This window comes from Cyanistes caeruleus, chromosome 2, assembly GCF_971803275.1.
Source record: "Cyanistes caeruleus chromosome 2, bCyaCae1.hap1.1, whole genome shotgun sequence".
Classification (NCBI taxonomy): domain Eukaryota; kingdom Metazoa; phylum Chordata; class Aves; order Passeriformes; family Paridae; genus Cyanistes; species Cyanistes caeruleus.
The window spans coordinates 6852208-6924296 of record NC_141702.1 but is presented as its reverse complement, the minus strand read 5'-3'; the positions used below and the strand labels follow the sequence as shown (position 1 = coordinate 6924296).

General features: G+C 40.9%; 1 long non-coding RNA gene across 1 annotated transcript; it reads left to right on the top strand.

Moving 5' to 3' along the window:
- Nucleotides 1–22932: 22932 nt before the first annotated feature.
- LOC111927516 (uncharacterized) lies at nt 22933–50254 on the top strand. Its single transcript, XR_015282693.1, has 7 exons — nt 22933–23122; nt 23249–23301; nt 31183–31496; nt 37689–37806; nt 38433–38516; nt 49199–49639; nt 49680–50254. It is a non-coding gene; the product is annotated as an uncharacterized LOC111927516 (long non-coding RNA).
- The last annotated feature ends 21835 nt before the right edge of the window (nt 50255–72089 follow it).

Here is a 72089-nt window from a genome sequence, read left to right as displayed (position 1 = left end):
ATGTTTATTCACTGTTTATTTTTAGTGCAGAAAAATCACCCAGCTTGTTTAGTTGTCCTTGCTGCTTCATACACTGCTGATCTATTGGGTGCCTCTAAGCCAGCATCCAGAGGCAGCTGCTCCTTTATTAATGGCATCCAGGGGCTCCTCTTGAAAGGTGCAAAGTAACCTACAAAGGAAACAAATTCAAGGTGGATAATAAATATACTTTGCTCCAATGGGCTGTGCAATATTACATTTTCACTTACAGAGAGATCACTGATATTTGTCAGTGATGTTAAGGGACAGGGTCTGAATCCCAAATCATGGAACAAGGTTTGGGTTGGAAGGGACATTAAAGATCACCCAGTTCCAACCTCCTGCCATGAACAGGAACACTTTTCACTAGACCAGGCTGTCTAGGTTCCAGGTTGTCAGAGTTCAAAACAACCTGGCCTTGAACACTTCCAGGTATGGAGCATTCACAGCTTTGGGCAACCTGTGCCAGGGTCTCACCACCCTCACAGTAAATAATTTCTCCCTAATATCCAGTCTAAACCTATTGTCTTTCCATTTAAAGCCATTCCCCCTTGACACTGTCCTTGCCTTTGCAAAAAATCCCTCACTAATCCGCTAATATCTCTCACTGAGTGGGAAAGATTAGACACAGTAATAAAGGACCTTGTTAGTAAATGGGGAAATAGTAAATTCAAATGTGAAAGAGTGGAAGTTGCACTGTTTGTTGCTGGCACCTGGCAGATCAAGCTGTCCTGGGTCTGCCAGTGGCAAATTGCATGGCCTCAGGTTTATCATTTTACCTTACTTGTGAAATCATGGCAAAGCAATTACATGAAAATATCAAACCAATAACAGCAAAGTCCCAGATGAATGCCACAGTTTTGTATCTGATTATATCTTCCAAAATAACCATGGAAGGTGAAGCATAGTTTATCTGCAAGGTTTTTCTGATGTTAACACATGCTGATCCAGAGCCTGGCAGAACCTGGCAGAACTGTGCTCCTGATATGGTTAGTCCCATTGATTTTAATCCCAACACTTGGAAATCAGAGTTTGCCAGCATCCAGTCATCCTAGAAGGCAAAGAAAATGCTTACCTGTCTAAAAGCAAAAGCTGTAGACATACAGACATTGGCCAGTGATACAGTGAAATACATCTGGGTGCAGATTTGGGGTGTGTGGCATATTTAAAAACATGCAGTCAGGTACCAGCTTTAGTTCTAAGGCTTTTATTCTAAAGGTCTGTGATGTTCTTAGTCTTTTGTGACTGCAAGCCTTTCACCAAGTTCCAGATTCTGAAAAGCACACAAGAACCACTTTGTCAACAACACCTTCTGGTTGTCTTTATAGCCTCTCAATCTCGCTCTAGAGATCTTACAAAATCAAGCTCTTACAAAAGAGGTGATGCGTCCTTGGTTGGAGATTGGTGTCATAAAGAAACAGTTGTATCTGAAAATATTCCAAAAAGAACCACATAATAGTTAAAAGCCATGTCAAGGTTCCACCACAGTCTCAGCTGGATGCTCCAGCAATGGAGAAGAGGAATGTCAGCAATGCAGAGTAAGCCTCAGACAGGAAGGTGGGCACTGAAGTTCCTCCTCTGTTACAGACCTTCTGAATGATTTTGGGAATACCAGCAACAGAAAATATTCCTGAGCACAGGAACTTGATCCTCTCTTCCTTTAAATTTTTAGCAAAGTACTTGGCATGATTTTGACCAGACCAAATACAGGCTCTCAAACACTTCCCAAAGTCACTGTCTGGAAGTTAGCAAAAGGCCAAGGACTGCTCCTAGAATAAATTTCATTTATTTCTAAAAAAAAAATTAGGCTGGGAGATAATTCTGGAAGTCACCTGGTCTTAACACCATGTTTGAAAAAAGCCCAGTGCAATGTGTTCAGAAGCTGTGCCCAGTCAAGATCTGAACATCTCCAAGGATGAGTTTTTCACAGCCTCTCTGCTCTCCTGTGTCAGCAGTTAATTGCTCTCAGGATAGAACAGTTTTTCATAGGTAATTTACATTTCTGGTCAATCTCTAGTTTTTCTATAATTGTATGAACTCCCCAAAGGCAGTTTGGATGTGTTTCCCTACTCTGGAGGCTAAAGGGGTGTGACAATGGGCACATGGGCAGACTTTGTCACTTGGTCTCAGGGCTAGAGAACAGGTTAATAGAGATGTAACTAACCTCCAAGTCCTGGTTCCCATCGGTAATTTGAATGTATTAGCACTTAATTGGAGGGCTCAGATCACATCATCGTGCTTGAACACGTGGGTACCACAAGGGATAAATCCCTGTGCATGCAGAACACATACTGAAAAGTGAGCAGATCTCTTTAGGAAAAGAACTGAAATTCCATTGATCTCTCTTTGCACTGTCAAGGATTACTCCTTTTTTTTTTTTCTTTTTTTTTTTTTTTTTTTTCTTTTGTTTGTTTTTAACTTTAAAAAATAATTTGTTTTAAAACAATCATGTCCAGAAATGATAACTCCCAAAAGTCCTATTAAAGGCTTAATGATGTGTAGTCTGAGCCAAACAACTTCAATGAGACAAACAACTAAACAAACAGCCTGTGGACATTCAAAATATTTTTGGGCCTTTTGGGTTATATTAGGTCTGTGTGGGAATGCTTAAAAATATTGAGAAAGAGGAAAGGCTTTATTGGCAGATGAAGCCTGGTTTTTTCACTGTGTTCCTTCATAATGCTGCTAGGAAAACAAGCCACAGGTGGGGTGTGACTAGAGGACACTGGTGGGACCAGTTCTTATGTAAAAACCAGCACAAAAATCTATGTACAAAGGCAGTGGTGTGTTGGACCTAATGCTTTTCATCTGTGTAAAAGTAATTATGTGTTCAGGGAAGAGAAACTTCTACCTTTGACTTGCCATTTTCTTATACAGTCACCAGCATTCTGCACTTGTATCTTAGAATATTACTGACATGAAAGTTTGTGTCTTGCAGACAAAACCAGCTGATGGAATGGGTGATGATGCTGGGGACACTGGTGGAAGACAGTGATTGTTTCAGGCAGCAAGAAAAAGATAGGTTTTTGTTTTTAGAATAGGAATTCACTGATAGATTTTACACTGTGCCCCACAGCTGAGCACACACCTCACTCCAGTGAGCACTGCATACACAATAAATAAATTTGTCAGTATAAGACATCTGCCACATACCACAAGAAGGTAATGTAAAAGAAGCTTGGGAGTGAGAGGCATACAAAAGAGTTTGAGGAAATGCATTCACCCTGCAATCTGACTGAGCTTTCAAACCCACCTGGTCCTTTACAGAGTCTCAGAGAGTGGTGGATCCAGTTCTGATGGATCACATAAAGCCTGGCTTGGAGGCATCCAAGGTGCCTTGAAGAAAGTTATGTTTGGTGTCTCAGTGGTTTGGCCACCAGTGCCAGTCTGCCAGTTTTGGGCCAGAAATGGCCTAATTGTGTGTATAGATAGAAGTCATCTGTGGCACTCACATTGTGTTAACCCTGCTGCAAAGAGAGAAAATATTAAGTAAAAAGCAGGTGGAAAAGAGTCAGATAAAAAAAAATGTGTTTACTGTTTTTCTGTAAATACTAGTTTTTAATAAAAGATGTTCTGGAATGATTCTGCAGGGAAAATTCTTTTGCAGTGGAGGATGACAAGAGAACGATTATATGCTTTGCAGTGCTAAGAAAGTGCTCTTTTCCTTCTCCATTTTGATTAAAAATATAGACATTCTGTGGTTTCTGTCTTTGTAAATGCATTTATAAGGTACATTTTACAAAAACTGTGTACAAGAAGGACTTTCCCAAAGATCATTATTGTATCCTGAAGCTTCTTACAGACTATCTGGAGACTGCTATTTCTATGTGCCAGACATTGTCTCAGACATAAATAAACCCTGTAGCTGTAGTCCTGATGCTCTGTACAGGAAATAACTTTTTTGTCGTGTAATCCCCACTTTAGGACTCATAGAGCAAGACACCTTCATTTTGTATCATTTGATTGTATTTAAATCTGTGGGAACTGAATGTGAAGTGCAGCTTCTTGCTAGTCAGCATTGGATGAACAGGAAGCATTCAAATCTAACTGGAAAATAGAAATTAGGGAGCTGTATGAGAGGCAAGAGGAGTCTTGTCCCAGACTGCAGAAAGAATTACAAAAACATGCCTTTTTCTTTTTAAAATATGATAGAAATGTCAGCAGAGCAGTGCCACTCTATAGCATCATGGCTGGAAGGAAAATCCAGTGTTTGAGTCATAATTGCTTTCAGAAACATTGAAAACTCAGAGCTGGAGGATTTTTCTGAGAAAATAAGTTTGGAGATTTTAAAAGATAAAGATTAGAGGGAGTAGTACACTAAGATCCTTTGAAAATTCCACTTTCTGACCTTTAAATAGCTCCAGTTTGGTGGAATTGTTTCATAGAAGTACTTTGGGAAAAGATCAGCACTCATTGGTGCCATGCATGGAAACAAAATAGTGCCCAGGACACACAGACCTGGGGCAGTGCTGGTGATCAGGCAATGATTTATTCAGTGTGACAGGTAAAATGATGCATTTTAGTATGAATTAATATGTAATGTTGCTTTGTTGATAAAAGGATCAAGGGTCTGCTCTGGGAGGTGTTAGGAAGTTATGTAGAAAACTGAGTTTTACAACCAAACTACATCCAAAGGCCAGTGGAGAGCTCAGCAGAGATACAGCACAGATATCAAACTCTGCTGCTCCTGCTGCAATGTTGTGGTTTTTCAGCACATTAGGCAAAGAAAGGGTGAGAGAAGTTGGAAATTATGTACATCAATCATCTTCAAGGTGGGGATGAATAAAATGTGGAAAACCATGGATTCATGCAGAGATTGGGAGAGTGAAAAACAAAGGAACCACTGGTCTGAAGGACATGGTGGAGTGGATCCTGTGTGACAGCAACAAAACAAACTGACAAAAAAGCTCTGCGAGGAGTGACTGGGCTCTATGAGCTTAATCTCCTTCTCCTAAAATTCTTTCAGTGTGTCTGAGGACTGTTTCTGTTTGTTTGCTTTTTATTTTTATGATGTGTCAGGATTCAAAGCTTAAATGTATAGTATTGCAAGATTATAGCTTGATCCCAAAGGAAGTAGCAGGCAGTGACAGCTCCGTGGGCTGTGTTTATGTATCAGCAAGCAGGAAAACATGGCTCAAATAGATTTTTTAGCAGCAACACGATCCCTTTAGACAACTTAGAAACTTTCACCCAAAGTAATTGCACACAGTCAGCTTCTAACATATTGAAGTCTTTGTTTTAAATCAGAACATCTTTGTTTTCTGCTTTTTTCTATAGACTCATCCACAGGTACTTCATTACCTGTGCATTTTGTTCTGACAGTTTAGTATCTAGGAAAATGGTGATTTAAAATTCCAAAAGTCCATTTTGGACTAGACTTTTTCAGTCAGGAAAAACTGTGAGATAATGTAAAGTATGTTTAAGAAAAACAGCTTTTCCCAGGATGGAAAGACCTTTAAGATGCTGGGATCTTCTGATGCACAGAATTATAAATGTGGGCTGAATATGGCATGTGAAAATACAGAAACTCTCTGAGTCTTCTAAAGAGCAGAATCATTTTGAAGTTTTAAAAGGTTTTTTAATAGTTTGAGACTTGTTCAACTTTGCTGTTTCTGGATTGTTCTGCTCAGAGTCCTTGTACCTCCTTTTCTCTGACCTGATCTTATTCCATATCAACAAACCATCCATAATTGACTTTTTTCCCTAATGGCCCCATTTTGCTACATCAATATCAAAGTCTGATATTCTCAAGACTGTTGTCTACAGATGCTGTACAAACTGCTGCTGCTGTTACTGACAGCTTCCTGAGGCACTGTGGCCTTGCAAGACTCCATTCCCCAAAAGGTCCCCTTCAATTATCTGTGCAGTTTGGCCACTTCTCACATGCCTTTTCCTTGGCTGGCAAATGGGAGCTTTGTGAAATGGGAACCCAGTCATCCCTCGAGGTGCTGTGACTTTTGTCAGCTTTGCACATTGCTCTTGTCCCATCCAGCAGTTTCCCATGTCCTATTCAGACAATGGGAATAAAGGAGTGATTCAGTCCTTTCCTTGCAGCCCTAAAAGGGACCAGAACCTGTAGAAAAGCTGTGAGGAGACTGAGTATCAGTCTGACATTTCCATGATAAATGGTTTTCTCCTTTCTTGCTGAATCTGCCATTCTGGGACAGAGGAGGTGCCTGCCTGTTCCTGGCAGTCGAGGTCTGACCTGGTCTCATTATCCTGAAAGCCCCATGTCAGTATTACCATGTTGGGCTTAGCTAATAATGTGTAAATCAAATAAACTGAAGAACATGACTTCTTTCTCTTTTGGATTTCTTAATTTCTGTTAGTGCTGGTGAAACTCTTGTGGGTGTATCTGAGCTCCTGTGTGTCATGCAGGGAAATTAAATGTATGGTTTGAGTCAGCAGTAATGGAAAACTCTTGCCAAAATATCCCTCACAGGGCTGGGAAGGAAGACCTTGAAAGCTGCCCCTGCACTGAAGGGAGAGCCCAGAGGAGCAGATGCAAGCACTTGTGGTTCTCACTCTCTAATTTTTTCAGCTCCCTTATTGAATTCTGTAACTCTTCACTCCGTAGAGAGAAATTCCTCAGCTTGTTTTGATCCAGAGTTACTGGATCATTAAGAACAGGCACAAATATTAGACTTTTAGGATATAGATTTACAGCTATTATGGTGGTAGAAAAGGAAGAGAAGATGTATCTGTGAAGCCAAGAGAGGATGAGGACCAGCTCTTCATATCTGCTAGTCATTTCAAGAGCCTTTGTTTTCTGCTCCTCAGCAAGGAAAGGAATAAGTAATTTACAATTTAAAACAGAGCATTAGTTATACATGGATAGTTACTAAAGTGACTATTTTCAGTTTTTAAATGAAAAGGCAAAATATTTGTTTCTGCCTAACATACTAGAAAAAAAACTAAATAGAAGTGGGAATCTTGCCAAAAGGTTTATTGCATATTAACAAATGTTATTTTTGGATCACTATGCAACTGGACAAAACCCAATTCTTCAATATAGTAGCTCAGTAAACAAGTGTTTGGGGGCTTTTAATATTTTGATGGCAATGATGTGCCTGATGCTGGGTGCCAGTTCTGCTAAGGATCAAATCGATGGTTAAATTATTAAGCAGTAGTGATGGACAATCTTTCAGGGGTAATTACTTTAACAGTAATAAAAATGAGTGTATAAAGTGTAAATTGTACATGCTGACACCTTTGTGATGGCAACTGTTGCTTTTGAGAGCCCTCTCAGCAGCTATACCGTGTTGTACCACACAGCTGCTAAAATAATAGCACTTTAACATCCATGGAGGGCAATAAGGAAACCTGGATGAAATGAATTTGGATGTTCTTGTCTGTCTTCAGACGGCAAACCTCTCCTCCAGGAGAATACTATTACTCCTGGGGATCTTACAATCACCCTCAGAAGAATCCAAGGAATTTATCCTTGAAAGAGTGCAAGTGGAGCTGGGGATTGAGCCTGGGAGATGTTATCCATGGATAACAGCCCAGCCAGGTGCTGCAGCATGAAAAGCAGCTGGGCCCACTCTTCCTTCCAGAGCATCTCTTCTGTGTGCTCATCTCTCCAGGGTGTCCCTGTGTTCCTTCCCTTCAGTGGAGCCTGGCCCAGGATTCTCCCAAGCAATGAAACAGCCCCTGTGATCAGTGTTCATCTCTTCCCAGAGGAAGAAATGTGTGCAAGGAGTTCTGCATTTTGGGCATATTTTAGCTTTCTCCTTGCTGGCAGCTCTTTTGATGAGAAGATGAGGAGTTTGCTTGTTTTCGTTGCTGGGGACACATCTTTTGTTTTGTTTTCTTTTTTTGTTCTTCATGTCACCAGCCCTCTGTCAATACATATACTTTGATGATAAATCCCTTTGTGACCTCATCTAATTTCTGTCTGTGGGCCACAAATTTTCCTTTTCTAGGGATATAATATTTGTGTGAATTGTTTGTAAGGAGACTGAGATGTTTGACAGCAAGACCCGTGGCTGGTGGTCTCTTTGGACTTCGCTTGCTACAAAATCCATCAAACTTTTTTACCCTTTCACTAGGAAGCTGTGATAATCACTTTGCACTTGGGAGGAGTCTTGTGACAGCTTAGATCCTTTTGAACCCACCACAGAATTATGCTGCCCTTTCTTCCAGAAAAATGACTTTTATTTGTCCCAAAATGATGGGATCCATTAGCCTCAGTTACTTCAGTCACCACCCAAAGCTTCCAGGTGGTGTCAGACCATGTTTTCTCTCAGTTAACAGAGTGAGGGTGGCCTTTACCTCGATGAAGCTGACAAGCAGTAAGTGGTTAAACTGCAGAAACTCCATTTCTGTCACTCAAGTGTCAGAAATGATAGATTTACTGGGCACAAACCTCCAAGAACTTTGAAGCTGAGGGCTTGGCTGAGCTTGAATGCTCTATCATGTTAGCTACCCTTAGTGGCATGAACAGGTTTGCAGCTGTGTGTTTCTATATCAGCTTAATCTCTTTTCTTTCAGGGGTTGGGCCTTACCCTTTAATACTGCCATATTAAAACCTCATTATGATTTAACTGCATCCATATTTAGTAAGGTACTGACAAAGCTTATTCTGGCATTAGGAAAATAAATCATAATAAGAAGCTGAACATTTGAGTCATCCCTAAAAGCTAAAAAAAAAAAAGAAACCAAACAAAGTAACCAAACCTCCATGCTTTTAAATTCAGGTTGTTGGGGGAGTTTTGTGTTTTTGGGGTTTTTTTTTGTTTTGTTTGTTTGTTTGTATTGGGTTGTGTGTGGGGGGTGTGTGTGTGTGATTTTTTTGTTTTCTCTTTTTCTTTTTCTTTGTTTTTTTTTTTTATGCCAAGAAGAATATAGAAAGAGGAAGACCCTAAATTTATAGTCTAAAACTGTTCAACTCTTCATAACTATTTAGTGTTCCCAGTCCCTGAGGCCAGGAACAGAGACTATAAACACTCTGAGATGCTGAGAGGAGAATCCTCTATTCACATCTACTTAATTTGTTGCAGGACTTGTGGGAATTGTTTTGCATTTTCTTTAGGTTTTAAGAGGATTTTATCCCAACTTTATTGATTTATCTTGTACATTAGATGACCCAGGGTGATGAGAAGAAGAGGAAATAGATAGACAGATGTCTGCTAAAACATACCTTAAGGGAATCCTGTGAGAAAAAGGGAGATAAAGCATCTTCAGTTGTGGTTGTTCTCATCACAGGTGACACTCAGAGCTAGGGCAGGGACAAATGTTTGTAGATTTAAATCCATGGATGCCTCTTGCTTAACCTCTTCTGTAAAGTGATAAGGGAATTCTGTGTTTCACTGCCAAAAATGAAATTACCTTAAATCTAGAGGGGGAGTATGAAAAAATACCTAGAAGTGAACCTACAAAAATAATTTAATACTGCTATGTTTACTCTTATTTTCACGTATCAGTCTGTCAGTCCATGCAGTTCTTGCAATGCCTTTATCCCTCTGCCAGAGGACAAAGCCTGACCTATTCCCACTTCTGTCAGCAAAATACTTCAGTGCCAAACCTCAGGTTTTCTGTGGCTTCTCCATCCACCTGCTCCTCCTGCTGCAACAGCCACACCAGCTCCACTATTCCAGCTCTGTCAGTCCAGACAGAAACTTGCATGCAAAACCTGCAGAGTATTTAATCACTCATGCTGCTTGTGACCATGTGTGTCTTTGTGTCATCTTGCTCATTCTGTATCAGTAAAACAATGAAATTATCTGATTGGTAATATAACCCTACAAGAGCTGGGGGAACTGGTGCAGTCATGATTTGTGTTCACAACATTCTCAGCTTACACTGATGTTAGCAGGTATGGGAGGGATTCTGGTTTGTATGGATTAGTGAGACTTTTTCCCTTCTCAATGACAGGCATGGCCTTTAGGGCTTGCCTACTAATGAAAGAGTTTCCAGCTCTACAGCCAGAAACTGGGCATTCTTAGTTTTATTTGACACTGATCTGTTATCTTGAAGCAAAAAAGCTGTTAAAGGTCCAGATTTCTGGATAATAAAGATTATCTTCACTACCTTTGGCAAATGTCTCATTGACGGGGAGGAGCTCCTGAAGGATCCAACAAAACTGAGTGAAAGGCAAAGAAGATGGCAGAGGAAGACAAATGTGAAAGAGTTCATCTGTGGAAAATAACATAAATCATGTCTCCTCAATGCTTACAATCAGTTCACAAGAGATACCTTGGCATCACTGCTGGAGGGCTCTGAAATCACTGCCTTCAGTGCAAGAAGCCAGCAGGAACAGAGGAACCATCAGGAAGGGCAGTGAGGAGTGGACTGGGATTTCTTGTTACTGCTACATAAAACTCCCATGCACCCACACTCTGGGGACCTGGGGTCTCTACATTTCAAGAAGAATGTCATGGGGTTTGAAAAAAGAACAGTGAGGAACTAAAATTTTAAAATCATGAAGGTGGAGGAAAAATTCAATGCAGAGCTCTTATTTATGAAAACTCTGTGGCAAGCAGAGTATTCCTTGCAACTTGTAGGGCATCAATTTGGAATATATTTTTAATAGTGTGGGGTTTTTTTTTACATGGTGAGTAGTGAAACTCAGAAATGAATGAGGATGTCTGTGGTCTATTCATGGCACACAAAAAAAACCCCACAAAAAACAAAACAACAAAAGAACCCCAAAGACCAAACAAAGCAAAAAGACAAGGAAGTACTAAAGCAGTAAAAAATAATGTTTTCAGTCATCTCTATGCAGTTCATACTAATAAATCAAACAGTGCTTGGGGATTTCCTAAGCATTATGACTTAAACCTCTATATTGCAAACTCACAGCACAGTTCTTGGCACACCTTCAGCATGGGGCTGGCTTAGTAGCTGATGAAAGATTTTTGGTTTCATTTTGGGCATTACCAGAGACAAGGGACAATTTTCAATGGATATTTTGGGTGCAACCACTCTGGAATGAGTGGTGGAGGTTCTGATAGCCTGGCTGTGAGCAGGTAGCTCTGCTTGGCCTAAGGGTGGCTCAAAGAACAATTGTGGGCACTCTATATCTAACTGGAAGAGTTATAACCAGAGTAACAATGATCTGTGGCTCAAATAGTCCTGCTGACAATGGGCTATGGGTGTCGTGGATTTAGAATTTTAGTGCATCTGTTCCCAAATGTCCCTGCTCCACTGTGGCTGCCATCCATTTTGGGTGGCACATCAGGCCACAGTGTCCCATGACTCAGCTGCTCCTACCAGGTAGAGGCACTTATTTTTGAACTCTGCTCTTGCTTTTAGTTCTGAAGGACATGGGAACAACTGCTCTTTCTGGCCCAGCCCATGTTTACTGATAGTGTGACCTGAGCCAGGCGTATTTACTCGCACAGATAATTTTTGCATCGCCACCTTGCCAAGCCAACTGTCCCATTTTTCTTGTCTATTTACACAAGAGGATAGTTTTGCACAGCTCTGGTTCAGTGAGCTTGTAGAGTAATCAGTTACCAAGCTCATGGATTTTCATTGCACCTGTGCTTCTGGGAAGTGCCCAAAGATTCCTGTGTGGAGCCCTGTATGCCCATCTCCAGCTCTTTCTGTAGCTGTGAAGGAGCAGCTGCTTCGAGGTCTGTGTGATTTACGAAGCATGACTACACCATTTGTGCAGGATGACAATTTTAGTGAGGAAACCACTTTGATGGGTCAGCAGGGGGAAGGCAAAATTTAAATAAAGTCATAAAAAACTATCTGAGACAAAAACACTGTAAGAACTTCTGGGAGTGTTTCAGCCAAAGAAATAAAAAGATTTTGAGTTCAGATTTCGTCTCCTGACAGTAGTTTGCAAAATGAATGTACACCCAATAATCAAGGAACCATTAAGTGTGAAATCTGACATCCAGGAGGTGGGTGCTGATGTCCTTTGTTTATCTCCCCTATAATGACTTACATAAATCAGTTAACAGAAGCTACATTGTGCTGTGTGGGACATGGCAGAGTTTTTGGATGTCAGGCTAAATCTCAGCCTACCAATGGGACTAGAGTGCCTTGTGTGCCTCAGAAGATGATGAGCAGTTAATCAGAGCAGAGTTTCACCTTTGAAAAATTGTGTTACTTTTCACTTTCAGTTAGGGTGAGAAATGCCATGAAGGATTTCAGTCCTGGAGCTATTCCCCACTCACAACTGCTGTACCAAATCGGGCCTGAGGTTCACTTGGACTGGTTTCCAGTCACTGACAGTGGGCAGCATCAGATGACACAGAGTGATGTTGAAGCAGTGTCGTCCTTCAGCAGCTGGATGTTGAATAATCTCCACTTACACCAAGTAAACACAGCTAAGCTCAAGATATGAAGAAAGAAAATTCCCTCACAAAATGTTCACCATCACCACTCAGTAATGATTTAAGATAATAAAACTGTGAACATTAACAAATCTTTTTTGATCTGTGTTTAATTCTTGCCCTCTGGAAAAATTTTTGCCTTCAGACATCACCGTAAAATTTATTCCTGAAAAGAAGGTTTGCAGAAAAGGTCCTGAGGGTCCTGTTGGACACCAAGTGGAACATGAGCCAGCAGACTGCCCTGGTGTCAGTGAGGGCTAAAACTATCCTAGGCTGCAGGGTATTAGCCCAGAAGGCTGTGGGTGTCTGTGATTCCATGATCTTTTAGGCAATGGAATCAGTTCTGGCAGCGTGGGTGGGGAGGCACAAGGATTTGTACCTGGGCTAGACCTGGGCACACCTGAACTGACAGCCCTTGACTACAGTGTGGACAGGTAGGAATGTAACCTGGGACACACATATTGAGATAAATACCAACATTCTGGGAACTAAATTAAATTAAAAACTACTGCATTGCTTTTGTCACTTCTCCATTAACAGTAGTTACTAGGGCTACAAAACTCTGATCTGTATTACTCTGATCATTAAGAATTGTAAAATTCCTGAAGCTATGGTAGTTTAATTGCTGTCTGAAATACATTAAACCCAGTGGTGAGTTTTCACAGACATACTGGCCATTATATCAGTATTATTAGTGCTAAAAAATATGACTATAGAAATTATTTCTGAAATCTTGGGCATATCTTGGGCATGCTACTCCTATGGGGAAGTGCAGTTATGAACATATACATCCACATTTTCTGACAGTCCAGACACACCCTCCTGATTTAAAGTCATTGTTCTTTCTAGGATGAGGTATGATATCCTTGCTGTAAGTGTGGCAATATAATATAATGCAATATAATATAATATAATATAATATAATATAATATAATATAATATAATATAATATAATATAATATAATATAATATAATATAATATAATATAATGTAATGTAATGTAATGTAATGTAATGTAATATAATATAATATAATATAATATAATATAATATAATATAATATAATATAATATAATATAATATAATATCCGAGTCTGTGATGTGGACAAGGTCTGGATAAGCTTGCAAGGCACCTAAATACATGAAATCACTTCCATATAGAAGTAGTTAGGTCTTTCAAATGATCAACCCACACAGTTTCAAAACATGTCTTCAGGGCAGCCTGTCCTACTGTTGTCATCCAATAGATCTCAGGATTGGCAGAGCTGGACTATGTCCTGGTTATCCCTTGGATAAACTGAATTATGGTAGATGCTGCAGAGTGATCACTGCACAACAGTATTATCTGCACTGAAAAATTCTCTGCTGGTGGAAAGCAGATTTGATCCATCCAAGCTGAAATTTCAGTTTAAGTAACAAAACCTCAGTAGCTCTCCTTTATCTGACCTGCTAGAATCCAACTGGACTTTTTATTTTTAAGTGTTTACTAGGTTGTTTTTAGATAATTTTGGAAAAACTTAGGACAGCAGACAAATAACAGGCATTGAGGTTCTCATACTCATAGAAATACCCTCCCCATTTAAATACATCAGCCAGAGCATTTTTCCTTATCCTCTTGGTCAATCTGGATGAAGTTTTGCTTCACAGTGGGTAAGTGTGGGTTTTATAATGGTGAGATCTTGTGGAGATTGAAGATTATCTGATTATTTATCTACCTACACACATGAGTTATAAATCTATAATCTATAAGTTATAAATCTATAAATCCATGGTGCCCCATCCCTGGATGTGCTCAAGGACAGGCTGGATGTGGCCCTGGGCCATCTGATCAAGTGGGTGGCATCCCTGCCCATGACAGGGCAGTTGAAACTGGATGAACTTTAATGTCCTTTCCAACCCAAACCATTCCATAATTCTATGATAAGCTCAAAAAAAAAAAATTAATAAGAAGAAGTCTTGGTGGGTGAAAAACAGCCATAAAATGACCATTAAATATGTTTATCAAAAGCTTAATTCAATAACTCAATTTAGCTCTGAAAATCCCAAAACTGCAGCTTGCTAGAAACTGCAGGGCTATAATGGGTGGATCATTCTGTAATGACTTTTTTCTTTGTCCTTTCCTGAGGCTCATGCTACACACCTTGAACAGAGATCAGCAAATTTGGTTGACATGGGACAGCCATTCTTAGGAGTCTTCTTGCTCTGGCTGTGCTCTGTCACAGTGATTCCTGGGACCAGGGCAACTTTGAGTATTCTCCACATCAAATAGAAATCTCTTTCAAGAGAGAAGTAGACTGAGGATGTCTCAGCAAGGCAATTACATAAGAAATTAAAGAACAGGGGAAAACTAAAAAAAGCTACAACTATTTTAAGTATCTATATACCACAAGGTATTGTGGTATTATAATAGGAAAATGAAAATGAGAGGGACAGGAGGTAGAGAATGATATAAAGAGCCTATTTTCTCATTTTTTAAGACAAAAATCTGTTGTATTTGAAGGTCAAATGCAGGCTACTATTATTAAGTATTAAGGATAAATTTGTTTTGGAGAAACACCAGATGCTTACTAAATATCAGTGGAGGGAATGTGGAAAAGAACATTACTAGCAATGGCAATAACAAAACAGAAGTAGGATATAAAAATGCAAATAAACTGCTTTTTGCTCAGCATATGGCATTGTAGAAATACAGAATCAACCTAGCTATGAGCTAAGCTAGCAAAAGATGCTTTGCACTAACAGTCTGCAGAGTTAAATTAATGAGGTTACTATTAGAAACCATATTCGAGAAATGCTAACCTTTCAATGGGCATTTAGGCTATGAAGATTTTTCTTTTTCCAGCTATATTCTCTTCAAAATGTGGATGCCCTCCAAGTTTAAAGAGCGTGATATAAACAAAAGACATTATTTTTCTGCCTGCATGTTTAAAATGTAAAGTGCCATCCTTAGAATTGCTACATAATTCACTTTCCTGCTACATTTCTCAGAAAACATGGTCAAGTAGCAATATTGAAGACAAAACAGCATCTGCATTTGAAGTGAGATACAATCTTCTCAGGCTGTTAACCGAGGAGATGCCCCTGCCTTTCTGAAAGGTTGAAGTCAAGACCTTTAGCTGAATATGCTGCTTCTTTCATAATAACACTTGAATTGTCAATGGCATTTACCCATTTATTTCGTCTTTGATGGCCTTGCTGGTAGCTGTGCCTTGCTTAATATTTATTTCCCCTTGGCCAGTACTAAAACCCTTCAATACTGTAAAGCTCTTCCCAACTGAAAGCTGAGATGGACTTTCAGTATCTTTGACAATCACTGCATTAATATTGTGGTATCCAGCAATAGCAAAATACATATTTAGGTTTCACTGCAGCTGTATAATGTTTTCTCCTGCTCTGGATGCAACCAAAGTGATGCAGAGCTTCATGGGGAACCTGTTCAGAGTAATTTCATTTAAGCACTTGCTAACTTCAGTTCTGAAGTCAGCTGCACTGGTAACAGATATTCATCTGCCTGCACACACTGCTTGATGATGATCCAAAAGCACACGTGTAGCTACTCCCCCATTTCCCACCTTTAGGTATTCACCTGGCTTCTCTGGGCTTCCATTTCCTTATCTTTGTCAAGCTCCTACAAGCATTTTTTAGTCTGAAGTCTCTCAAAGCCCTTGAATTCCCTGTCAGCAAATGCTACAAACATGCAAAGCAGAAGGCAGCATGTTCACTATCCCAGAGAAATAGGGAAGTCTGCATGAAGGAGAGAGGATTGCTGAGAGGAGAGGAGGTACAGAAGGCATCAAAAGCAGCCTCTTCAAAATTAGTTCTGATCTGAACAGACTGGAAGAGACAATTTCAGTTGGGAGGGACCTACATGATCACCCAGTCCAGCCTTCTGAACACTTCAGGGCTGGCCACAAGTTAAAGCAGGTTATTAAGGGCATTGTCCAAATAACACTGGCAGGCTTGGGGCATCAACCACCTCTCTAGGAAATCTGTTCCCATCTTGGAGCACTCTGCAAAGTACATCAAAGACCTTCCCGTCACCCAGTGGGCAGATGATCCTGTCATCAGTGATATCAAATCAGTTAGACTGGCCTTTCTCTTTGTTGTTCATGCCAAATTCAAGGAAATTATTCTTTGAGTGCCTTTCACTAGTACCCAGTATGTTTTTGACCATAATTTTTCTGGGAACTGAAGTTAGGTTAACAGGCCTGTGGTTTCCTTTGTCTGCCCTCACACTGTTCTTGCAAATTGGAATAACCCTGGCTAATTTCCAGACCTTTGGTAGATGATCAGGAGGGGTCCTGCCATAACTTCCATATCCAAAAACGATTCTTGATTTTATCTACTCTTGAGGCTTTACACCTCAAGCTCACAAACACAGTGCTTCAGTGAAAGAGGGGCCCAGAGGAACGTGTGATCCATGTTCTGACTGCACTGACCCAGCTGCACATTCTTTCCCACTGCATTGCAGCCACTGCTTCCCACATCCAAGCAGCTGTGGTCCTAATTATCCTGCTTCATGGCAGACTGTGAGCCCTTCCTGAGGAGGAGCAGCCTGAACCAGAGGAGACACAGAAAATGTTCTGATCATCAACACTTTGGAGAAGGTAGAAGCTGTTTAGTGCTTCTGGAAGGAGAAAAAACTTCCACCTTTTTCTTTGTTACAAAATATTTAATTTTTTTTTTTTAGTATTTTTGTTTGTTTGTTTGTTTTTTGGGAATGTGGGTTGGTTGTTTTTTTGTTTGCTTTTTTGGATGGGGCTGTGTTGAAAGAGGTTTGGTTTTTTGATATACATGGCTAAAAGGATGTAGCTGTTCCCAGCAGCCATCGACTCACCCTCCTTTTTATCTTTTTCTCTACCTGCTTGAGGTGGGCAAAATGGACCCCTGTACATTGTATTCTCAGCTCCTCATGCCTGCTGATCCAGCTCTTCACTGTGCATTTTATTATAAGGAATATGACTAATATTTGCCAATCCTGATCTTGTATTTTCTCTGTGGGGAGGACTGTGTGTGCAGTGTGGTGCTTGGGCTTGGAGATTAATTTCTTGTGGTGTCTATTCTGATATCTGCTTTGGATAGCAGTTTGTACCTTAGCTTGGAATAGGTTTAAATAATCCTGAGCTCTTGCATTGTCCCTGACAAATCTCAGCTGTGCAGAAGAGCTTTACCTGTCTGTTCAATATCATCACTCCCATTGGGAAGGGGAGTTGTCCACTCTGGGCTCCAGTTCTGAAGTTCTGAGCAGGGGAATTCTGAGCTCAGGACAACTGAACAGCTCGGTGTTGAGAGGTAAAGGAAGAGTTTCAGCAGGGGCAGCTCTCCATGGCAGCAAAAGCTTAATGCACTTTTAATTCCTTCCAGGAAATTCACAGAAGTCTGGGCACTGGCCTGGCCTTTGCAGCTGTGCCTGGCTGAGCTCACCTGGGGAAGCAGAGCTGAGCTCCCCTTTGCTGATCTGCAGATACAACAATGTCAATTTGCCTGCTCAGTGAACTGTCAAGGACTCCTCTGTTTGGAGGGCACTTCTGCAGAACAACTCATATATTTCCTGTTGCTCAACAAAGCCCTGAGAGGGTACTTAAATGGATCCACTGGGAAGAAAGGTGTGGAAGTTGTTTGTCATTAAAGTAAATTTTTCTTTCGCATTAAGCAAACAAACAAAAAAAACCAGAACAAACTGAAATGACTGGTCAAAAAAAAAGGATAGATTTCTATTCTCCTTCTTTCTGGTTACCTGTTAATTCCCTGCAGAACCAATGCAAAGGTTATGGAGAATCCACCACAATAAAGAATTGGTTTCTGCATTTGGAGTGCTAGTATAATATTAGTCACTGACCAAAACCAAAAACTTTTTCAGCTGGATGATTTCATGCTGATTTTAACTTTTCCATGCATCTTTAAATCAATTAATTTCTCCTTGCACAGGACTGACATGGTAAAGTTTTTCTTTTATGAAGAAGAGGAACATGGCTAATGTTTATAATTTCTTCTTCAGGAAGGGATGTGGGTAACAGAAGTGAGCAGAGCTGAACTGTGAGGTGCAAAGGGCTACAAAAATGGACAAATGTAGCTAGAAGCAGTGGTGGCTGCCTGGACCAAAGCTCTGTTTAATTCCCAGTCCATGGGCAGTGCTGCTGAGGCCAGCTAGAGGAGAGCAGGGCTCACCCCAGAGCAGCAGAGCATCCTTCGTGTAGCAATGATGCAGCACAGAGGTGATGGGGGCTGAGCAGTGCCCGGAACCAGCACCAGGGGAGAACTGATTGAACAGGGGTTCTATGGGATCCAGGGGGTCTGGGTAGCATCTTTCCTCTGGGCTACAGTGCTACACCCAGGAATTCATGGTAGAGACAAAACCCACGAGTCTACAGATAATTATGCTTTTATTTAAGGAATCTATCTTTGCTGAGAAGCACAATGCACCATTCAGACACCACTGTGGGGTTGTAAAAGAGGCATTTTACCTGTAAGGGGTACAGAAAGCTGCTGTGAGCTTCTCTATAAGCATGACAGATCTCGGGTACCTGCTGGTGTGTTTGCAAGCTCGGCTCTCACTCTGCTCCTTAAGCAAGGATCTATTCCTTTCCCTGCTTACCTGTTTGCCAAGACTTGGGAAACAAAAATCTTCCCCTTTGCACTGTGCCAGTGGCTGACTAACTCCCAAATCACTGCAGCTCCTTATCCAACAAAAATATCATGATCCAGCAATAAAGGAAAATAAGTTTATAGAGAAAATGTAATTAGAACTGGCAAAGCTGTTGTTTGCTATTTGGGAACATCCTTGACTATGTTTTCCTGTTGTTTACTTATGGACTTTATGTGTTTGGAGGGTCTGAAAGGGTAAAAGGGACAGTATTTTGCTTTGACCCCTCAGACACGGAGCCCCTCCAGGGACAGCCCAGAGACCCAACCTGGGCAGTGTGCTCAGCCCAGAGCCTGGGTGCAGACAGACTGCTGGAACCCATTATTAGACTCTGGGAAACGAGGCTGGAGTGTGGGAAAAGGAGGAGACTGCAATGCAGAATGCTAACTCACACCCAGGTCCTTTCCAAATTATGCAGTTTGTCCTGGTAATTTTCAAATCCATGTTTTCCTTTGTGCCGCAACTACCACATTTCCCTTTTCCCTGCCTTGTCCTCAGTGGCTAATTTTCTCCATTCTAGTTCAAGAGGAACAGCACAAATCCTTTTCCAGCTTCTTTGATGCATTTCTGCATCTATCATTCTCAAATTTAAATTTTCTCCCTGCTGTGAAGGATGCAGCACAGCTCAAGGCTTGACATCATCCTAGCTAATTTGCTTTTCTGGCTTTTGGTTAATAATTTTTTTTGCTAATGATTATGTAGTTTTTTTCCTACCTTTCTCCTCCATCATCTCCTTTCTTTTCTCTCTCCTATAATCCCTGCCTTCCTGGGATGAAGGTTATTTTAGTCTGAATGCCTGTTGAAATTCATTTCTTTCGCCTACCACTCCAACTCTGATCCCTGTACGTTTGCAGTGTTATGTGTTTTTTCTATCTCTTCTTCTGCTGATTTCTAAAACTGGGAAGATTTTTCATTTGCAAATGGCTTCAGTTCTATGTCTTTATTCAAAGCACCAGCTCGCTTTCTATAAATTACCAAAGATTTCTGATAGAGATGTGGCTACAAAGCACTTCCACTGACTCACCAAGATGAAACCCCTGAATTTTCAAGTCTGTGAGGAAAACACGGTGATTGCATCCTAATTCTCAGAAATGCCATATAGAGTGCAAAGCACAAATTGGAGAAAAATGCTCTTGGAAAATGAGTGAGAAGCTATTTGAATGGAAATAGCACAGCGGATATTTAAGGCCACCTGGGAAATCAGTGACCACTTAGCCTGACTTCAGTAGGCTAGAATGTAGTAGCAGGGGACTGTAAAAAATAAGTATTTTGGGGAAATGAACCTGCTGAGCAATAAGCACCATGAGTTTGAGACATTAATCACATCTGACAAAAACTGTGGCATCTTGGGTTATTACAGGATGTGTGGGTGAAACTTACATGGTGGATGCAATCCATCTTTTCCTGAGTATTGTGTTTGATGCATTGCAATCTAAACCTCAGGACACTGCAGAAAGATGATGATGTGATTAACATTGGCTGACAGATCACATTTGCCAGTGCACAAACTTGTTAATGGAAGTAAGGGTGGAAGTGCAAATATTTGAGCAATAGCATTCAATAAAACTGTAAGAGGTAGAGGACTTTGGATCTCAACAAGAAATGATCTTAGACGAGGTCCCAAAAATATGTATTGGATCAGGAATTTTCAGGTTATTAATTTCTGGAACTACACTTTGATGAACGTGGTGCTGTGATGGGAAGTGGTGCACATGGCAGCCAGAAGGAAAACTAAAATAGCTGTTAAGTGCTCTGGTGAGAGTAGAAACTGATAGGAAATATTTTAAAATAGAAAGAAGCTGTGTGGTATAGATGAGTGCTCTGGAAAGATGACTACTGTGTTTCTTTCCAAGGAATCTCTGGGAAGTATTGAGATGCAGCAGTTATTTGAAATAGTGACCCATTAACAAAACCAAGTGCTCTGCAATCAAGAGGAGATTGCTGCAGAGCAGAAAGTGACCTACTTACAGCTTTGTTTCTGAAAGTCAGAGGTCCTTCAACTGATTAATAGTGCAGCATTAAATAATGCTCATACTGCAACATTTAATGTTTTTATATGTCTCAGGCTGGTTTTAGAGCCCTTTAGTTTGCAAATACCCCTCAGGGAAAAAAAAAGTCAGCACGAAAATAGTGAAAACTGAGTTGTTTAGAAGTCACCAATTTAACTTCAAGTGTGTATATTATGATTTAACAATAGAGAATTTTTACAAGGGTAATTTGGGTGGGATCCCTCTTACCCTGTGATGATGGAATTTGATTTCTGAAGTGAGATAACAATCCCCTTCTGAACTAGACCCTCAGACCTTGTTGCATGCAGAGGAGCAGATATAGTCTGTGGCATCTGCTGTGAGTTACTCAGATCACTCTAGGTAGGTGTCTGAAATGAGTCACCCACTGGAGCTGTTGAAATCACCTCGTTTTCTCCACTGCCAACGGGGCTGGCCCAAGTAACTAAACTTAGATATGGTAAATTGTTTTATATCTACACCATAAATCTACAAAGACTGTGGTTTTCAGCGTCTTCAGAACTGGAATATTTTATTTTTCAGCATTTTAAGACTCATTTTCTCACTACAGCTGCCACAATCATTGTGTTGATAAAATGTAGGAGCTGTGGTCATAATCAGTACGCTGAAAAACAGTCAAATCAAATTAGAACATGTCAAGAATCTACTTCTCAAAACTTTTCCCCAGTAGGTGTTCTGATTAAAAAACTTAATATGATTCTCACCAGTTATTTCTCATGACTCTCAGTTAAAACAGATTTAGATCTAAGTTCTGATCTTCATCAGGAGGATGGAAAGCAGACCTCAGATCTGTGGGATGAAATGCCTCCTTTTAGTGCCTCATCATTCTTTAAACATGTAGCAACAGGACTGTACTTGCTTGGAGGCATCAGAAACATCAGAGTTTACCATGTTAATATCTAATCCTCACCATCCCTTGACACATTTGAAAGTGTTCATGCTTCTTATGATGAAATAAAGGAAGGAGAGCAACTTTTTACCCAGGCATACAGTTCTAGGGCAAGGGAGAATGATTTTATACAAAAAGAGGAGAGATTCAGGTCATATTATAGAAATAATTCTTTGCTGTGAGGGTGGTGAGGCAGTGGAGCAGGTTCTCCAGAGAAGCTGAGGGTTCCCCATCCCTGGAAGTGTTCAAGGCCAGGTTGGATGGGGCTTGGAGCAACCTGGTCTGGTGGAAGGTGTCCCTACCCATGGCAGGGGATTGGAATGAGATAATTTTTAAGGTCCCTTCCAACCCAAACCACTCTATGATAATTATGAGACTCGATATTTTGCAGAATTTTAGAGTAATAAAAGTTTCAAGTCAAAATCTACCACATGTGTAGTTTTGGAATAAATATTGGGCTGTTGTCTGCCTGCAGCTCCAGCCCTGAAGGAGGCCTGAACTCCAGCACCCATGTTCACACACTGAGATTTCAGATTTCAGTCTCTTTTTGGTATGTTCTGCCTGTCTGTGAGGGGTCTGGCCTCCCACAACAGTCACCAGAAAGGAGATGCCAGAGGAGACAAATGTTTTAACACCTCCTACAGTGTTTAATTGATTTCAGTTACAGCTGGATCAGGGAGCTGCTAATGGCCTGTGAAACCATCAAGAAGAGAAGTTTAATTTGAAAAAGAAATGTCCGAGGGCTGCTTGATGCCCTAGTTGAACAAGTGGATTTTAGGGGTGAGCTTAGGTATCATTTGTAACATTAGTAAGGAGCAGCTCCTGCCATACATCTGCAGGCTGCTGGTCACTGAGGGTCACTGGGCATTTTCAGATATTTGGTGTACCTTAAAATACCTCAGACATCCACAAGAGAGTGGAAGATAGAAGTGGCTCCTCCTAAGAGTGGAGCTTTAATCTAATGAGAAGCAGCTGAGGGAAATGGGGCTGTTCAGCCCGGAGAAAAGGAGGCTCAGGGGAATCTTGTTGTTCTCTACAACTCCCTGACAGGAGGGTCCAGCCAGGTGAGGTTTGGGCTCTTCTCCCAGGTTACAAGTGGTAGGAGGAGAGGAAATGGATTTCAGTTGCATCAGGGGAGGTTTAGATCGGATATTAGGAAAGGTTTCTTCACCAGAAGGATTGTCAGGCATTGGAACAGGCTGCCTGGGGAAGTGCCTGTGTCACCAGCCCTGGAGGTATTTAACAGATATTTACAGGTATTTAACAGCTGTGTAGATGTGGCATTTAGGGTGAACCCCTTGGATGTGGCAGTGCTGGGATAATGGCTGGACTCGATGCCCTTAGAGGTCTTTTCCAACCTAAATAATTCTGTGATTCCATAGGACACAGCACATATGTGAGATCTGTGGACCATGCAGAGGACTCTGGAGGGCAGGTGAGACACTCTAGCACATCTCAAATGACTTGCTAAGTTATGCATGAGCAGCTGATTCAATCTCCAAAAGGGATCCTCCACAAATCAGCTATTCCTGTGTCACTATTTTAATTTGGCTAACCCAGGAGTAGAAGAATGTGAGTCTGAATCTGTGCTCTTGTCTTTAAATTCCTAAACCTACAGAGCTTGAGATGCTTTTATTTGAAGAGTCCCCATTAATTTCTGCCTGAATCATGCCAGTTTGTCATGCTGGCGTTTTTGTGCTGTGGGGAGGAAGAACAGTGTGAAGCACAGGGCAGTCTTGGGGCTATAAAGTGGATATCAGATACTGTTTTTCATTGAAATTCCACTATTTCCTGGTGCATAGCAAGGAAATCACCGTAAAAATCACCACCCAGAATCCAGAATGTCATGGCCTGTGTGCACCTGTTTACAGAAAATAGTGAAAGACACAGATTGCTTCACTTATTGGACTACTGTGAAGTCCTTGCATATTCTGGCTTGAAAATTTGTATGAAACCATCCAGAAAAAAGGTTTAGATGTGACAGATTTATGTGGAACTGAAAAGCATGAGAGAGAAAACTCAAGAAAACCAAGAAAAAGATCAATAAATGAAATTTTTTTTCCTATAGTGTACAATTAAGACTAAAAATGCAATAAATTTTGAAAAAAAGGTTATCCATGACATGGATAATATTTCTTACATGGCTCTGGACACCTAGGAGGTGGTGTCAAACTTCTTGCTGCAGGATTAGAAATAAATAATAAGCACCAGATGAGAAGCAGCTCATTTCACTCTGGTGAGGGACTCGGCACTTGTGTCCTGCCCCTGTCAGTGGCCCTTGTCAGGGGTGGCTCTGGGACTAGATGTGCCTTATCCCGATGCAGAATAACAGTTTCCTGGGTCAGGTGAGAACCAAGAGCATTTTACATCCCTCTTCAGTGTTGTTTAGGTATAGTGAACAGTTCCTGCCTGGTGGGAATGTTCTGACTGCAGATTAGGTGTGTATGGGAGATGGTAAATGCTCTGTCAAACACGGTGGATGAGGACTGAATAAAACACCATGGGAAGTGAGGAGCACTGCATTGATGAGGAAGTGATTATTTGACCAAGAGAGAGCTTAATTACTCTTGTAACTTTTGCACATTCCCCTCACCTTGTCTTGTTCCTTAGCAATAAAAGAAAGAACATTTCCCCTGTTTTACATGCACCCACCACCGTGCTAGCCAAAATAAACCAGTCTGATTAAATTCTGAGGTGACCTCCTGAGCTGTGTGAGATACAGTTTTAGTTTCTTTCCTTGTATTGGTATTATATCTATATTTCTTGTAGTTTAAACATTTAATTCGAATATTAGCATTTACTTAATCTTCCCCTGGCTTGTTCGGTCACAACCATGAAATTTAATCAATTGGTGATAAGACATGGGGCAATAGTTCCAAACTGAAAGAGGGTAGGTTTAGACTGGACATAAGGAATAATTTTTTATAATGGAGGTAGAGGGGCAATGAAACAGTGACCAGAGAAGCTGTGGCTGCCCCATCCCTGGAAACATTCAAAGTCATGCTGGATAGGGCTTTGAGCAACCTGATATAGGGATTAGATGATCTGTAAAGACCCTTTCCAACCCAAAGCTTTAATTAAAGGGGAGCCCTAGTTAGCTAATCACAGCCCTGCACTGTTGCAGCACAGACCAGTCACTCTGCTTTCCTTTGTGCTCACCATCATGTGTGTGCTAGAGGTGGCAGAGAGGATGCCCTCAGTGATGAACCTGTAGCAAACCCAACAGAAAATGCCACAGTTCTTTTTATTGGCCAAAAATAAAATAGCATGTCTCATAAAAAGGGGAAAGCTTGCATAAAGCTTGAATGCACTGGAGAAGAATGAACATCTTCTTCCATTACTGGCAGGTGTCTTAAGCAGCAATTTCACAGCAACTTATAGAGGTTAAAAATATTTCGTTATTTGGCCTAAGCTTAAATACACTTTTTTGGAAGTGCTTGGTATTTGCTGATCTCTGGCACTACTGAAATGGTTTCTATGGTATGTTACTTCTGTGAAATGAGGAGAGAGTTTTACTGTGATGGTTTCTTAAAACTGGGTAGTTCCCCACAGGGTCAGGGAAGAACACCTCGAGGCTGATAAAAAGAAGAAATGTAGTCTAGCAGTTTGAAGGACTCAGTTGTTATCAAAAACTTTCTTTTAACTATGTTTAAATTTATAAGATGCTTTTCAGCAGGGAAAAATAAGGAATAAACAGTTCTTCCTGTGCTGTAGGCCCTGGGGGAAAGGCATTGTGCTCTAATGACCTACAACTCACAAACCCGAGTAGACTAAAGCTGCTAAGGGAAAAAATATATGATGTTTCTCTTTTTGATGTTCTTTGCCAGCAGGGAAAAAATGATGTAAATATTTGTGTTCTATTGACACATTTAGTCAAAAGCCTGAGGGACAAGCTTTCAGATGGCAGAGTGTTATATAGGATAAAATCAGGCAACTGTTTTCTATGGAACTTAAACTTACCCACAGATAATGAGAGATCCAGCCTTGTTTGGACTGTATCCCAAAAATCTGGCTAGTGCAGGTGCATGTGGTGCAGTTTATAGACATCTTATGAAGCAGGGATGCAATGAGAAAGGGGAGTCCTATTGATATTTCTGGCTTGAAGGGTATTTTTGCAAGTGCTGCTTAGTGCTATCCTCAGATATTGTCAGTGTCTGGTATTTATATGAGACACTTTTTGGTCCTAAATCCCCAGTAGACATATCCTAACAGTCCTAGGGTTTGAAGTCGGCTCTGCTCTAGAAATCCTCTCTGTCCTTGGGCATTCAGTGGGGTTTTGCTGTATAAATTCTGCCCATAAAATGAGAACTGTTATCTATTTATTCTGCAACCTCTTTGAGACAAGCATTGTCTCTTGCTATATGAATATACAATGCTTTGCATAATGGAGTTTAATCTGAGTTTCTTTAAGGTACCTCTGTTGAATAATAATGATTAATCAAATTGAGTAAATAGTATTTAGAAAAAGATAAAATGAGTGCAATGGTTTACTTTTTTCTTCATAGGAAATGAAATGCAGAATTGATTGGAACTGAATAGCAGCACCTATTTAAAAGTGATGAAAGAAACTTTTTTACATACTGCAATATTAAACTTTCAGTCTTATTGAAAACTCTTACTAGGGTTTGCATTTCAGCTGAATGAAGGAAATGATTCTCAGTGTAAGTTATTTGTGGGTATTTTTCCTGAACTCAACCCAATGTCCATCCTGTCAATGAATGCTCACCGTGGAGACATACACAGGCTTGCTTGTGAATAGGTGCAGCACATCTGTCTCCCCACAGTCTGTCTTCTCACAGCGAGAAGGATGGATGGTGAATTAACAAGGTACAGATAATCTGGTAGGAATAAGACAAGATGTGTGACTCAGATCTATGGATGTGTTTAAATGTCCATATAGTCTCAGTGGGGTAGGATTCACCTCTGGTTCCTTCACACCTTGAGCACCCCAGTCCACCCCACAGCCTGAGCCCACTTGCCTTGGACATTTCCCCTTTTTCAGGGTGCTGTCCTTCTCACTGCACTGGCACAGCAAGTCTAGTAATCAAAGTAGATGAGATGCAATTTTTCAAGGCTGGCATCAGGAAATTATTCTGTAATTACATAGCACAGACACAAGAATCAAGCCTACACTTAATAATTCAAGTACTTCTGTGATAGCAGGAAACCTGACATGTCCTGACTGAGCTCTCTGGGTGCCCTTGCTGTTTAAGTGCAGCTGTTACAGCACCATCCCTGTCTTTAATTAGGCTGCTTTAATAGGAATGTGTGCCTTTGTAAACTGTGATCCCACTGCTTTCTGGGGCCTGGTCACATCCTTCCTGCTGTGGATGGCTGAGGAAACCTCCTCAGCAGCTCTGAAATGGTCCTTCCCAGCAGGCTTCTCAAGCACAAGCATTGTTCTGCATTTTGGCATAAGGTTGGAAGCTGAAATAGCTGATCTTTTTCAGCAGTTTTCTGAAACACAAAACCCCACATATAGTGAGGATAGGGGGTTCCCTCCATTTCCATTCTCTCCCCCTCATATTTGAATTTTTCCCTTTATATTCCTTGGCACAGGAAGTATAAAAGGCAAGTAGAGGAATAACTTCAGCAGCTCATTTGCAGGCTCAGTGATGTTATGGTTGAGCACAGCCTGTGAAAGTGGCAGAAGGTGTTCTGAACCATCCAAACACACCTGCTGTCCTGGCTGCTATAAACAGCCCTGAAGAGCCAAACACTATTACACTTCCTGAGTAGAAAAAATGCTCCTGACTTGGCCTCCTGCAGCCCAGACACATCTGTTCTCTTCCAAACACTGAAAGCAAGAGGAAAGTCGAGGTGATGCAGGAGGCACTTGAGTGCAGAGGATGGGATGCTAACGTGTTAGTGAGATGACACATTCACCTTCCTCTTGGTGCTTAGATTAGAACATTTCTTGATGAAGGGACTGCTTCTAATGATGTGCATAAGGTGTTTTGGAAAATGGGGTCTTGTGCAAGACTGAATATAGCTCATCATGAAAATTAGGGATGAGAGTTATTATGAATCTTTATTGGCAGTGGAATTTTGGTACTGGATAAAATACATGAATCTTAAATAATGGAGGCTGGAGAAAAGAACTTTGCAGGAAGAAAGGGGAAAAGATCAGGAGCTTAATCAGAAGGAATTATTAAAAGGCAAAGGGAAACTTCTCTCATCCAGACAGGGAGAACCAGGCACAGAGGCAACTGTGAATTTGGGGTTGATTCTGAAAGGTGATGAAATCTATCCAGCTCTCATTGCTTTCATGTCAGATGTTCAGTAAGCCAAGAACTGGACAGAATAGGGTTATAAAATAGATTATTGCAAGGTTGGTTATTAGCCTCATTTAAGTCTTGCACCTCATATATTTGTGTTTCATGTAACTGGAAAGCCCATGAATGAGGAGGTAATTCTCAGATAACATGAATCACTAATTTACAGCAGCTCCACTAGTGATAAGATCTGACCCATACAGATTTTGTTTAGAAATATAATATGCCTATTCAGAAATATTTTTAAAAAGACATAACTAGTTGACAGTAGTTGAAAATTTTTAAAGCTTTCTTGTTATCCCAGCTGTAATTATGATGAAGTCCATGGCATCCTTAAGCAACAGATAAGCTATATCTGAGAAAAGTGTCTTGTCTTTCAGAGCAGACATTTCTGATGCAAACTGGAAAACTACAGGCATTGAAAACACTAATGAGAACACAGAGAAACAGAGTCCTTGTTTTGGACTGTGAATTTGGCATAGTGCAGGTCTGGTGAGTGGACAAAGGTGAGGTGCTAGCCAGATGGGGTGAGTGCAACAAGTTTCCATTTAGCAGAAAAGAATCCTGCATTGCTAAAAGAGAGTTACAGAGGCTTTAGAAAGTGCCATGAACAGTTATTCACTTGCAAACACAGATGATGACATTCCCAAGAGTACTGACTTGTTATACTGGAAGGAACAAGGTACATGAAGAAAGAGCTGGCTCTGAAAGACAGCCCACCTGGGAGGGCTGGAAATTCCCACTTCAGCTGAGTCCGGCCAGCTGCAGGCAGCAAATTTTTCTTGACATTGTACCTGCAATGGTCTTAATATTCCCTCTCCTTCTTCCTTTCCTCTCCACACGCTGCAATTGCAAGCATGTTGCCTTATATTACATTTAGCTCTGTTTATGCTTTCACATTGCTGTTTCTAAGGCTGATTAACAAAACCAGTAAGGCCATGGGGGAATTGGATGATCTCCTTTCCAAGTAATTTTGTCATTCAGGAAGCAAAATGTCTATTCTGAAGGGAGAGGAAAAAATCTAAAACAACTGAACCTCCCCAGTTGCTGCTACAATTTGGAAATATTCCTCTTGATTTTAGGCTTTAACAACTACTTGTTATGGAATATGGCATCTCAAAAAGTTAAATAGAAGTAATTTGGAAAATGGAGTTCAGATACTTTCAAAACATATTATTATATCTTCACTTGTTTCAACAAAAAAGCTCATCCTTTGCTGCTGATGAAGTACTATATTTGGACAGAAAATTTTCTCTGCTGAAAAATATCTATGTGGCTTCAAAAATTATGCATTTTGAGGGTTTTTTTTTCTTAGAATGGCTAAAGTCATGCAGTTCCTCAATGCTATTTATAACTGTACTTACAATGGTGCTTGTGATGGAGAGTTTGCAGGCAGGAACACAGAAAGCCTTGGATCTGAATGCCTGTAAATGAGAGGAAATGAAGCTGGGTGAGGCTGAGGTCCAGCTCTAGCTGTGATTCTCAAGGCAGGAGGAAGTTCCCCTCATTCTGCTCTTATGGCACCTGCTGAAGTTCACAGGCCACTTGTTTTAGCAGGACTTGTGTCCAACACCACCCATCTACATCGTGAGTTTAATTGTTTCCTTTAGTTAGGTCAATACTTGGAAATTCCAGTTCAGGGCTTCATTCAGGAGGTAGAAATCATAAAAAAAATATTTTTTCCTCCTGTTCCTTGTGTGACATTTGGTTCAATCACTGTATTCTGCTTGGGCTCTTTACCTCACATGATGGCCTCTGCAGAAAATGAGATTTCAAGCAGCAATGAGAAGCCTTACCCAGACTTCAGCTGCCCCTGCAGAAAACCAGACATTCCTCAGAGGTCCTGCATTTCCCACTCTGCTGTGAATGCCACAGAAACCCTTGGGGACCTCCAATCACAGCTGATGCCTAAGTTTGGATGGCTGTCCAAAGACCTGCTTTGGACCACCACCTCAGTGTGGGGAAGAGGTCCTTCCACAGAGCTGAAAATGAGGAGGGTTCATTATGGTCATTTAACTTAATCTCCTGATTGTCACAGGCCATAAACCTTTATCTTGGACCAGTGGGAGGTGGGGTGGTAGACTAAATGGATTAGTCTTGGTCTTTGTGGTATTAGCTAGTTCAAAGAGAGTTACAATCCCTTAATTACAGTTATCTGCAGCCAGCTTAGATATTTTTTGTGCCCTCTTTCCTGCAGAGAGGTTAATTGTTCCATTTCAATCTCACTTTTTCATCCTTTTCTCTTTTGCTGCAACTGCTCCAAATGATCTAAAGTGTGCACACTCTCCTGAAAGGGTCTGGCTTCTTCTTTAACTACTCTGATGAGTTCAAAAGCGCTGCTCATTATTATCATGTTCCCAGCAATTCAGATCTGTCCAGAAAGCAAACACAATGCCCAGACAGCCAAACTGCAGATGTTTCTCTGCATTTGAAAGTCCAAATTCAGTTTACCTAAGTAGGATTTCAATTGATTAATCATAATCTGAGAAAACTCAGACACTTCATGGGTGCTTGACACAAAACTACTGTATAATATCATGTATATTTGGGAAAATCCAGACAAACCATTCTCCTGGAATGTTTCCTATCTTATTAGGGACTTACCTCTTTTAAATAGGAACTGTTGTCACAGCTTGTACGCACCTGATAAATGTTACATCATTTTTGGTATAAAATTTGCATCACAGTTTATGGGTTCCAGAAGTACAAAATTTCAGAACTTTGAGTCTCTGAAAAGTTCTTGTGACTTGAGTTTTGGGTGGTAATATTAAAAAAAAAAAAGGATGTCCTTGGATTTAAAGATATTTGACCTGCAGAAGGAAATCAGACCTAGGAATTCATTTGGGAACTGTGATGGAGAACAAAGCTCTTGCTAATACTCTGCTTGCTTTTTCCTCACAGTCTTATCTAAGCTGGAAATATCTTTTTTCTACCACATCACATCTTCATTAGATTGTTTCTGTGTAGATATAAATTTTTTCTATCCTAAAAGGAATGTATCTCAGTTCTTAATGTGTGTTTTTTTATTCTCCTCAATTTAGGCCTCGTATAATCTTCATTGTAAATAACACCAGGAGCCCTGGATGTTCCAGCTCTGGGGTCATCTGCTCAGTGCAGCTCAGCTGGAATGTGCTCTGCATCCACATCCATCTGCACATCCATGCAGTGCATTTAGACAGCCCAAAAACTCAGTGTTAGGCAAAGACCACCTGAGGGTGAATGTCACTAGAGACCATCCTTGCACTTCTGCCAGAAGGCACAGAGGAATCCAAAGTTTGGTTGAGAATTTGCACTTTCCAAATGTAGAGTTTCAGAGGAGGCTACAAGAGAGATATCACAGAAGAGATGTCAAAAGGTGGGTGCTTGAAACACCATAGATCTGTTTGTTATTCTTTTATTGCTTGAGATTTAAAAACAGGAGCCTGAGTTTTGAAAGGAATTATTAGAACCAAACTCCACAGGATGGTAATTTTGTGATAAAATAAACCACAGGGTTATTTCTAAAAGTGATGGCTGGAGGGCAGCCACTCCTTCTGTTTTGTGTCTCTGCACCAACCACATCTTTGTGCTTTACACATCTCCACTGAGCACATTTTTTATTTTAATCCATTCTTGTTCAAGTTCAGGTCTTTAAGACATTGTTTATTGTAGTATTCCCACCAAGGAAGCAGGGTAGATTTCTTTTCCACGATCTTAGAAGTTGTTAATGTAATTGTTCAATACAGGAGAATGTTGCCTGGGAAAATGATTCATGAATCTAGAAGACTGGCAATGTTAGCAGATTTTCAGGAGGTTTGAGCACAGGGTCACATTGATCTCATCTCTGTCTCCTGTCAGTGAATGTTATCAGCCAGGTCAGTAATGAAGGGATTTGCACTGCTTCTCTCTAGCACGAGGTAAAGATTAATCAAGACAAAGTACCACTCGATAGCCAGCACTCTGAAGAATGCAAACTCATTTCCTCTTGGGTGATAGGCAAGTAGGATGGCTATTCCTCATTGCTTTTGCTCCTTGTCATCTCTATTAACTTCCAATTCACTCCCCAGAGGCTCTGGTTGTTAAAGATAACACATGCAGGTATTTGGGTGTAAGCATATCCTTCCCTACAGTGATGACAGCCCAAACATGTAGTTCAAGAAATAGAAAATGGGAAAAAATTGGAAAAGTTGGAGCATTGTTTATGGAAGGATATCTAACTTTTGGGCTGTCCATAAGGCAGAAGAACTTATGACCCAGGCCCTAGAAAACAAGTGTAATAACAATCAAATGAGAAACAAAAAGGAGTAAGAAATGCTGAAGGAAAAGAATGGTTGTGCCAGAAGAACAAAATAAGGCATAAATAATAAAGAATTATTTATGCAATTCAGCAAGGGGATGGGCTATCAAAAGAAAGGCCCTGGAAGAAACTTTCAAAGATCTGTTGGAGCAGATGTAATGGACTTTTAGCAAGACATTTGCCTATTACACTAATTTAATGTGGATGTCTTGGATTAGAAAGAGGGGGGCTGTGACATCTAGTCCTAAATTCCTAAATGCACACAGATATTGGGTGTAAATGTATATTTTAACCCCTTCTCTCCTACTCTCTTTCACATCTGTCTTAGAACTGGGCAGCCAAACTAGAATGTTGCAAGATGGGAAAAACCCATCCCAGGTACACAAAAGTGCACATTTTCAAATGAGGTTTATGCTTCACTAAGCTTAACTTAGTGTCACTGAGGTGCTTGTCACTGAAGTGGGAGCTCCTACACAACCTCTCCCTCCTCCTTTTCCTGCATCTTTCTCTCCATCCTTTAAAACCTCCCAGTCTCGGGTTTTGTGACTGACAAAATCCATGTCAGGTTGTTTGGGTGATCAGCTTCAGCTGTCAGGAATTGTCCAGGTCACTGGAATTGAAGGTGCAGGAGCTCTGGAATGGCAAGGAACACCCTGGGATCACCCAGGATAGTATTAATTTTAAAGAGAAGCTGCTCTGAGCCAGGCAAAAATTTAGTGTTTCAACCAGCCAGTGGAAGATTCCAAATTAAGTTCTACTTAAAATTTCAGGACATTCTTTTTAATTGTCCTTGCTGGAAATGACAAAACCCGAGAAACTTTTTCTGAGGTTTAACACAGCAAAAGCACCAGTCAGCAAAACCAGAATTATTTTCTTGGGAAAAATCTCTGCTAGCTCAATATTAATATTTTGTATGGTTGAGTTTTAGGGATTTCATTTAGTTACTTTGCTTTGGAATCTGCACATACTCCCACATGTACAAAATTGCAGCAAGGCAATTTGTAGAGGTTGTTCTAAAATCAACATTGCCTGTATTGGTGAGGCATAGAACTTTCCAAGTCATTTGAAGGAAGCAGAAGGTGCAATCTTTTAAACAGCTTGAATGAATGCAAGAAAGAAAAATGGGATCAGGCCAGTAAGTAATTAAACCTGTTAAATCCAGAGATCCAGCTGAATACCTGACCCTGCTCAGGTTCCCCCTGTAGGTTCCCTGAGCTGAAAAATGCTGCAGGATCACTAGAGGAAAAGATGTTTTAAAAGGGGGAGATCTAAAACTCACTTCAGTACAAAACTCCAGACTCTTATTATAAACAAACTAGGAAAAAGCACTTAAAACACTGAGAGTAGATAGTTTATGTTATGGATATATGTTGAGACAAAGGTACCAAATCCTTGTTCAAATGGAAACAGTAAAATGTGGGAGAAATGTGGGAGCTGACAAAACACCTTACTCTCTTCTCCTAGCCACATCAATATTAGATAAACCAGAGGCACACGTCTAGTCTCCAAGGTGAGTGGGAGTGGCTACATCCAAACTTTCTTTGGTCCATGGCCCCTCTTTCTTGCCACCTGAAGGTCTCAAGTCCACTCACTAGCAAAGTTCTGGTGCTTTAAAGATGAACAGAATAATTTAGGTACATCCTCCTATATTAAAGCACTTACTGGAATGACTTAATTTAGGAAATGAGATGCCCTGGCCTGTCTCTATAGTGACCATCTCCTCCTTCCAAATCTACCTGCCCTTTCCCCCAGAGGTGCATCTGACTGCATGGGTGGCCAAGCAGGCACACTGGTCAGTTGTTTGTAGTCAGCACAATAAATAACAGCAAGTTTCACCCCTTGGCCTTGGCTTTGCTTTGGTCACTTTTGCCAAAACATTCAACAGAGTGAAAAGTGTTGTACATCTCAGCCATTAGGTCACTCTGAAAGTCACACTCTCAGGGAGCTGGAGTATGGTCTGACAGAGCTGGAGATACCCATGATGTCACAGCTCATTCTCTTCCTGTTTTCTGCTGCAAGGAGGGGAAAAACACAAAATAAAACATGGTGTTATTTTGGGATTTGCAGACACCCCCTCCTCACCACCCTCTGATCTTCATTTTCTTTTATTCATTTATTCAAAGCTATATAGGGAAAGCTAACTTAGCTTCGGTTCAAGGAAAAGTTAATGCTAAAAATGATCCATCAGTAACATGTTTAGAAACATTAGAGTCACAAGTGATGAATATGGGTGCAGTCCTAAATCCATATCTGCATTTTTCACTGGCCTGATTTTAAAACAAATAGAGCATTTCAGTTTGACCCTTGCATAGAATCATAGAATGGCCTGTATTGTAGGGGAACTTAAAGATTCTCTGGTTTGTACCCCCTGCCATGAGCAGGGACACCTGGCAGTAGACCAGGTTGCTCAGAGCTCCATAGATTGAACATTTCCAGGGATGGGGCATCCACAGCTTCTCGGGAAACCTGTGACAGGGCCTCACCACCCTCACAGGGAAGAATTTCTTCCAACCTAATCTAAATCTCTCTGTGAAACACTTTTTTCCTCTGGTGAGCCCGCAGCAATCATCACCATCTCTGAACAGAGGTTTGCCCTGGCCAGCAGCTGCGCACCCACACAGCCACACACGGGTGGGTCCCAGCAGGATGGAGGGGGAAAAGAGCTGGAAGAACAAAAGCAAAACAAAACCAACTTGTAGGTTGAGGTAAAGGCAGTTTAAAAGTGAAGGGAACAGGAGGTGTGTTTGGCCACAGCTAACTCATGGCTGTGTGGTCAGCAGTGCTTTAGTCACAGATCCGAAATGGAACGCTATGGAGAAAGTCAGCTCCGTCTCAACCAGACTCAGTACACACCCTCACAATTCTTCCACATAAAAGTAGATATAAAGTTAATGAGCCTCATTCTCCCTGTCTCTCACAAGTCTTATTTTATGTTAATGTATGCTAAATGGCTTCTATAAAGCTAGCCTGAATTTGTAGAGAAGTAAATGAGAAGATATTGAATTGTTACCTCCCTGCCCCAAAACACTGTTGGTAGTTTTGGCTGTGGTGTTCTCCCTTGAGGCACCCCAAAGTCAACCAGAGGAGATGGGGCAGAACATGCCATGGCACCAGTGCCTTCCCATAGCCTTGGGGCCCTTCTTAAATAGTGTTGAGACATAAACTGTGAAGAATTTAAGATTTTAGAGAAGCTGAGGCCTTAATTAAAAATAAGCCTTGCTAAAACTAATTAAAAAAATAGATGGGCTTTGCTAAAATTAAAGGTAGATAGAGAAGCTTTGCTAAAATACAGGTTTATCATTGGCTAATAACTAATTGTCTGTCAACTTTATGCTCGTTGATCTGGGCTTATAATGAGAAGCAAAGAATCTGATAAGGAACTTCAAGACCGTAAGACAATTGCAAATCAGAAACCCACTGAAGACATGAAGCTGGGAGCCCAGTCAAGGGTCCATGTGTCACTTTGCATTGCAAGGGTAGAAAGGTCAGAATGAGGGAGAGCCATATCCCTTCCTCCCTTCTGTCACCCCTACTCATGAAAGGACCACCGACCCATTTCAAGGAACAAACTACACATGCCTAATTGCTTCTTTTCCTCATTAGCATAGGAAGCAGAGAGAGAGTGGCAACTGGGTTATGAATATGCTTTTGTACTCAATATTTCTATAAATAAAAAGTCTGTATTCACCTGTATTCAGGGCTGTGTGTATTAAGGGGTGACCCGGCACTGGCCCAGCGCTGCTAATACACATACACTCGGTAGCCCTACAACAGTTAACGAGTCTTTGTCTCAGTTGGATATTGGTATTAGATTATATCCATATTTTGGTGTGCACTCCTGTACAGAACCAGTTGTGCTGGTGTGGGAAACTTGATGGGTTTCTGATGAATCCCCTTCAGGCAGCCACCTGCACCAGGCTCCCAGGAATGCTGCCCCAGACATGCCGTGGCCAGGGAAGGTCAGAGCTGCCCGTGGTGTGATGGGAGGATGGATCAGAAACCACTGAGTTTCCATGGGATGAAATAGTGTTGGGTCAGGCAGTGCTGGGGTCTTCAGGCTCCTGCACCATCCATCATGTGGATGTTTTCCCATGTTCAGATCAAGCTCTGGGCTCTCTCACCTGGGAGCTCCTCAGGGTGGAGTTGCTACACTTTTGGATCAGCAAGGGAGGGTCCATGGTGCCCGGCAGCCTCAGCTCTGCTTCTCGTGTAAGAGCTCAGTGAGGGCTTTTGTGAAAACATAATTTCAGTTAGGGGGAGTACTCCAAATTAAAGGCATAAAATTGTGTTTTAATTGCTTAGATGCTTCTGGCCTCACCTGATTATATTTTCCCTTCTGCAGGGACATGAGATGCTTTGAGGCACAAGTTTGTTCCCCTTAAACACCCCCCAAACATGCAGTTAATTGAAAGGCTGTGCCATAACTACTCCTGGGTCAAAGCTCCTTCCAAAAAACATTTCAGTTCCAATATCACCTGTTCTAATATTGTTACACATAAAAAGCAGTAAGTGTAGAGACATAATTATTTCCTAATAGGATTTTAAAATAATGGAATCAATCTACTTTAGGCATATGCTTAATTTCATTGTCTTTTCTGTCTAATTTTACATGAGAATTCTATTTATTAAACAAAGGCTGGCAGTGTTGTTAGCACTGAGTATATGCAGATAGCAGTTTCAATCTTCCTCGTGTTTTTTTAATTAATCTCTTTGATGTAATAGACTTTTCCTCTGCATTATGGGCCCTGAACACAATTTTAGAAATATATTTGAAAACTAATAATACTGCTGTATTTTCGCCTGCCATTGAAAAAATTCCATGCCTCCTCTTTAGAGAGGAGTTGGAAAATACAGAATTGTTGTGTTGGAAAATACAATTGTTATGACTCTGAAGACACTGATAGGAAGATTGGTAAATTTTAAGAAATTCAAAGAATAAAGAAAATTCCTACATGTTCTTGATACTGACTGCTATCAAAAGAGTTACAGACCATTGGGAAATGGGAATTTCACTTATTTTCATTTGTGCACAGCCCACGTGAGTAAAAGCAGAGAAACAGTAAAAACTCCAAGTGTCTGAAGACTGCAAATTTCAAGGAGGAAGGGATTGTAAAGCCATTGTTAAATGAACATGAAGGAATAACTGTGTTTTTGGGAGAGAATCCATGAAAGGAATTGTTTTCCTTTGCATACTTCCTGCTGTGATGAACAGTTGGGTGCAAGTCAACATGAAGATTCACTGGGGAAATTAGCTTCAAATTCATTTTTCAGGATATTTTTGAATATTGAGTTGTCTCTCAAGAGAGGACCATGCCTCCCATCAGCAATATTTGGTATAAGGAACCCCAGGATATGGATGAGATAAACTCTGTACAGTCATCCCCACTTGGTATGTACATTAGGGCTGGATGAGTCCAGAATGTGGGGCAGGAAAAAAATAAACAGAATAATAAACTTGTCTAGTTTGAATGCTAGAAAAGGTCAGTTTGTTGCTTTTCCTTTCTCTCATTTTATGGATATGGCTTATTTCCTTCCAACAGTCTGGAAAACACAACACTAACAATAACCTAGGAAAAAAAAAAAAAACCAAAGTAAAATATCTAAATAAATTTAATTTCAAAATGAGGACATCTTAAACAGAAGATATAGTATAGAATTATTTAATTCTGTTTCATGATGCATAGTCAAATTATTATTCAGAAGCTTTACATTGAAAAAGAACAAGACAAGGAGAAACACTTCTGGAGAAAATATCTCTGTTGGGATTTATTCAATAATTTTAATTATTCTATTTGCTTGTTACCAAACCATTTTTTTGTAACATCTCAGGAAGGAGAAATTAGATATTAACACAGCTGGCATCTTCTGGGTGCTTTCAGCTCTGTGATACATTTCATGACAACAAAGGTTGATGCTGGGGTCTGAGGTGGTTGTCATGTGTATTCTCCAATATCTCAGGATATCATGCCTCAATATTTCCCCCCTTCTTTCCTTTTTCTTCTTCTTCCCTTGAAGTTAAAGCCCTGTGAAGTTAGGCCAGGACCAAGGCTGGAAGAACAGCAACAAGGAGGTGTTAATTCTCTGGCAGGACACTGACTGGTGAGTGGCATGTCTGGGATTTGGGACTCAGTTTGCAGGAAGGGGTTTTTCAGGTGATGTTCTCATCACAGAGTCACAGAACGGGTCAGGCTGGAAGGGACCACAGTGGCTCATCTGGTCCCACCTTCCTGCTGCATCAGGGCCATCCCAGAGCACAGAGCACAGAAGTGTCTCCAGATGGTTCTGGAATATCTCTACCTATATTGAATATATATTTATATATATATAATATCTATCTATATTGAATATATAATGTGCAAGAAAGGGAGAACTGCTGGGACTCTGCAGCCAAGGGTTCCTTAACTCTCAAGCTAGGACAAGATTCCCTTCAGCCTGGTCATTTCCTGGTCCCATGATATTTGTTCTCCTGCCTCAACATCAAATTGGATTGTAGAATATGTTTATCATGACACAACCCACTTTTTCAGTCTCTCCCCCAGAATTTTGTATACAATTCCCCCTCAGTACAAGGCCTTTCACTCTGTGGGTGAGTGCACTAAAGAGGAATTATTCTGTGGAATAATTACAGGATGTTGGCACAGGTGGCCAAGTTACTTATATTTCTATCAGTGTTTGATACCTTGGGCTATTTTAGAGCATCCAGGCAGTCCTAAAACCTGGAGGTTTAGCTTGGTTGGTTGTGCATGTCTAGGGGAAAGTGGTGCCCATCATGAAGAAAACAGAGCAGGGAACTGTACTGCATGCTCTGAGAAGTTTCAGCCTGAGCAGGGTGACATTCACAGCTTTGAGATTCTTCCAACCAGCTTAATCAACTCTGAAAAACAGATGGGACTGTGTGTCATGGGGGTCTGAAGGCTTCTGCTGCAGCATGGAAAAGTGCTTAGAAGTACAAGTTCTTTAAAGGGGTTATTATCCAGTTATGATAGTTCTGAAGTGAAAGAATAGACAACAATGAAAACTGGTAGTGGCTTTAGCATTTTTAAATGGCCAAATAATATTTGGAATAGGTAACTAGCAATATTTAATAGACATAATTTTTTAAAAGATGCTTTTCTGGTCTGGAAAGTTCATGATTCCTGCCCTCAGTTTAGGACAACCAAATGTAGCCTTAATGAACATATTTGTTATTGTAGCAGCTTGGAAGGAACTAAAAAAACCCAAAACCCCAAACCATGAACCCCCTGTCCATTGCATTACAGCCATATTACTTCCTGGTTTTGGATGACGACTACAGACCCAGATTTCATGTCAGTTGTACAGACATTGTCAGCATTATGTTTTGAACTTGTCTGCTTGCTCATCACATTTTAATTAATAAGGGCATGAGCCAAAACAGGTGTTGGTAACAGAACAGACAGCAGCTGGCAAACAATTTTTAGATCTACAATTAACTCATTTAAACTATTGTTCTAGAACAGAGGGTTCATACAATTTTACAGAGGAGGAGTTCATGTAATTTTACAGAGGAGGTTATTATCAGGCTGAGCTGTAGAGGCACATTCATTTTTTCCTGTTTCTGTTTTGCTAGATTTTTTAAAATGACTTTTTTCAGGCTTGGTTCTCATGGTAAAGCTGATTGAAAAGTTTAGGTTATTTTTTCCAGCAGCAGGCAATTTATATTACTAAAACAGTCTAATCAAGGAACTACATGGTCTTTGAATAAAGAACCATAAATTCATTTCATTATCATATATTTTCCAGAGAGAAAATGACATAAATTGCTCTGGAACTAGAGCTCAGCAAAACTCTTTTCCAAATGTGTGTCTGTATAAATTGCCAGAATGAAAGCTGTATGAGTCCATCAAAACTTCAAGCACATTAAAAATCTAGTCAAACTCTCAACTTTCTCATTCAGGTGTCCTTTCTCATTCAGGCTGTTTAAATGACATAACTGACTTTCCATGTCCTTGCTGTTACCCATCCCAAGACTTTTCAGATATAGTTCTTTAATTGTGAACTTTTGGCATTCCCTGGTGTCTCTGCCATTCCCTGGAGGTTTAAACCTGGATGTCTAAAATGAGCAGGCAAGAATCCCATTGATCCACAAAACCATCAAAGGTAATAATTTGATAATTAGATACTATTTACCATGTCCACATGGTTTTGTGTCACAGCAAACTCCATGAGTTAACTGAAGAGGGAGTCAACAGTCTGAGAGAGAGCAAAGACCAGGTTGTTCTGATCAAATCATTCCTCAGGTCAGTTAACTGATTATTTTGAAGAAATGTTTCATGTTATAGGGATGATCAATGGCTCCATTTTAGGGGCATTGCAGGGGAGATAGTGAACATCAGTCTGGTGACACAGCAAGCACAGAAAGGCTGGTAACAGAGGGGGGTGCAATCAGCTTCTGTGCTAGATCTGCAGAGTGTGACTTCTGAGGCTTAAGGAGTGGGAGAAGACTTCAAGAAAAATTTTAACGTCTCCATATCCTTCCATACCTTTATGAGCCCTGGAGAGGAAAACATGCACCCTGGGGTCCCTCAGGATGGTCAGCCTGCTTGTCCAAAGAGGGGAACATCTTGACATTGGTATTGATGATCTCCTTGAGACAGCCGTGTGGATGAGGAATTTCCTCATCCTTGAGACATTGTTCTTTACCCACAAGCAGGTTTTTTTTTAGTTATCTGGCTTTGATAGCAGCCATGTTAGAGTCTCAGTGGTGTATAAACTGCAGCTGAGATCAGCCAGGAACAAACTGGTGCCAGGATTCAGGCTCAGGCATGACCTCCAAATGCCTGTAGGGTTTAATGGCCAGCACAGCTCCTGGCACACTTTTGGTGTGTGCTAATTAGCACAGCCACAAACAGGGCTCTGGCACTGGCTGGGGACCACATTTCTCAGAAACTATTCCCACTGGTAATTTGAATTTGCACTTTATTTCAGGGGAAGGAGAATTTTGATATATAACCATCAGTAAAATCATATAATTTGGCCTCAGAGAAATGTCCTTAATAGCTTTACTTAGCAGGATAGGCAGAGCTGGGGGGACCAATGGAAAACTAAAAAGCTTGCAAGCATCCCTTGAAACTGAAGGTTTGACCTGTGAGTTATTGCATGAATACCACAGCATAAGGGAGTGCAATCTTTAAGCAGGAAGAGTTTATATGCTGAATGACCCAAAAGGCCAAATGAATATTAGCTGCTGTACAAGATATTATTCTGTGCACATAATATGCCTGGGATAATTTTCAGAGTAATGAATTTGTGTTACTACAGTAAATTTATACTAGCCATAATAATTTTAATATATGCACATGCCTTTGAAATGATGGTAGCAGCTGTAAAACTTGTGGATTTCTTTGTTAAAAACACCTAGATCAAAGAGTTCAAAGAAGGGTCAAGGACCAGATTTGTCAGGTAGAACTATGGTTTAACCCCTGTCAGCAACAGGACCCCACACAACCTCTCGCTAATTCCCCACTGCCCAGGAGTGTATTTATGATTGGTTAAAGAAATAGATGGAAATTAAACTTCCTTGGATAGGAAAACACTAGATTTAGTGTTATTTTGATGGGAAATTCTTTCATTAACTTGTCAGGTATTAGATGGGTTTAAAACTGTTTCAGTGCCAAATCTCCAACAGGTGTTATCCATTAGCTATTACCTGTATGGGTCCTTAGGTAATTTTTCAACTGCATTTAATATTTTTTTCATTTTATTTTAGGAAATAAAAATGATTTATAGCTAGACTGACTGATGATGTGAAGACTGACATAGCAGCAAATATGGGGAAAATTTATAATTTATTAGAATGATTTGAATATCTTGGTTTTAAGCCTGGAGATTTCAGCTTTTCCCACAGTAAATCTATATTAGATCAACTGAACTTCTGGACCTGATTGACTGCATTGAGTAAATCTTCATTTCCTGTCTAAACTTAGACATTTAACCTTTCAGTGCAGATAAACAAAAGTAATACACAGGGAAGGAAGGGGACAGGCTTTGTCATGGCATGTGGAGACTTGCAGAGGACTTGATGAAGATTCTGGGGCCTCTAAAAACTACTAATTCTGGGACCTGCAAAAAAGTACATTTCAGGCATGAAAAAATGATCCTTCCCATAATTAAGGCCATGATAAGATTTGTCTAAGTAATTTTAGTTGTGGGACACCCATATTAAGATGTGAAAATAGTATTAGGGAGAATTCAGGAGAGGATTCAAGCTGGAAACCAGCCTTCCAGTGTAAAGCTCCATGGAGCTTATCTAATTCACTTCATTAAAGAGGTGAGTTAATCCCTATGTGCAGCTATTTATATGTAGAGATGTGTGGCTGTGAGGTTCTCAAATTTATGGACAATGGCTGAACAGGAATCACAGGCTGCAAAACAAAGGTAAAGAAAATTGACCTTCAGACAATCCATTCCTGTACCTTATGTAATAAGGATGGTTAAATGCAGGAGTAGTTTATAGGGAGAGGAAATTGAAGGTACCACCATTAGAAAGATTCTCAATAACAATGGGGTCTTTTAAGAGAAATTATTTGCTCCCTGAATATGGTGTTTGTGCTGGTTCACTCTGTCACTAGATTTTGTGCCCATCTTTTTTAGATGCAAACACTTCTAATCCTTTGAATAGTTCAGATATTAGCATAAAGATAACCTACAATTAATTAGCAGGACTTTCCCTAGTCACCAGGAGCAAAGCAATTATAAGAAACGGTACAATGGAAATTCCTGGACTGTATTTCTGGGAAATGTATTGTTAGCCATTCATTTGTGACAGAAAGATGAGTGCTGTGATGCAAATATTCCAAAAAGTCACATTTTTAAAAGTCAAATTTGGAACATATGCCTCAAAACTCAGCATCAGTTTTTGTGTGGAATTGATGTCTTGATGTGTTGTTATTTAGTCCTTCTAAAAGCTAAAATGAGGGGACATGTTAGGCTGACAAGAAAGAAGACTGTCACTTACTGTTGAATCAATATTTTTAAAGCACAAACACAATTTGGCACATTTACTAGAAAGTGTTTTTAAATGGTGATAGTAAAAAAGAAAAAAAAAAAAGCTTTCTCTGCTTCCATATTTTTTCAGTGTTTAACTTTAAGATGCAGAATGTGCCAACATATAAAACCTCCTGTGAAATGAGTATCTGGAAACACTGATGTACCTCTGGGGAAAGTGCCACATTCCAAAACAAAATATTTTAAATATTCTCTGCAGCAGCAAAAGCTGTCACATACTGACCCCTTGCTCCTATCACATGCAGGCTGCAGACATGGTTTAGTGTCCTGGAGTTAATTTCCTCACTTGTTACACCCTTTGGTGTGGAGCAGAGTTGATTTGTAATCATGTCAAAGCCCCATTCTATTACTTTGCTCCAGTTTTTCCAGCACACATTTTATTTTATTTTCACTTTACCCAGGCTCTTGTTCCAGCACACAGTTTTCTAAGTAGTTTTTCTAGCTTTCCTAGCAGTATAAAGTAATGCCTACTTATGTTGGAGCCAGGGGGGTTGCCTTGTTTTGGGTATTGTGGTGGCACAACAAACCAGGCAGTTTTCCTTGCTTTTGTTTGCTGAGTTCCTAACAGACTCTGGGTAGTTATAGCTCTCTTCAGAGCCATTTCCCTCTGGATCCCATAAAGCCCCGTGGCAAAATGAAAGCTGCACTGGACAAAGCACTATAAAATAGGCTCCTGAGAACAATGTGCAGTGCCTTGGAGCCCTAAGAGGTGCCTTGAATCTGTTTTCTGTATTTCATTCCCTTTAGCACTGTTAAGGTGAAAAGTTTCCCAGAGAGCTTTCATCCAAAAATCTGGGAGCAGAAAACAGCACAGTGGAAGTGAGCTCCCAATGGGCTGGGGGCTGTTCATAGATATCCATGTCCTCTCCAGCCTGGGCTGCAGAAAACTGGTTTCTCTTGCAATAAAGTAGGCTATGAAAGTGAATGGATGCCTGGAATTGGCTTGCAGATGTTATCAACAGCCAGGTGATAAGAGGATTTGCTTTCTGTGTTTGCCACCGCAGTTGTGAATGGTAATTCCCTCATTAAGAAGCTCTGGAGGGCAGCAGTAATGAAGGACTTACTGCTGAACTGGAAGTTACAGTCCATGGCAGAAGGACAACATAGTTAGAACCCAGCTACTACTAGGGTAGTGGGAAAGGAGGGAATGAGAGAAGAATAAAAAAATTATATTTATTTCTTTTGCTCTTGCTATCCCTGTCCCTTCCATTTCTATAATCTGGAATAAAAATGAAGATGCAGCACAGAAGTGTTTGTCTAACAAAGCCAAAATGTATGTACTGGATCTGCAGACTAGCAGTGATTGTGGTTTCCCCAGGTGACTGATGCAAAAAAAACCTTACCTGTGATAACATATAGCCTATATAGCCTTCCCTTCCCTTCCCTTCCCTTCCCTTCCCTTCCCTTCCCTTCCCTTCCCTTCCCTTCCCTTCCCTTCCCTTCCCTTCCCTTCCCTTCCCTTCCCTTCCCTTCCCTTCCCTTCCCTTCCCTTCCCTTCCCTTCCCTTCCCTTCCCTTCCCTTCCCTTCCCTTCCCTTCCCTTCCCTTCCCTTCCCTTCCCTTCCCTTCCCTTCCCTTCCCTTCCCTTCCCTTCCCTTCCCTTCCCTTCCCTTCCCTCCCTTCCTTCCCTCCCTCCCTTCCCTTCCTTCCCTTCCCTCCCCTCCCTCCCCTTCCCTCCCCTCCCTCCCTTCCCGCACCTTCCCCTTCCCCTTCCCCTTCCCTTCCCGCACCTTCCTTCCCTCCCCTTCCCGTGAGCTGCCTCTTCCTCCTCTGCAGTAGCACCTACAAGCCAGCTCTCTCTGATTAATTTGCCTTTCTGCTCCACACGATTTCTCTCTCAGATTCCTCTGACACCTCCCTACTTACCACCAGCTCTCCTGTGTCCTTCAGAGCTCTGTCGGGGTAACAAAACCTGCCAGAAGCTCTCCCATCCCAGGTGGGGGTTTACCTTTTACTGGCCCAAGCTAATGAGGCCCCAGCCTGCTCCTCTCTGGCACAGGGGGGTGAGTGCTTTATTTGGAGATACCTCTAGCCTAGGTGCTGTGTAGATGCCAAGTGGGAGCTGTGTTCTCCCCCCTCTTAAAAATGAGATTCATTTAATAAATTATAAAAATAATATAAACAAAAGACAATTAGGAGACAAAAGAAATAAAGCAAAGGGCCGGGTGCCCTGTTGGGTTACCAGGAACACACCTGGTATCTCAGGAGTGTCCTTTTTATCCCATCCTTGCTGTGAGAGGTTAATGCATATTCAAGCATGTCCCCTCCCTGGTTCCACCTTCTTGGATCATGTTATTTTCTGCTGGTCAGCATAATTTTTGCTGGTCATTATTATTCTAGCTGGTCAGCATTATTTTGGAGTTTTTGGTTTCCTTTCTGCTGCAGATGGTCACTTGTTGATAAGAGTCCAGGCCCCTTATACTTCCTCAGAGAGCAGATGGGCTTCATATCTTTCCCCCTTGACAACGTCCTGGCTTTTTGGTAACAGTTTGCTCTCCATTTCCTGCTGCTGATAACGGTTTGGGCCCCAGTGTCCTTCCCTCTGAGGTTTCCTTGCCTTGTACCTAGGAAATTCTTTTAAACTTAAGACTTGTTAGCATAGCTAAAAAGTATTTACTATATAATATTCATCTGCGAAAGCCAATATCACAATACAAATTTATAACACCCCTGATTACACAGTCTGCATATTTCAGAGCAATTGCAAGGCTGGAAGTTCCTACTTGGCTGTGAGGAGTGGTAGTTTAAGGTAAAGGATTCAGTTCAAGAACCTTTAAGTAGAGCAGTCAAGCACCTTTTAAGGAAAATTAAGGCATTCCATGCCACAGGGGATACCTAGACCCATCCTCTGGTCCTGAATTCAAAGGCATGGTGAGGTGTGTGTGTATCACTGAGCTTTCGAAACTCTCAAGTCATAAGAAGGAAGCCTATGACTGCTTTGGCAAAGGAGCTGAGCTACCTACCATGTCCCTTCTTTCACTTTTTTCACCCATCCTTTTCATTCTATCCCACTTAAATCTGACCCTGACTAAATTTCAGCAACTAAAATGAATGCTCAGATGGCTTTATGCAATTTTTCTAACATGTATCACCACGGTCAAAGTTCTTTTCACAAAAAGAAAATCAAAGGTGAGCTCAAGTTTTGTAAGGGTCTAGCCCACATCCCATTGACTTCCCTCAGTACTTGTGCAGATCCTCAGTAATGGCTCAGGCTGGTATTTTTCCATGTTGGAAAAAAATCACAAACACTCTTTGAGAAGTTTTCAACAGATCTGAAAGCAACATGGAATATATGTTCTCTAATATAGCTACAGCATTTTAATTGCAGGCATCTGCCATCCAGCTAATGCAGATATTCGTGGAAATGTTTACTTCATTACTGCCTCACAAGAACTTAATTAGGCTGACTGGAGACTTGAACAAAGGAGGATGAAAAGGCATCAATTATGTGTGTTAGCACACTGAATGGGGCTCTGAAACTCAGACCCGAACCTCCATCAAAAGGGGCTGTTCCGGAGCCCAGGCTGGTGATTGCAACCCCTTCATTCTGCACGCCCCGGGGCAGGGCTGAGCTCCTCCAGAGGCAAAGGCAGAGTTTCATTTCGGTGATTCCACAGTCACTGCTTGTTCAGTGGGAATATCAGCAGGGGATGGGGGATGAGCTGACAATTAAAGCACTGCGAGTGACAGCAGGGATGTCTCTCACATCCAGCAATCAAAGCCTGCCGTGCACCAAACCCAGAGTCAGGTGCAGTGCATAGATACAGATTTTCCATCAAAAGCCTCTCTGAGTTTAAGTTATGACACAGAACCTTTTCTTAATCAAAATATGAAGCAGCATTGTGAAGAAAAATAAAATACCTCTGAAAAGAATTTGGGTATGCATGAGGTATAATATGTCCATTCAGCCTTATTCCTCCCCCAATGAAAACTCCAGATACATTCTGGTAAATGTGCTTGCAATAAGAAGCATTTGAACAACAGCCCAGACAAACTACTATTATATATTTTAGATAGGAAGAAATTATTTTTATTAAAGAGAAATTATTAAGGTTTTCTTCAACATTCCTGCAAAAGTTTCAGGACAAAATTTGAGTTCAAAATAATTTGGAAAGCAATCAGTCTTTTGTTTCTTTCATGGCAGTTACTATATGATTTAAATATATTTTTTATATAAATAGGATCTTAGGTCTTATTGTATTATAACACAGTAAAATAGCAGGCAATTAATCATAATATTCTGAAGGTGAAATAATGTAAAAGTAAATTAAATGTATTAACTACTACATGAGTAGCAATAATTAACTGGAAGTGGAACTGGATTTTAGTACAAAAAATACTGCAAGGGCTGCTGAAAGCTTTCAGCTTTTTCTTTTATATTATTTTGGTAAAGGAATTTTCATTTGATTCAGATAAAGCTGCACAATTGTATTTGTAACAGATGCTCTTAAATGTGTTACTTTATATTTTTGGATCACAATATAAAGTGAAGAAATACTGTCAAAAAAAGGGGTAAAAGTGTGTGTTTCCCAATGATATAACCCCACATCCAGTTCAACCTGCTACTCTGAAAGTCACACTGTTTAGAACTACATGAGATTCAACTGACAGAAACCATCTCAATACATAACTTTATTACTTCTGTGGTGGTTTGTATTAATTGTGACCTTATTTCCACTCAAGCATTTTTCACCTGGATGGTTGAACTGAAACCCATTTCAACTGATTACATGTGAGGTGTTTCTCTGATTCTTTCCTGTGTAATATAATATTAATTCTGGTTATGGTTAGTAGCACCAACCAATTTGAGACTTACACTTTGCCAAATGATGTATGATAATGTTTTCTCTTTCTGTTGTGCTTTGCAATGATCTTTGCCATTAACACTGATAAGGACAAAAAGAAACCAACAGAGCAGCAGAGACCAATAAAGATAAAGCTCTTGTGTGTGTTGGGATTTCTGCTGGAGCACACAGCACTGTAAACAGCATTCCTCTTCCATAAAGAGGAAAACAAACAAGCTGGTGTCCTTTGAGGATTGCAGCCCATTGTTATATGTGTATGCATCTTTCTTAGCTGATTTTATTTAAGAATGGGGACATTTTTCCCCCCTTTATTCTGCAGCAGTTGTATTAGGTGGACCTCTCAGACAGAATTCAGATAAGCCATAACCTAATGATCCTGCTCCAATACCGTGGTTTCGACTCAGTCCACTGCTCTCTTGAATAAAATCATTCTGTGCACATTGACAGTGATGTGGGTCAGTTGATAAAGTCTCTTTCTAGAAAATCTTCAATCCAGAATTTCTCCTACTTTGAAGAGAGTCTGCAGTACAGAAGAAGTTACAGAAACCTCAGGGGAACGAAACAGCATTAAGAAAATAAAAGTCATTAAACAAATCTGTTTTCTATTGGATTTCACTTAGTGAAATAGGCATAGCAACATCAAATCATTGTGCCTTCCACTGGCATTTTTAGAGTGACAAAATGTTTATTGCTTCATTTCAAAATGACTAATTCAGATTTTTCACTTGCATTACAGGAAAGTCAAACTCAAACCATATATTTTGAATATGTTGTAAGGCTGTTTTATTTCTCCTCACTGGTTGTTTCAGTACTTACCCATCCTTTGCAGTGGTTTGAAATAAAGATAATTTTCAGTCTTGAAATCTGGAATTGATCTGCTGTTTTTTGTGACAGAATTCCCTTACAGCATGGAATTAACAATTTTTTTGTTTGTCTCTTTTTAATTTCTTAGGGACTGGGGCTGCCTCAGGCTGAAGACCATGACTATCAACATAAAGCTGGATTTTCTTCTCTAGAAGTCTGGCAATGAAGAAGTCAGATTAATTAAGATCCCTCAATTTAATCAGTCTCTAGGCCTCTTCTGGACATCTACAGTTTGAATATTGGGCCTGTACTGAAGACACTGTTTTTATATTCTAATTACAAAAACTATCAGAATACATAAGATGCACAGAATGATTTTTGAATTACCATTGTGAATTAAGTTCTTAAGAAACAGGCAATTGTTAAAATTAGGAGGACTGAGAAACAAGTTAGTTCATGCATTTTGGTGAAAATTCAGGGTATTTGTTTTAATGCTAATATAAAATTTATGATTAAGAAAATGCCAGCACGCCATTATCCTCTTTGTAAAGTTCCTGATAATACAAAGCATTTATTTATGAGGTTTTTTGTATTCCCTTTTCCTTTTCAAAAAGGAAATTTTCCAAAAGGAAATTTTGCATTTCCTTTACCTCCAACACTCATGCTTTGATTGAATTTTAGATATTCAGAGTATTGGCATCCTAATTTAAAGACACCCCACAGATATTTCCTTTCTGTTCCCATGCTGTTCTTTCTTTTCTGCTCACAGATGGTATTCTGACATTTCTAATATATACTGCATTTGTGTGATAGTTTCCCAGAATATTTTGATAAGGAACTCCAAAACCAATTTAGTTAGAGAGCAAATCTGATGTCAAACTGGAAAAGATTTTCCTTCCTATATTATTTTACCTTTCTCTCTCTTTATTTTTTTTTTTTTTTTTGCTAAAAACAAGCAAACTTCTTCCAGGAGATGAAAAGATAGACTCTTCTTTCTCTTGTAACAACTGAAAACTCTGAGATATATCAGGTCTTATCCTGACATGATTCTTTCCTACTTACGATTAAATATGGGAATCCTTTTGGTGCCTGATATTTCTTTCCTCACCTGCAACCTCTTTGTTTCTGACCTCACCTTGCAGATCACTTAGGTGCTTTTAATCTAATTTTGAAGGTGAAAATATAACATGGATTTAATACCACAGCTCTTTGTCTAAGCTAAGTTTTACTCATAGAGGTATTCCAATTCCTGTGGTTTCCCTGAGTGACATTTATCCCTCTGAGTTTTGAATGTTCAAAAATTAACTGTTCTCTCCAGAGTGGCATCTTAGTTCCCTCTGCAGGCAGTGCAAAAGGATTATTCATTCTCCCTGTCTGAGATATCTCTGGGGGGAGTCAAATGTTTGCACCTAACAGTCTTTCAGTACTGGCTGTGCTGGAAAACCAGCATGGCCTGCCAGCTGGAAAAGGAAAGGAGACTCCCACTTCTCAAATGCAGGAAGTTGCCACATAAAAATTTGCAAAATCTGTCTTTTTCATAAAGGTCACCAAAAAGGAAAAAAAAATAAAAAAAAAAATAGAAAAAATCAGAAATGTCACCATGTATCTTGTACACTTATTTTTAAAAGTAATTTTTTTAGAGAAACTTCCTTATATTTTGAGAAAGATCAAAAATTCTGAAATGTCAAAGTGCTTATCTAATGAAATCTAAACTTTCAGTATCTAGAATCAAAGAATCATTAAGATTGAAAAAGACCTCTGAGCCCATTGAGTCCAACCTTCAGCCCAGCACTTCCAAATTCACCACTAAAGCACATCTTTGATAATATTTCATGACCATCTGAAGGAATGAGTTCAGCCTCAATGAAGTACAAATGTGTATTCTTTTTGCAACCAGGGCAGCTGGTAGCACCACATATATTTTTAGCTTGGATTTCAGCATAGAACAGGTCTCATTTGTTTAGTTGGAGTAGCAGGTTCCAACAGCACTGGGTGCCTTTCCATATGGGAATATGAGATTTCAGCTGACTGATGTGATGATCTCTTAACACTGTGTAGAAACTCAGCTTGTGGGCTACACACAGCCAGCCTTCACAGCCTTTCAGAGTAAGACCTTCAGGTTTTACTGACCTTGTCCTGGAAGCATTGCCAAAATCATTCTAGTGATTTCAAAACCCAGAGATGAAAAACTTGAGAGCAAGACTTGTGAGAAATCAATTCAGCAGAGAGAGAGGGAGTGGGAATAAGGTTCAACTTTCAGATTTTCTGGCAGCACCAAGTGACATTCATGTGAGCCACGGCATACCTCCAAACTACAGAACAACTTCATTCCTTCTACTTTATTCCTTATCCTGAGAGATGTTATTCAATCCTTCAGAGTGATGACAAAGCACCAAGAGTGCACATGAATAGTAATTATACACAAGTGTGATCATTATAGGCAAATTTAGCGCTAAGTAAAGAGCTGTGCAGTGCAGAACAGAGGAACTGAAAACTGCAGGAACCTTTGCAATCTGCAGAGATACTCAGCACATCTTAACAGCAAGCAGCAACAGATCTGGGTTGTTTTTGGTTTTTTTTTACAGGAATGCTGCACAGAAATTTCTGTAGTGAGTTATTTCTTCTGAGATGCTAAGTGCTAAGTACTTGCCCATTGATATTTTCCAGAAACTCTAGGTTTTTTTATTTCATTATTGTCCACCAAGCCCCTTTGATTTCAATGAAATTTTGTTTCAAAAATCAAAAGAAAAAACTTCAAAACAGCAAATGTTAACAATTTAGAGGTTTTGGAATTTAAAAGTTTTGGTGTTTGTTTACAAAACCTCTTTTAATTACAAGCTGACTGTTATTATTTTCATAAATAAAGGTAAAGGATGAGACTGTTCAAACAAAAGGATCCGAAAAAATGTTTCTGTAAATGTGAAAATCTGGTTTGTTTTTATTTTTTCAAATACAGATTGTGTACTCATCCAGCATTCAGCAATGCTCCACTGACATTGCATTTCTCTGATAAGCAGGCACAGACACAGACACACTGACATTGTCACCTTCACAAAGAAATCCGTTCCAAGTAAAATATTAATTAATAGGGCAGTTGTTTCAGGGAGGGGAGTAGATGCAGTTGATAAAGCACCAATTAGAAGGTGGGAGAGGTGTCAGTGTGCTGTTGACTTACAAAGCTTTCCTGGACTTGACTGCTTTATACAGAATTACACTGCTGAGATGGGACTGATTAACTCGCAGGCTGCATGGTTCTCTTGCAGCTGAGAGGTCATTTAAAGCTATAAATGCCCCCTGAATGTCCTGAACGTTAGCAAAGTGAACTGGTTAAGAACACAATTGAAGGGACATTGGGATCTCACTACTGTAAAGAAAGTGGATCAGCCTAACACTTGGCTTTCCCTCCTCTCCCTCCACAGACTTGCCAAGCTGGCTCTGAGCTTCAGACTGAGGTTTTGGCCTTCACTTCAGGCTCTCCCCACTATTCTGCACTACTTCTGGCTGTCCTTGTGCCTCTCAAACCTAAAGCAGAGAGTGGTTATTTGACTCCCTGTTCCAGAAACCTGTGGTCATCCCACCCTAAGAAGAGCAACAAACTGGGTGAAGGCTCTGAAGGATCTGATGAGGAGCAGCTAAAGGGAGCTGGGGGTGTTTAGCCTGGAGAAAAGGAGACTTAAGGGGAATATTCTCACTCTCTACAATCACTGAAAGGAGGATGTAATGAGCTGGGGTTCGATCTCCTCTCAAGTAACAAGTAACTGTATAAGAGGAGATGGTTTCATGTTGTGCCAGAGAAAGTTTAGTTTGGATATCAGGAAAAATTCTTCACCAAGAGGGCATTGTCCAGCATTGGAAGAGGTTGTTCATGGATAGTGGTCAAGTCACCATCCTTAGAGATATCTAAAAGATGTGCAGATGTGGAATAAAGGTGTTGCTGAAATTGGCAGAACAAATTCCTCAACAGCAATGTTGTTTTAAGGAGCAGGAATTCTATATTATAGCTCGAGGACATCTCCACCTATTACACATGATGAGTACAGAAAAAGCTCCTGTTGCAATACTGTATTTTATGTGCATATTAGTAAATTTTCCCAGAAGAAACCTGCATGTAACAATCATTTCTCAGAAGTCATTAACATTAACCTGTGCATTCTCTTATCCCAAGGTCCTTCTGGTGGTCCTTGGTGGTCATCAACCCCAAAGCTCTCCATGAACTTGGTGTCACTTCCCAAATATTGGGCTGAGCTGGCATAACTAGTCTGGTTCACTCTTTTGTGAGACACTTGGTTAACCAAGTGCACATTCTTGTTCCTTTCTTTGTTTGATGTTTAATGTGATCCTATGGCATAAGCATTGTATTTTCCACCAGCTGGGCAAATAGTTCTCCCTCTGGCAACATCTTCCCCCTTTGGGGCTTTTAAAGCTTGTTTTCCCCACCTGCCTTCATAAGCCTCACTTTGCTTCTTTATAAACCTAACATTTGTTCCTTGTGTTGCATTTACAATCACATTTTTACACAACTTAAAGCAAGTATCATAATCACAATTATCACTACAATCACAATTATTCTTTGCAAGTCAGAGGCCAACCAACCAGAGAAAATCTGAGTCCTTTCTATAGTCTATTCAACCAACCATTTTCTAGTTACTTAATTCTTAATTCAACTTAATTCTCTGCTGGATGATGCAACTGATTTTATTCTCTCTAGCCGGTCATCCAATTTGGCAATCATATTTGGAATGTGCATAAGGCAGGTTTTGCAACTTATAAAGGACATTCCCCACATGGTGTAAGATGCCTGGTAAAGCACCCACGGTGTCCTGCTCCATACAGGAGTTCACTTCCATGACTTAATCCCCTTTTAGAACATGATCCAGGGCAGGAGTCCTCTATGACCAGTTTCCTGTGGCTTGAGAGACATCATTTAGCCTGGTGTAGCTGGGGGCCAATGGTTCTGTCATGTAAAGAAAGACTGAGGGATGGAAAGGCTGTAAAATAGAGTGAAAACCATCATCCTCACCACTGAACTAATAATTCATATTAATTTATATTAAGGATGACCATATTGTCACTGGAATAGCTTGTATGGAACAGAAGTGCTGCTGGAGAGCCCTTGCCAGTGGCTGGCAGACCATGAGGGGAAAATATAATAATTCACTTAGCTTTTTGTTATACTCTTACACGGTATATATTTGCTTGTAGTTGTTGTTGGTGACAGCACGCTGCTAAAAATGGACATTTACTATTGCTTGGAATAGGCATTTTTGTGCTCATATGTGGTTACTTTGGAAATTTATACAGCAAGATCACCCATCCACGAGTTTGTGAAGACTTACTGGAGCCCCCTTCACCTTCAATGTTTCACATTCATCTCTGAGGCAGTTGCTTCAACATTTGATATGGTGCAATTTCAAATCCTTCCAAGGAAAAAGCTATTAAGGAAATCTGTCTAGGGAAGAAGTTATTTGGAAATAAATTTTGACTGCTTTTCAACTGTTCTCAACTTTTAGAGTCCAAAATGCGTAGGAAACAAGAGAAATGTGTTTACAGTCACATATTATAGAATTAATAGCTGGTGACATTCAGGGAATAGCAGTGTGTTTAGTTTCCAAAGATAAATATTTATAATGGAAACATTTAATGACTTAATCATCTTATTTAACTGGCCTTCCCTTCCATTGCCTGGTCTAAACATTGTACAGAATTCTACTGGCACTAATTTCTGGAGTAAAACCTTTATATCAGTGTTGTGTAATATGCTGGACAGGTATCTCCAGCAGATGTAACACCCCCACACTGGTTAATAGGAAAATGTCATTCATTCCCTGGTGTTGTGGCAAAGAAAGAAGTGGGTAAACTCATTTATTTGCTGTTCCAGTGCAGGCTGTGAAAACTTGGCACAATGTTTACTGCCCCCATAGGGGTTGGTGAACCCTGTACTTATAAGCTATAAACAGAGTAATCCTCCAAAGATGGGCATGGTCTTTCTGAAATTCACTTTCAGGTGATGACAGGCTCCTCAGTGTTTGATTCCTGAGACTGGAATACCTGAAAGAGTCTTTTTTTTCCACAGGGGGGCAAGCATATGCTTTTATTATCTTCAGTCTAATTCAGCAATTAAGTATATACAGAAGACAGCCTTTATAGTTACACGTTTTAAAGGAGATGGACTGCAGTATAATGCCATCTTCATACTCTTCCATCCTCCCACATGGCATTTCCCTCAACAATTTTTCTCCTTTTTCTGTTACTAGCAATAATTTGAATCAAAGTTAGCCAAGCAAGACTAACCTAAAAAAATCAAGCCATCAAGTGTTGTTGGTGTTAAAAAAAACCCTTTAATGGTTACTTTTGGCTTACTAGGTCAGACCTAAGATGTGGTGGATTTCTATCCCTGCAGTGTTCAGGCAGCATTTTCACTCCTGTGTTTCAGAAATACATGTTTGTCTGTTTGTGTGTACATACAAATATATAAGCATACATTTTAAATGTCAACCTGTGTAAAGAAATACAGTCTGGGAGACTGAGATGAAGACAGCCACTTTTAGAGGTCTCTTACCTTAATTTTCCAGCAAATGCATTCATTATAAAGCCAAAAGAAAATGAAACGGGATTATTAAGTATGGGAATGGATTTAAGGAAGGTCTTTGATCCAAAGGAAAATAGACATTTAGACCAAACCATTGAAGGGAGGAATTGTGTAAGCATTAAAGATGAATTAAAATTAATAGTGGAGGGAACAGTGACTGCATTTCTACACCTGAGCAGACAGTGCTTCTAAAAGAAATCTAATAAATGTGGCATGAAACAGAAGTGACAGAGCACTGGAGAAGGAGAGGAACAGAGTAAAGAGGCAAGACAGGCAGGAAAGTGCCCTTTGGGATCTGGAATGGAGTTCACTTAAAAGGAGCTCACACAGGCCTCAGTGCAGCGTGGCTGATACTGCTTCATTCTTGCTTTGAAATTCCTGTAGTCCAATGTTCCATTCCAAAAGACATCCCCTAATGTCTTAGCTCAGAGGCAGCAAATAGAAAAAAGTCGAGAAAGACGCCATGGGACAATGTACAGTTTGATAAAATGAATTCTGGCACACATTAGTGGGATATTTGGTTATTGCTGCAGGTTTCTGGTGCTGTCCTAGAGGAGTGATAGGAGTCAGATGTAATAGGATTGACACTGAGCATAATCAGGGGGTGGTGTCTTCACAAGAAACCTGCTACCAGCAGCACCACTGCTGCTGCTCCTGGCTGCTTTCAGATGCTCTGCTGGAGGAAAACAGATATGTTTGCACCAGAGTATTATACTGTGTTTATAAATAGGTCATGATTTGTACCACAAGCAGAGCTTTTGAGGTGGTGGAGAGAATGCACACCCACCCCTTACAGCCTAGGTACTATGACTGATTTATAGATGTAGTTAACTTTATGGATGGCAAATGTTCACCCTGGTGATATATTTAGGAATGTGCCTGAATGTTTCCCAGGAAGGGCTTTTGCTATCAGCCCTCTTCTGTCCAGACAAGGACAGATCATTTTCTTAAGGTTATGCAATAACTCAGCAGGGTGCCTTTCTCTTGTGGTCTCCCTACACCATTCAAATAGGGATAATAATGGGAAAGGAAAAAAAACAACAAAAAACCCCAACAATGTTCTGCTTCAGCATAAGCAAATTTAAAGTTGAGAAACATTACTGCTGTGTATTTACAGAACTGCTCTGAGATCCTGATGCTGAATTCACATACACTGAAATTGTTTTCTAACTGGAAGCAAACTCCAGAGGAATTCACAGACAGAAATGGACCATCCTAGTAGATTATTTGGCTTGCTTCACTAACTCAGTTTAGTCTGAGTTGACTGAATTTATAGAACTAGATAAAGAGTAGTTGTAGACTAGTAATAGGTATGATGACAGCTTTAATATACTGGTATTGTCAATAATATGAATTGCTTTCTTCAGAGGTTTTATCATTATAAGAGAAAAAACACTCAATGTGTAATTAATCCAAGGTTATCCTATCAGCAGAAGCACTGGAAACAGAACCCAACATAAACATTATTTATATCAGTTTACGTTTTCAGAGCTGGCCACTAATTGCTATGGACATATTTTTTATAATTTTATTCACACATTTTATGTTACTATCAGGAAATAAATTCTTCCTTTTCATTTTCTCCTTATTCAGAACGGATTTGACGTAACTAGAAAAGGAAAAATGTTAAACAGTGAGTGATTGGAAGTGCTAAGTCCAGCTGGGGGCTGGCTCCTGGTGACATCCCATAGGGATCCATACTGGGGCCAGTGGCTACTGCATAACCAGTTTATTAATGAATTGGATGACGTGCCAGAGTTCTCTCAGCATGTTTGCAGAAGATATTTGCTGTTCAAGGAGACCTTGCCAGGCTGGAGATATGGGCTGACAGGAGCCTCACAAAGTTCAACAAAGGCAAAAGCAAAGTCCTGACCCTGGGACAAAGTAACCCCAGCACCAGATGAAGGGCTGGGACTTCTGAGAAGCAGCTTTGGAGATGAGCAGCTGAGGGTAGAGCACAGGCTGACCAGGGATCAGCCCTTGTAATAAAGAAGGCAACACCCTCCTGGGCTGCATTAACAAGAATTCAGCCTTGTTAAATTGATCCTTTTCTTCTAGTCAGCACTTGTTACACCATCTGGTGAACCGTGTCCTGAGCTCTCCTGTGAAAGGCAGGCATGGAGATCCTGCTCTGAATCCAGAGGATGGAGTCAGTGTAGGTGAACCCTCAGCATGGATGGGGAGCAGCAGTGCCAGATGCAAAAGTAGAAACAGAGGAAACAGAGTTTGTTTTGTGTGAATTAAAAAAAGAAAGCTTCAGGGATGATTTTTTTGCTGTCTGCATGTCTCTGACTGGAGGATATAGAGAAGATCAAGAGACTTTTCAGAGAAGTGTGAAGTGACAGTATGAGAGGCTGTGGATCCAATCTGTAACATGCACAATTCAAACTCAATATAAGGAAATTATTTTTTACCATGAGAACAATCAGAACTTTATCACAGGTACCTGCAGAGAATCAGGAATCTCCATCCTTGGATATGTTCTCTCCCTTATTAATCCAAGTTCCAAGAAACAGTTAAAGGATTGTCTTTTTGTCAAAACTCTAAAAATTACTTCTAAAAACATTTTGGATGCAGCTGTTCCAGAAAGGAGGTCAGATAATTGGTCCAATTTCAGTGTCTAAATAGAACTCATTTATTTTCCCAAATGTATCTTTTAAGAAAATATTTCTTTAATGAAGTTTGCATGTCCAACTTGCATTACCGAATTTACATCTGGGATCATCTAATCTTCTTCAGAAGCACAACAAATACTGATTTCAGTGCTGCTGCAAACTCTAAACAGAAGGTGAAGGTCTGGCTGTATTAGTTCTTTTGCCAAAGCAGGAGAAACCTGACTTTAATCCCTTAGGTGGTGGGATGAGTATTTTTATGGTATTTCCACTAGACTAAGAACATCTAAGTGGACAATTACATTGCAGATATCAGTGTTGTGTCAATTTGATCCCATCCTGAAATGGTGCTACAGCATGATGCACAAACAGGGCAACACTGGGGCACTACAAATCTGCCTTCTCTATTTTAAATCATTAAACCACTTGTTGCAACTTGTGTTTTTCCCCACAGTTTGGCTCTCCCAGACAACTTCTGGGCACAATTTGAAAGTCAGCATTAGCCAGACACTAATTCAGACACCAATCTTTGGAGGTTAAGAGTGTTTAAGGGTTGGGGAAATGGGGAAAATACATGTGGGAAAATACTGGAAGATGGGTGAGAAAGATTGTAAACATGTTCAAGACACTTGCAGCTGAGATGTCAAAACCCACACACATTATACTTGTTGTTTGGCCTTGTCTGTTAAGCAAATAGAACATTTGTGTTTAGATAGCAGGCTTCTGGTGGGCTTAGAGGAACCCTATCAAACATGTTTGTGATTTCTGCTTTGCTGTGGAAAATACAGAGCCCAGCAATAAATTACACCTGTGTAGATGCCTGGAATACAGGTGAAAACAGCAAGTTTGTTGGTCTTCCAGCACAGATCAATGGTGCTTGCATCTTCACTTGTGTGCCTCTGCCCTGGGTTTAAGGATCCCCTGTTTGACAAGGCAAGGAAAATAAATTTGTTCTTTGCATTTATCCATGGTTTTGTGGTTCCCGCCTCTTACCCGTGCCAGGTCACACAGCACACAGAAAAGCACATTTTATCTCAGATTTAGGAGAAAACCTCTGGTGCTGCTTAGTTTGCTAGTAGAAATGCAGCTAAGGTCTTCTCATGTTTATTCTTCAGCATCTTACCTGTACAATAACAGAAAATAAATATTTTCTCTCCCTCTCACCTATTAAATGTCTCTTTCCTTGTCCAGGAATCACCTCTTTCACTGGGAATAAACAGCACCTCACACAGCAATCTTCTCATCTCTTTGGAGTTCTAGACAAAAGAGGAATATAAATAATTAACAGAAATAGTAATTACAAGAGGCCATCTGTCCTTTTGCAACTGTTTTACATTCTACGGAATGTTAATACCAAAATACATTCATCAACTTTAACAGACATCTGGAGCATAATCATCCAGCAACCACTTGTATAAAAGTTACTGTATGAAATAATTATCAGTGAAATATGGTAAATTTAAAAAACTGTCTTTGAAAGCAGTGAAACAGAAACCAGATTTTTCAAGCTCCAAGAATGAACAAAAAGAGAAGTACAGCTACCACCAGATTTTGCTGCCGTATAGTCTTTGGTGTCTCTTTTTCAGACAACTTATTTAGTCTGTGTATAAAACCCACTGGCATGAGCAAAAACTCCTAATGCTGGAGGATTTAATCTTGATCTGACTGTTCTAGTTTTTTCCTTCTTCCCTTCTCTTCTTTTTTTCCATGCAGCTTGCAAATTTAAGAACATGGCTTACATTCAAAATGTCTCCTGGCTCGTTACTAGGCAGACCCAATGATGCTGATTCCATTCTTTCCTCTCATTACTGCTTATCATTGTGGGGTTTGCAAATAGCTTGTGGGACACAGGAATATCCAAGAGAACAAAGACTGTGTCAGAAAGATGAAGGGCACCTGAATTGCAATGAGGTAGCAGACCTGCTTTTAGATCAACGGTGGTGTTAACTATTGAGCAAAAATCTGCCTTCCTTCTGTCTGGAAGCAGAAAATACAGCAGTGCTGGGACTTTATTTCTACATAAGGGTACTGCCAGGAATGTTGATCTAGGATTGGTCATTCTGTGATGTATTTAGGCATTGGCACAGGGCAGATCAGAAGACACTGAAGCCAATATGTTATGTCCTCAGATATTTCAGAGCTCTCTCTCAGGTTCCTGAAATGTTAGAAAGCAAATAAGTTAATTTCTGTCTCTTTAGCAAGAAGAAGTTTTGGTGCAATTTTCTCTGGCCTCCAGGCACTGAGCAATTTGCACATGCAGTACAGTCCCATTTAGAGGAAGCAGAAAATACCATGTCATAAATAGGATACACATGACAGTCCCTCCTCAGGTATCAGATGTCTTTCTGGAGACCTGATTTGATCACCCAAGTGCCTGGGTATTGCTAAAACATTTTGGAGTAAAGCAGAGACCTGCCAGTATTTTCCCATAAATTATTATATCAGGAAACTGCTTCATTACTGGGTCCCAAACTCTCTCTTCCCAGAGCACCAAAAGACAATAGGTTGGTTAAATATGACAGAACAACTCACAAATAATGTGTTCATTGTTAACCTAAAATACCTCAAATCCTGGTTTAATTGCCAGTCCTTAGTCCCCATGCACTTTTCTTTTTTTTTTCTTTTTCCTTTTTTTATCAATGTATTTGATTATTGAATCAATGTGGCCACAGATTGGCAGCAACACCATCTTTGTGAATCATTCCAGGTTTTATTTCTTCTCCAGAAACAGTCTCACACAGGTACAGTTGCAAGTTACTTCCATATTTTCCCTCAAATAGTTAAACCCCAATTACTTCAGAAAGTCTCTACTGAAGTGTGCAGTCATCAGAGACTGAGGATAGGCTGTTGTAGGGGATAAAATGAGCAGGAGGACAACAAAACAAAACAAAACAAAACACGTCCTCCTGCTAACATAGCAAAGATCACCTCCTTCAGGAATTGTCTGGTTAGTAGATGTCATACTGGCCTCTTGCTGGACATTTTAGAAAGTTTGTTTTCTATCATCAAGCACCAAATGATGCAGCATCTCTTATCAATATGAAAATTCTCAAAATAATTTGCATTTAGCATGGACAAAGCACTCAGAGTGTGAAAGGGAAACTGGTAGCAGATGTATGAGGTTCTCAGATATTTGTTCTGTGCTGATATGTAAGTAAGTAGCAGATGTTTTTGAAGTTTCTCTCATTACTAAATGATGAAAGGGGGAGAGGACACACTGGATTACCAATTCACTTCCTCATTTTAAATGCCAATCATCAAATCCATTTAAATACCAATTAATTAAATCCATTAAAACACCTCTGTAGTTCATTAAAAGTTGTTTAATTGCTGAATTTCTGCCTTTTCATGTTTTTCTGAGAGCTGCTACTTTGAAAACCTTCATCAGGTTTGTGTCCTAGACTGAATGAATTGTGTCAAAAGAGTGGAAGAAGGCAATGGGCCGAGTGCACGGGCTGGGCCACAGGAGGTGTCTCCACCTGGGCATGGGTTTGCAGGCAGGGCTGCTGCCTGTTCCTGCCCCAGGAGAAAGGTCCAGAACCTTCCTGCAGCCTGAGCTCTGCTCTGCATTGAATCACAGAACTCCCTGAATGGGAAGGGGCCCACCAGTATCACAGAATCCATCTCCTGGCCCTGCACAGGACAGAATCCCTGAGAATCACGCCACGGATTGTCACACACTCAGTGTCCAAGTGCTTCTGGAGCCCTGTCAGGTTTGGTGCTCTGATCATTCCTCGGTAATGTTCCAGTGCCCAACCACCCTCTGGGTGAAAAACCTTTTCCTTGTATCCACTCTAAACATCCCTGGCTTCAGACCTCTCCCTCAGGTCCTGTCACTGGTCACCAGAGGGAAGAGATCAGTGCCTGCCCTCCTCTTCCCCTCACGAGGATGTTGAAGAGCTCAGTGAGGTGTCCCCTCAGTCTCATCTTCTCCAGGCTGAACAGACGAGTGCCCCCAGCTGTTTCTCCTACAGCTTCCCCTCCAAAGCCTTTATCATCTTTGTAGGTCTCCTTTCCATGCTGCCTAACACCTTTATATCCTTCTTATGTTGTGGCAGCCCAAGCTGCCCCCAGGGCTCAAGGCGAGGTGGGACACTCCCCTCCCTTGCCCGGTGCCTGTGCCCCAGGACAGGCTGCTCCTTTTGTCCACCTGTGACCACACCGCTCCTGTGGTCACTCCTGTGTCACTCCTGGGGCATCTCCAGACACAATCTCTGCCTTCAGCAGCTCTGTCTGTGTGCAGGCATCGGCCACCCCTGGGCAGAGCAGCAGCCTTTCCCCAGGGCTCTGCCTGGAGGGGACGGCAGGACAAGTGCCCTTGGCCTGGCAGGAGGCCACACACACACAGGTGCTCAGTTGCTGAGCTTTGTGGGCTTTAAGTCCCTCCAGTCAGCCGGTGCAACATCCTCTGTCAAAAAGTTGTCCTCTCTGCACATCCTCCTGCGTCAGAGGCCACACAAAGCTGCCATCCTGGGCCTTGGCTCAGGCACTGGCCCTGTGTCCCTGCCCAGGGCTGCCCTTGGTAGGGGTGAGGGCTGGATGCCATTAGCCCTGGCCTCCCAAAGCCTCATTAGCTGCTCTGGAGAGCTTCTGGAGGGTCTTGGCACTCCCCTGGGCTTCTCCCACCCAGGAATTCCCTCTGTGTATGCTGTGATACCCTACACTGACCTGACCTGACCACCTGCAGAAGGAGCCAAGAGCCTCTGAGAGTGATAAATACAAAAAAGTTAATTAGATTGCTAACTAAATGCCATCCAAGATGAAATGATTAAACATTTATAGGAAATTTTCTAAAGATATTCTCCTTCAGAACTCGGTGAGCTAGCCTGGATTTAATTTTTGCAGCAATATGAAGTGCCAGTCCCTTAAAAAAGTTCTCCTGCCTTCAGTGGGTGCTGTGCTTGCCCAAGGGCAGAACTTAGCAGTGTGACAGCTATTCTAGAGGTTTCCAGCCCCTTCTCCTGCTCTTCTTCCCAGAGCATCTCCTTACACTACTGACAGGATCCTTCTGATGCAGTGATGCCCTGCCCAGGTGCTGGATGTGCAGCCGTGAGGCCTCACAGACACAGCCGTGCTGCCACTCCTGGGCTCTGCATCTCTCAAGAGAGATGAGTTCTTGCATGGCAGGTCCCAACATTCAGCTTTGCCCTCCACTCCATAAAACAGACACAATGCCATACAGACACCTCCAGTGAGACTTTGGAGAGCCCAATTTAAGTGTGAGTTACAATGCTGATAGCCGATTTCATTTGTGCTAAAGTTCTGTTCCAGCTATTCCAACCATCAATGAGACAGTAGCACTTTTTTAGCTCTGGATGGGGGAAGAATTTGCTCCTCAGAGCCCTAAAAGCATTTTTAGTGTTTTTGTAGAATATTCTCATTAAATGTTTTTGGAGTGTCAGTAATACCTGTGCAATCCCAGAGATAATGGGATAGGTTAGATAGAAGTTTGTGCATTACAAATGTCCCCCTGAAACAATTTCAGCTGCAATTCCTAACCTGCACTTAGAACATGTGTATGAAAGCTGCTATTTTTGCTGCTGTTGCAGCCATTGAATCAGGGATCTGAGAACTAAAGAACACGAGCTATTACTTTTAGGAGCTGAGGCTGTTTTTATCTTGTACTTTTGGGATTAGAGCGCAGGATGGATTCTGTGACATGGACTCCTCAGAGCTCTGCCTGTACAAAGCTGTTTTCTGTGTGCTGCCCTCAATATTTTGGGTAGTTTGACTTTATGGAAAACAGAAGTTAATAACTTCTGCCTGCAGAAACAGACTTAAAATGAAGACAGCTTCCCTTGAGTCAAAGGGCTGCTTTATAAAAAACATTGTATTTGAGCCACAGGCTTACTATTAAATTCAAGTAATTACAACAGAAGGAGAATTTGTAACTTGAGAAACAGGGATTCTTAATATATCACACGTCCCAGGTCTGAAACTGTACAAAAGGTTTCAGATTCATCTTTTTTTCTGTTGCAAAAAAAGGTCAGATTTCATGATATTGCTTGAAGTTTTCCAAATTCCTAGCTCCTAAAGCAACAGTAATGTAATTAGAAAATAGTCACCTTTCTTTAATAACAATGGCCAAAAAGTGTTGATCCAAAATTATACAAATTTTCAGATTTCTTTGGATTTAGCATTGGAGAAATGACCAAAACTGAAATGACTGTGGAATCCAAATGATATTTATTTCTGCATTTTGCCTTGAAAGTCAGCAAAAATTATCTGAAGGTTTTTTGTTGTTTGAACCAAAATTTTGGTGGTTTAGTTTTTTATTTGTTTTGATTTTTTTTTCCTTGAGCTTCTACTTTCCAGAAGCATCAACAAACCACAAAAAAACAAATGAATATTTTATCCTGATTTACCCCAGTGCAATTTCCAGCACCTGCAGGACTGGAATACGACTGGTTTTCTTTGTCCCATTTAAAACCAGCAGGTGACTCATTCTGGGCTCTGATTGCCAGGATATCATTACCACTGTCATTTGCAGTCACCAGCCTTTGGGCACAGGAAATTGTAGGCATCTGCTCATTCTCCCAGGCCTCTGACAACACCAATGCCTTCAGGCTGGATTTCACTGAGGCACTGAGCAGAAGACACCTCCAGTGTCCTGGAATTACCTTCAGTCTCATGATGCCATTGAGCACAAGCTCACAGTGTCTGATGGGAAATGGGATAGGAAATGGGATGAAGACAGGAAGTTTAGGAGCTGACAAAAAAAACCCATAAATTGAACTGGATTTTCGTCTGTTGATTCTGTTGTGGATGGGTTTGGTTTTAATCATCCCTTGTCACTAGAAAATTTTTATAAAAGGGATTTTCAAAAATCAGACCTCTTCTAACTAAAGACCTACTGTTATCTTGATTTAAGATTATATCAGTTAACACTGTAATAAAATCCATGTGCCATTGGAAAGAATTGGGAATGTACTGTAGTTGTCTTTGCTTAGATATAATTAATAGATACTTACTAATCTCTTCTCATAAACTTCACCCAACCTAAAAGCCATCCCATATAACAACCCCAACTGAGTCTTGGAATGATAGTGTGACACAAAGAGGGATGGATTAAGCTTGTGCATTACCAATTCCCACATTATCAATTCTGATTTTTGTCAGAATGCTAGATTTATGTCATGGAACCTTCTTTATCATTTGGATTCTTATTAGATGAATATGGTGCTGGAATTTTAGATGACAAGTGAATATTAAAATTTTGGCCAAGAGCAGAAAGTGGAGAGAGTAAAGCTAAACAGCCAGTGAGGTCCAAAAAGCAGAGTTCTCACTTTGCAAAATGTGCTTTCCCAAGTAAAATTGATGCTCATCCCATCCCTTGGGGGACCAGTCAGTAAAAAATATGAACAAAAGTTGCAAAAAATAGTTTTGCAAAAGGTATCACCACTCTTTTTCCTTGTCAAAGTATCTAATCCTACTGATTCCTATGCACCTGCATAATCTGAATCACAAATTTTCATCATTGCTTTGGAGTTGCTTCTCTGCTGATTTGTGTCAGGAATGCTCTTCATGCTGTTTCCATTTTGTAAAAGGCAGCAATTGGAAATATTCACACACACCTTTAGGCCCTGGCCTTGCTCTGTGCCAGAGAGGTGATGGTTACTCTTTGCACAAGGGGCAGTGGAGCTTTTCACATATCACGCTTGATTGCTGTCTGGATAGGACTTGCATGCTTCCAAAAGCATAGGCTTCTGCTGGAAGGGGCTGCTATTGTGCTTTTAAGGGTGGAAGGAGAGATACAGGAGAGTCTGGTGCTGCAGATGAAGGTCAAAACAGTCTCCAAGAGTTCCCAAATAATCCTGCATATGTCCAGCACACACAAATCAAGGTCTAAAGTAGACCTCACCACGCTTAAAAACACCATACAAAGGGTAAACTGAAGAAGAATGTCACATTTTTGGTTTTCATTGAAAAAAAAACCAAAAAATCCCCAAAAAAACCAAAAACCAAAAAAAAAAAAAAAGTATTATTTAACCCCAGGAAAAGTATTTGGCTGCAATTTCAGGTGTCCATGCTAAGATCCATCTCCCTTCTCCACAAGAAGGGAGAGCAGCAGCTTCTTAATTCAGTTTACCCAGTTTTGTTTTGTTTCAGTTTCAGTTTTGTTTGTTTTCACAAACACAGAGTGTCTGTGCTGCACAGCTGATGCCAGGGAGCACCCACTGTCTCTGATGGTGGCTGGTGTTGTCTTACATGGGAGGTGTAAGTGGACCCTGGGCAGACCCCAGACCCCCTAAACAACTCAAAGACTCCAGGCAAAGCTTGTGCAAAGAGCTTCTAGTGAGAGGGAACAGTCCTTTGGGAGCTGGCTGCTGTGGCAGTCAGAGCAGAAGAGAAGTTATTTGCACAGGCATTTTCTGGGGCTGGTTCACAGGATTTGTCTTTGGCAGGTTAACACTGAGGGAAACAGCTGACACTGACCAGGTTAACATGGGCAGAAAGCAAATCATAGAATCAGTTAGGTTGAAAAAGACTTTCAAGATCACTGAGTTCTTTGACTGAACAGCTTTGTCTATTTCTAAATCATATCTAGCTAAACCATAATGCCATGTTCAGTCATTTCTTAAACACTTCCAGGGATGGTGACTCCAAAACATCCTTGGGCAGATCATTCCAACACTTGACAGCCCTTGCAGAGGGGAGCAGAGCCAGTGATTCTCCAAGGATTATCTGGAGTCAGGGTTGGCATGGCTTTCTGCTGGTTGTTGAAGGAAATTCAAAGGATTCTGGGCAGTGTCAATTTGCAGTAACAGAAAACTAACAAAGGATTCTGACTCTCAGTATTTTACATTTGTGACTGAATATTACTTTAAAGTGGGGTGGCTGTGATAAATCCTACCAGTGATCCCCGGCATACCAGCAAGTCCAGCATGGGTATTTGAATGGCTACAGGCATTTTAGCCCACGATTAATGGGCTTTTCCTTTCCCTGGAAGCCCATCTCCAGGGGGATAAAGCCAGCTCTCTGTTAGACACCCCTGAGGCCAGGCAGCTCTGACAAACACGGTTGTGTTGTTGGCTGAGCACTTGGCAGAGGCTCTGTACCTGACCCTTCCTCTTTGCTTTGGCTCTCTGGCAAAGCACAAGTCAAACTCCCTTCACCACCTGATCGTTTCAAAGAACATTTTGTAATACAGATGCCACACAGCTGAATGCAGCCACTTCTTTCTAGGGCAGACTGATCTTGAAGGGATTTAATGTTCAGATGGAGGGAACACGACCTTCCATTTTTAAGCTTCCATTTCAACACTTTATAATTAATTGCATGCATAGGGCTTCATGTACTTTGAAAGGCTGAGGTTATGCTTGTGTTGCAGAGCCAGGGGAGACAAGCTTGTTGTCCTGATATACTTAGACCATCAAGCTGCTTTTCAAGGAAGAGCTGAAAAATAGTTTTAATTAGTAATGCTGTAATGCTTTGATGTGTGCAATGTGATGATCAATTGACTGACCTGGTTGAATTTTTAAAGCAGACCATCAGATTCAGTGTGTTTGTGGTTCTCATTTGCTTTGATCTTTACAGCCAGAGATGGTTGAGCAACTGCCAGAGGAGGGTGCCACCAAATAAAAATTCCCAACAACTTTCTCTTTCCAGATTCTTTCATACCAAGCTTTTAGAAATTAGGCAAGGAAAGCTGGAAGCCAATGGAACATCAGTCCCAATACCAGTTGATTCAGACATATTCACTTTGACAGTCTCCTCTGTATTCACAGATAAATTTCCATGCATCTTTTAGTGGTGGTACCTTCCCCCCCCGAAGATCAGCTTTAATTTCTGGGAAACAAAGCAGCAGCACTGCTGCTTTCCATGTTAGGTGCATTTGAAATACAAGGATCTGACTGCTTCTCTGCCTCCTGGGCCAGGAGGAGGAGGTAATTCCAACAATAGTTGCAATTGAACAGCTCAATTACAGTAGCAGCAATTTTCCAACGTGATTACTTGTGTCAGGTGATAATCTGTGAGCCCTCATGCACAGTGTCACTTGGCAGCAGCCCTCCTTGCAAGACTGGTCTGCCACACAGCAGGAATGTGAGGCTTTGCTTCACTATATTTTAGCAGCATGAGGTCACTCTTTAAATATTAGCTGAATGTGTAGGCATTGTCAGTATTTGCCCTCAAAAACTAGCTCCAGTGAGCTTCATAACAGTCCCCATTCAAATTAGCAGACAATGCATTTTGTCTCAATCAGATGTTAAAGCAGGTGGAAGAACTCTAAGATGAGCAAGACTGGTAAAAAATACTGACTTTACTGGTTGTTTTGTTTTTTTTTCACAAAATCTAGTGAAATTTCATTTAAAAATTATGAGAAAAATAAGGAGAAATTTTTGAAAGAGTAGTTTTGACGTTTCCAGAATTACTTAAAAATATTTCTACAATGCACTTCAGATTCATTTTCTAAAGGCTGAGAAAATATTTCATCTGTCATGAAGAATATCTTTGTGTTCCTTCAACTTAGCATTTTAGGTGGATTTTATCTAGTTAAATTGTTGTTATATAAGATCCAGTGCAATGGAGTGGAAAAAGAATTGACTGAAGAAGCAAAAGCACTTGACTCTCCACTCAGGTATTGAGTTGTATCTTCTACACATGCTTTAATTTGTGGGATTTGATTTTGGGGAGTCCAAATCTGTCTGAAACTGTCTGAATCTGGGGGTACATACACAGGCAAAGAGATTCCTTGCCCTTGCAGAAGACTGTGGCAAAGGTACTCCCTTCAAGCAACCACCCTGCTGAAGCTGACACAAATTGCAGGAGCCATCCAGTAATCTTTCATTCCGTTCCTCAGCAGAGGAAAATACCCTTTTAGCTTCGTTTTGGAGAGGAGCCATTTCAAGGCTTTTCAGCACTGCAGGCAGGAATGAGATAAACTGCCTTAGGATGATATCCAAAGGATGACAAAACTCACTTTTGCTGTGGCAGCAGACTTGGTTCAGGAAGAAAGGAAGGGCTTGCTGCAAGTTTGGGGAAAGGACAAGAGTAGAGAGCTGAGTGACATCAGCAAGCTCAGTGTGGATTTAGGGTGTGCAAAGGTTTAGTGAGGTCTGACACAGTTTAGGTGGGGAGCAGAGCTTTCCCTTGCTTTGGGCAGCTGCTGAGGATGCAGCAAAGCATCGCCTGCACTGCGGGTGAGAGCAGCCAGTCCTTCCTCCCTACTGCTCCTGCTGCTGAGCATTGATCTATTGATCTGTGCTCCTCTGAGTCCTTCACACTATCCTAGGGCCTTTCATGTGGCTTATAAGTGGCAGGATGCTCACTCCCAGAAGGTCACAGTGAGAGCTGCTGTGGGTGAGCAGAACTGCAGAATGCCACAGCTCCAGAACCTAAACCCCACAATTCCCCATCCCTGCTGCATGTCCCAGCACAGCCATTCTTACACCTGACCTACAGCTTTTCCATGGGGGGAAGGAGACTCCTAGCGTGGATGAAGAAACACCAAAGGGCTGGTATTTGTGACTCCATCACTTTCATTTCCTTGGCTGTGCTGTCACCCTTGGCTGTGATCCCTGTTCTGGCACTAGGGTTTTCTTTAATGACACTGGCACTCCTGGCTATTTTGTTATATATATTCCAATTCTCAGTTACTGGTTTCTGCTGGCCTGATTGGATATTTGTGCACTAAATTCATTGTGCACAGTATATAGCCTATATGCCATGCAAACAGCATAAGACCTTTTTAGACTGGCCAACTATTTTTTCAAAAAAATTCAAGAGAGAGAATAATAGAATTGGCCAAGTGTAAAATTCAGAGCAATTTAATATCTGGCATAACAGAAGTTCATTCAATCTAAAGAGAAGTTGGAGAGGGACTGAGAGCATGTGCCAGTGGGTAACTCCAGCTCTTCCCTCTCATTAAACCACACTGCTGAGCAGTGATGCCAAGAAACTGCACATCAAGGGGATGACAGAACTTAGCAGACATATTTCTGGGAAGATGAAAAACAATCAGCATCACCTGAAATCAGCATCACCAGAAAATGGAAACACCCCACTATGATTCTCTGAGGAATCAGAGGAAGCTGGAGAACAACTGTATCTCTCTTGAAATAAAGGAATAACTTTGGTTTATAAAACAAATGCTTCCTCCTGTAGTCAAATGTTATAAGCATCCAGCAATGTAATTTGTTTCTTTGGTATTTAACACATTGACAGGAAAACCCCTTTGCTAGGAAGGCTTGCCAATTCCAGTTTTTCCCCTGTGTTAGCACCTGGCATTAGCACTGCTAATTCCACAGGTTCCTGCATCCTCATCATCTGCAACTGTGCATCCTGTGAGAGCTGTGATGGGAGGTTCTTCCTGCCACAGTCTTTGAGTGGTGGAGAAGCTCAGAGCACATACAGTGTTTTGGATCCTCAGGGATATGGGCACAGGGAGGAGGCTTCTGAGTTTTACTTCTCCCTGAATGTCCCGTGGGCTGCTTGTGCTATGGGAGGAGGCTGGAGGAAAGGCTGCAGAAAGGCTTTTTAACAGCCACCAGGGACCTGGGAGGGACAGGGGCTGGTGCTGTGGTGAAGGAACTGAGGCTTTCTGCAGCCTGGTGATTTCATGGCTCTGGAGCAGTCAAGGGGAGCAGCAGAGCTGAGATGGATGTGCAGCTTTGTGGATGGCTGCCCAGCCAAGCCGTGTGTATCCATCCTGTACCTGGGCACAACAAATTTTTCCACACCCACTCAAATGTTGACTGACTGTCCCTGCTGAGTCAGGTAATGTGACATGCAGAGGACATTAGCACCACTTTGGTTCAGGTGCCCCAAATCTCTTATTTTCCACATTCTGCTTGGTTCCCTGCCCTGTAAAGATCTATAACTCAGTATGAGAGAAGAAACCGCACATCTCCTCCTAAAAAAAAGCCTTTTGGCCATGGAACTGAGGAACTGTTGTGCTGGCAGAGCTTAACACTTGCCTTGTTTTTGGCAGTTATCATATAGAGATCATAGAGGGTGGGGATGCAATAAAGCTGGTTCCCAGGTGTTTATGGGGATACTTAGCATGACAGACCAAGCTGAAGGTGTCTGAAAACTTAACATGCTGCTGATATCAAGAGCAGCCCTGATGCACTTGTGCTGCATTGAATGAAAGAGCCCTGGCAGGTCTGGCATAAACTGTCCATGCCTGAAGTTTGATGTGTAAGAGAGCAGGAACTGAAAGAGAATCTTAAAAAGGAGAATATTGACACATGACAGGGAAGTTTCTCAAACTGTGGATCTCCATCTCTGAGGCTGGTGTTAAAATAGGATAGAAGGCATTAAGAGAGATTGCTCACATAAATCCTGGCAGTGCTCAGGGAAGGGGACAGCAATTCCCTCTGAGCCAGGGAGCGAGGATGGCTGCAGCTCATGGCTGTGAGCACACCCTGGAGAGTGAGGAAAGAACTTCAGACCTGATCCTGGAGGGGGTTTAGCTCTGGAGGCAGAAGGGGGATTGATAAACCTGTTTCTAATGGGAAACAAAAGTAGAGTTGTTTGGAAGGTGGGCAGAAATCAAGACAGGATAACAAGGATCCGACTGAATTTTCTGCTCTGTGGACAATCAGGAAAGAGACCGTGCAGAAATAATCAGAGGTGTTTCACTAGTTCTGACTATCCAGACCTGAAGATTGGCTAGCTAACTGCAGAGTCTTCCAACTGATGAATTTGCAAGTTGCCTTAGGAAACTGCCTCAACAACTTCCCCTTGTAACAGAAATACATTTTCTTAACCATTATGATGCAGTATTATTTTTTTGTGTTCCATTAATGCCATGGAGCTCCAGGCATGCAATAAAGTTTATCTGCATTAGTGCCTCATGAGTCTGTAAATCTAGATACTGTAAAATAGAAGACAAG